The 67,182-nt window shown below is 33.2% G+C and overlaps 4 protein-coding genes and 2 long non-coding RNA genes across 6 annotated transcripts; all 6 read right to left on the minus strand.

Annotated features, from left to right (window-relative positions):
- Positions 1-212: 212 nt before the first annotated feature.
- LOC145334114 (uncharacterized) lies at positions 213-9,087 on the minus strand. Its single transcript, XR_013884713.1, has 3 exons — positions 9,017-9,087; positions 6,975-7,100; positions 213-346 (listed from the first exon to the last, which is right to left on the minus strand). It is a non-coding gene; the product is annotated as an uncharacterized LOC145334114 (long non-coding RNA).
- Positions 9,088-13,602: 4,515 nt separating this feature from the next.
- On the minus strand, positions 13,603-23,985 carry LOC145333307 (uncharacterized). Its single transcript, XM_080178432.1, has 11 exons — positions 23,895-23,985; positions 22,966-23,039; positions 22,499-22,546; positions 21,301-21,329; positions 20,645-20,726; positions 20,038-20,092; positions 19,052-19,167; positions 18,579-18,638; positions 15,559-15,614; positions 14,911-14,992; positions 13,603-13,738 (listed from the first exon to the last, which is right to left on the minus strand). Exons 1-11 carry the CDS (start codon positions 23,931-23,933, stop codon positions 13,603-13,605), a joined length of 777 nt encoding a protein of 258 aa, XP_080034558.1. The 5' UTR covers positions 23,934-23,985.
- A 194-nt stretch (positions 23,986-24,179) lies between these two features.
- On the minus strand, positions 24,180-25,743 carry LOC145333308 (uncharacterized). The gene is made up of 3 exons (XR_013884483.1): positions 25,692-25,743; positions 25,007-25,080; positions 24,180-24,274 (listed from the first exon to the last, which is right to left on the minus strand). It is a non-coding gene; the product is annotated as an uncharacterized LOC145333308 (long non-coding RNA).
- Positions 25,744-34,580: 8,837 nt separating this feature from the next.
- On the minus strand, positions 34,581-36,322 carry LOC145333309 (uncharacterized). The gene is made up of 3 exons (XM_080178433.1): positions 36,070-36,322; positions 35,300-35,851; positions 34,581-35,203 (listed from the first exon to the last, which is right to left on the minus strand). Exons 1-3 carry the CDS (start codon positions 36,239-36,241, stop codon positions 34,581-34,583), a joined length of 1,347 nt encoding a protein of 448 aa, XP_080034559.1. The 5' UTR covers positions 36,242-36,322.
- LOC145333310 (uncharacterized) lies at positions 36,267-38,401 on the minus strand. The gene is made up of 3 exons (XM_080178434.1): positions 36,682-38,401; positions 36,412-36,555; positions 36,267-36,298 (listed from the first exon to the last, which is right to left on the minus strand). Exons 1-3 carry the CDS (start codon positions 36,980-36,982, stop codon positions 36,267-36,269), a joined length of 477 nt encoding a protein of 158 aa, XP_080034560.1. The 5' UTR covers positions 36,983-38,401.
- A 24,913-nt stretch (positions 38,402-63,314) lies between these two features.
- Positions 63,315-65,215, minus strand: LOC145334293 (uncharacterized). The gene is made up of 2 exons (XM_080179686.1): positions 64,224-65,215; positions 63,315-63,547 (listed from the first exon to the last, which is right to left on the minus strand). The coding sequence occupies exons 1-2, from the start codon at positions 64,944-64,946 to the stop codon at positions 63,461-63,463; spliced, it is 810 nt and encodes a 269-aa protein (XP_080035812.1). The 5' UTR covers positions 64,947-65,215; the 3' UTR covers positions 63,315-63,460.
- Positions 65,216-67,182: the final 1,967 nt, after the last annotated feature.

Genomic DNA, 67,182 nt, shown 5'->3' on the forward strand with positions numbered 1-67,182 from the left:
GTAAAAATTAAAATTGCTCAGCCAAGAAAATCACGTTTTTCCCTAAATGTTTTAAACGGACAGACAATTTCGAATTATAGAGTAACTTGGCTACTGAAAACATGCAAATAATAGAGATAATTTAACTATGGTGTTTTGATTTTCCTAAGGCTTAACAAAGACAGACCAAAAGGGTTATAGAGTAAATTAGCTACAAAAAAAACTACCTAATTAAATAATTGATAATTACGAGGACCCAACTCTGTGAGGCAACTGGCGAAGGGTTATTATGCTTCCAAATGTAGGCACCACTTGAGGTCTCTAGTCAGTCAGTAAGGGGGTAATATACCAAAATCAGTTCATCTATCTGAAATAAGAAGATCTTTAATAACATTCAGGATTTAATTATTATAATGTTCCAATGCTGTAGGCCTGACAGTCAACGGACAGATTTACTTGAAGAGTAGCTATGCGCCCCATAATAATAATGTTCTTAACATATATTTGAAAGGTATATCAAAAATATACTCTGTTACTTGCAGAATCGAACTGCAGAGCTAAAAATACGAATTGGCCCCCAAATAACTTTCTTAGGAGATTTTAAAGTTTATCATTTTCTATAGATTGAGAAATTTTTTACAGATAATAAGTGTTTTTTATTTTGGGGTAAAATTCCTGCTTACTAAGCATTTTTCTTCATAATATTATTAAAACATACTAATAGTAAAAAAATAGCTCTTTTATTTTATTTATTATAATTTATTGAAAGTTAAATATGTAGAATATATGAATGAATTAACATACAAACTATGAAGATTCAGAAATAATCAAGAAAAAAACTTGGTATTATCCTCTTAGAAATTTTTTTTTCAATATTGAAAATTTGAGTACGCCCCCCCCCCCCCCCCCCCCGACAGTGAACTTTGAACTCTGGCCGGAGCGCTCGGCTCCCTAGCCTGCCTAGCCGCAGCGCTCGGCCCCCTTGCCTGCCTAGCCGCAGCGCTCGGCTCCCTAGCTTAAAACCTAACCTAACCTAAAATAGTTGTACGTCGGTAGTCAGGGGGGGAGGGGGCTGGGGGGGTACAAAATTGAAAAAGAGGATAACGCCAAAAACTTGAATTCTTTAGATTTCAAAAAGAGTGTTTCACAGAGTGACTTATTTCCAACATAATTAAATAATTTTTATTTGATTTAAATGTAAAGAATGAAAACTATACACATAAAAGGTACATACTTAGAAAAAAAAGTTTCAATAATCTTATATTATATCATTTACTAAGTATATTTGCGATAACTTTTATTTAATGAAATCTTCCAATTTTTAACATTTACAAAACGGCCTGCTTAATTCCATCAAGATTCATGACAGATCTATATAGGAAATAAACGTCTATATATGAGCTCGAGTCTTCCAATAGTAGAGTGTTTAATACTCATAGTGCTCCAATAATCCGTAATAAACTCTCATTGACCAGATCGATAAGACCCATTATTTTACTCTATGAAGAATAAATTCATTTATTTTATTTCATGTTGCAATTTGAATTATATTAAAGTATTAAATTTCTATTCATAAAATAGAAAATTTGAATTTATAAAATAGTAAATCAAAGAAAACTTACTTTTAGCATAATTTGATACTAGCAGCGCATCTGTAATATGTTCAGATATTAAACTAAAATTTAAGATTTAACTAGATTTTTTAACCCTTTCAGGACGATAATTAGAAATATAAAATATTAGGATCCCAGAATATTTTTTAAAAAGAGAGGCAAAATTATAAATATGGTTTTAAAAAAATGATGAAATAAAAAAAAGACTGAAAAAAAGAGAAGTGAGAGAGAGGGACATTTAATCTTTAAAAAATGATGAAAAAACAAAACTAAAGTTTTAGTAATCTTTATGTGTAGTATCATAATATTTAGAGAGAAACAAGGATGACAACATCCATAAGTAGCGAAGCACAAAAAATAAAATCATGGATGGTAATACCTACAAGTAGATTTAAAGTGTATTTATTAATTGATTTATTGGAGAAAAAAACATGAAACACTGCTTTATTTTATATAATGATGACGGTCAAAGTAAATTACATAAAAGATGCTCATAACAATAGGAAAAATTATTTTGATACTGATATCCCCAAAAAGTTTTAAAATTGGACCAAAAACACCAAACAAATGGGGAAATATGTAAAACATATAAAAATAGCAAAAACCTGCTAAAAGGCAGTCTGACCGTCATGCTTGTTTTCTTAAAACAACAGGAAATTTAATTTTTAAATCCTTGACTTAAAAAAATTTGGAAAATTGGACTATATATATCAAAGGTATAAAAAAATTTTAAAATAGCCAAAAACCTGCAAAAAAGAAGTCTAACTGTAATGGTTGTTTTCTTTAAACAATAAGAAATTTAATTTTGATATGTATAACTGAAAAAAATAAGGAAATCGCACCATAAACACCAGAGATATGGAGAAAACTGTAAAAAATACAAAAATAGCCTAAAACCTGCTAAAAGGCAGTCTGACCGTCATAGTTGTTTTCTTTAAAGGACAGGAAATTTAATTTTGATATCTATAACTAAAAATATTTTGGAAATCAGACCATAAACACCAAAGATATGGAGAAAAATGTGAAAAATACTAAAATAGCCTAAAACCTGCTTAAAGGCAGTCTGACCGCCATGCTTGTTTTCTTAAAACAACAGGAAATTTAATTTTTAAATCCTTGACTTAAAAAAATTTGGAAAATTGGACTATATATATCAAAGGTATAAAAAAATTTTAAAATAGCCAAAAACCTGCAAAAAAGAAGTCTGACTGTAATTGTTGTTTTCTTTAAACAATAAGAAATTTAATTTTGATATGTATAACTGAAAAAAATAAGGAAATCGCACCATAAACACCAGAGATATGGAGAAAACTGTAAAAAATACAAAAATAGCCTAAAACCTGCTAAAAAGCAGTCTGACCGTCATAGTTGTTTTCTTTAAACGACTGGAAATTCAATTTAGATATCTATAACTGAAAAAATTTTGAAAATCGCACCATAAACACTGAAGATATGGAGAAAAATGTGAAAAAACAAAAATAGCCTAAAACCTGCTAAAAAGCGGTCCTACCTCCATTAATGTTTTATAATTAATTGTGCTCCTTAATGATGGAAATGTTGTCAAAAAAATTCCGCATTCTATCTTTTATAGGAGCTGAGTAAATCCCATTTCCCTCATAGAGTTACGGACTAACTGACGGATGGGCGGACAAAGTGAATTATAGAGTAGCTTCGCTACTAAAAAGAGAGAAGGAGATAGAGAGAAAGAGAGAGATTAATATTCAGGGATAGGCCATTGGAAGAAAAAGGTTATATTCAGGGATAAGACAATGAAATAAAAAAGGTTAATATTCAGGGATAAGACAATATAATATAATTTTTTAGGTGGTGCCTGCACCATCCATTCACTAGTATTAGTATATGAGAGCCAAATACATGTTAATACAGAAAAATAACGCATCAAAGGAAAAGGCCTTAAATTATCCTAAACTGTCAAAAATACATTAACAATTGATATTTTGTTTTTAAAAGTTTCCTTTTTGTATAAATATAAAGAAAATTTTAATTTTTTCTTATCGTCTATGGTGAAGCCATGGCTGCCAACACAAAAATATTAAAACCGTATTTTAGTTCTCATTTCAACAATTTCTAGAGTTAAGATGAGTTTTATACCTTAAACTTTTTTTAAAACTTGATTGACAATCGAAAACCTTTAAATCAACACATTTATTAATGTCTAGGAGTACAGCTCTTTACCTGGAGGTCGATTGTGGAAAAACCCTTGCCTAATATCAAACTTTTTTTAATAGATGGAATAGTCTATACTTGAGTAAATTATGGTATCAATTCTAGATTGGCGACGTTATTCTAACTAGTTCTATAACTGATTAATATGTTTCTAAAAATCTAGCTTCCTTTCTTTGAACTTCTTTGTACTTGTTTTTCTTGTCAAAATGATATAATGATTTAACAAATAGCTGTTTAGGCCTTCCTAAACAAAGATCCAATGATTGTAATGAATATAAGCCTCATGATATGCTTCACAGCTCAATATGATTAATACAAATTATAGTAAATATTACAAATCTTAAACGGCAACCATGATTTTACATCAATTTCTTTTTAATCTTAAGGGCATCACTTTAATGGATGTTGTCATCCTTATTAAATACAATTTAACAATGTATTATTTTTTTAGTAGCAAAGCTACTCTATAATTCAAAATGTCCGTCCGTCTTTTAGAGACAAAAAGAGGGAAACATCATTTTCTCAGCTCCTATAAAAGATAGAAGGCTGAAACTTCTTGTAAACGTTCAATTAATATGGAGCATAATTAAGTATAAAACATCCATAGCTGTCGGACTGCTGTTAAGCCGCTTATATTTTTCACAACTAATTTTATCAATGTATTATTTCTTTTTAGTAGCAAAGCTGCTCTAAAATTCAAAATGTCCGTCTGTCAGTCCGTCTGTTTGAGACAAAACTGGGGGGGGGGTGGAAACGTGATTTCTCAGCTCCTGTAAAAGATAGAAGGCTGAAAATTCTTGTAGCTATTCACATAAATATGGAGCATAATTAAGTATAACACATCTGTAGCGGTCAGACTGCTTTTTTTTTCTTGTGATAACCATAATCAGCTCTATAACTCCCTTTGTCCGTTTGTCTAATTCACAATAGATTTTGTGCTTCGCTACTGTGATGTTGTGAACCTTGTATTTTTATTGAACAGTATAGTGTCAAAATTCAGTATTTATGAGTGGATTTGTAATTTAAAACATTTAAAATGACTCCTAGTCTTTATTAAACTTAAATAAGGGGGAGGGGGTTTGAACACTTTCACAGTAACAGTGCGCTCTGAGGCCCATATACAAGATAGAGCTCTGAATTATAATACTATGGGTCAGTCTAGAAATATTCTGCAAAACTTTAAATTTTGCGGTTTGGCGGCTGACCACTGGTGCAATTATTTAGCTAAACTTGTAAAATTGAACATGCAATCTTGTTTTTTGGGGTTTGTTTTGGTTAATTATGAGAAAATATATCAACAGTAACAAAAAACTGTTGAGCTGCCAACAGTTTTTCGTTACTGTTGATATATTTTCTCATAATTAACTAAAACATACCCTACGGTTTAAACAAAATTAATTTTAAAGTAGCTTCGCTACTGTAAAGTTGTTTTCATGCATAATGTATTTTTTTGTGTCCCATTTATGTAGGTTTAACAGGAAGGGATAGTTCATCTGCCAAGAGGTAATAAGGGAAGATTTAGCCAACCTTCCTGGATATCCTTTTTTATTTATATTACCTCATATATTTAAGACTATTTGTTAAAACATTTTATCATTTTGACAAAAAAAACAAGTACAAAGAAGTGCAAAGAAAGAAAGCTAGATTTTAGGAAACAGATTAATCAGTTATAGAACTAGTTAGAATAACGTTGCTAATCTAGAATTGATACCATATTTTACCCAAGTATAGACTATTCCATTTATGAAAAAAAATTTGATATTAGGCAAGGGTTTTTCCACAATCGACCTCCAGGTAAAAATTACTTGTGAAGAGCTGTACTCCTACATATTAATAAATGTGTTGATTTAAAGGTTTCCGATTGTCAAGCAAGTTTAAAGGAAGAGATTAAGGTATTAATCATGTTATAACTCTGAAAAGTGTGCGTTTTAGAACAAAACTAGTATCTTCTCTTCAATGTGTTAAAGTTGATGGCGTTGCTAAAGTCAAAATGAAAAAAAAATTATTTTGTATTTTTTAATGACTAAATAAATTTTTTTTGACATACTATCAATTATTTATGTATGTTTAACAATTTAGGATGGTTTTTAGGCATTAAAAAATATTTCGTGAGTTCTATAATATTCCAGTCATTTTTGTCTCATATGTGATAAAATAAATTTGTTGTATATAATACATTTATCTACATCCTACATATTTAAACCTTTACAGCCAAATTTTATGTGTTTTAAACGGGTATTAGATATTAAATTTGTTTATATTAATTCATTGATATATCGTAAAAATATAATTTTTAATGAGTTTTGATAGATGAAATCAAAAGAACTAATTTTACTCTATTCTAGAGAACAATATTTATGAAGCAAAATTCTCTAAAAGATGTGAATTTTACCCCAAAATAAAATAAATTTAATACCTGTAAAAACATTCTCAATCTATAGAAAAAATAAACTTTTAAATCCCCAAAGAGTGTTATTTTGGGGCCTATTCATATATAATCTCTGCAGTATGATTTCCAAAAATACATAAAGGGAAGCAATCATCCTATCTAACCCATCCTAATTCTGAAAATATTGAATGTTGTGATATTTTGTTTTTGTATAAATAAACTTGTTTATAGAACCTCTGTGTTATTGGAAATTGAAGTGAAGCTTCCCTATTGTTACAAGAGTGACATCCGCCAATCGTGTTCACCAAAATCTGCTCATCTAATCTAAAAAAAAGAGATCATTACTTTTTATGGATACTTTTTAGGACAATTTATCATACAAAAATCAACAATCTATCTTCAATAGCAAAAGAAAAAATTAGATCAAAAAACTACTTGTCCTTTCAGCACAAAATTCCTTAAAATTTCGAGAATTAGACAATGAACAAAGAAATGTGGAAATAAGAGAGAGAAAAAATAAATACAGTTTTAAAGCAATTTAAAATATATTTAATAATATAAAAATAAATATTTAATAAATAATATAATAAAAATGAATATTTAATTAAAAATATTTATTCTATATTCTATAATAGCAATTAATGGATGTTATTTACTTAAATATGCTACATAATGCTGGAAATGTTGTCAAAAAATCAGCTTTAATAATGGAGATAAAATCACATTTAACAACTTTGTGTCTAATGGAAGGACAGGCGGACGGAAGGATATTTGAAATTATATCGTAGCTTTGCAACCATAAATACCTTTGAGTAGAGATAAACTTTGTAAACAGTGAACCAGCTAGTGAAGCATAAATAGCAGCTCCACCTTAAGTCTCTGGGCTGTTATTTGGATAGTCATGCACCAAAACCCTCAAGAATTAAGTCTACCTAAAAATGAAAATCTGCAAAAAAAATGTCAAAGAAAATAATAGAAATATATCTGTATATTGAATCCTTAATAAAACAAGAATAGTTTTCATAAAAACTGATGCCTTTTTTAAATGAAAAAAAAAGATTGATGTCCTTTCATATAAAGATATACAGTAAGTTTTTTGAAAGCAATTTTATCCCACTTGTAGTTATCGGATTTAATGATTAATGGCTTTTTTCGTTTTTTAAGAAAGTCAAACTGTTTTTAATCTATTTTTAAAAGGTATATCTGATACCTGTCATATCATACTGCAAAGCTCAATATATAAATAGGACCCAAATAACTTATTTTTAAAAGTATTTTCAAAAAGTATGTATCATATATATATATGGTTTTCATTCTTTTCATTTTGATTAAATACAAATTATTTAACTACATTGGAAATAAGTCACCTTGTAAAAACACTCTCTCTGAAATTTAAAGAATTCGAGATTTCTTATTGGTTAATTCTGAATCAGACTAGTAATAGTTTGTATGTTAATTCATTGATTTATTGTAAAGAAATATTTTTAAAATGAATTCTGATAGATGAAATCAATAGAACTAAGTTAACTCTATACTAGAATACAATACTTATGAGGCAAAACAATCTAAAAGCTAAGAATTTAACCCCAAAATAAAAAAAAATCCCTTCTGTTCTGTGAAAACCTTTCTCAATCCACAGTAAAAAATAAACTTTAAAATCCCCCCAAAAAGTTACTTTGGGGCCTATTGGTATTTTTAGCTCTGCAGTATGATTCTACTAGTGTCATAGTATATTTTGATACACTTTTTAAAATAGGTTTAAAACAGTTAAATTGTATAGTTTTAAATCTTTTTATTTTAATTAACCCTTACAGATCGGGGGGGGGGGGGCTCCAAGAGCCCCCCCCCCCTTTAATTTTTCCATCTCATTTTTCGTAGGTAAGATGGAGAGCTGTGACTTCATGACTTTTTAAGTTTAGTAATTATACGTCGGCAAGAGTAGATTTTATTAGGATATGTGGTCTGTGTCGGTCGTGGTGTCCAGTTAAAGTCGGTTGGGTAGCACCAAAATTAGAAAAAGTTCTAAATAAATCTTAATTTCTAATTTTTTTAGATATCAATGACCTTCTAAGAAAGGTGGTGTTATGACAGTTTGACCGCTCCCTGACCGACTTTATGACCGATTTTTGTCCGGCTTTTACTACAGACATATATCATGAATATCGTGGCTTCTATTACAGCTAGAGACCTATAATTTTTTTTGGTAAATTCTTGAGCAACAATAAACAGATAAAAATATTACTTGGCGCCGCCAACCGCCGAAAATGGCGGTTTCCGTTATTTGCCGTTTTTCGGCGATTACCAGAAAAAGTAATTTTTTTGTTATGATAAAAAAAAGTTCGTCCTAAAATTTGGTCATCCTAGCTGCAATATTGGCCGCTCTACAGCTGTTTTAAAATTTAGCGGCTGGCCGCTAAAAAGCAGCTAAGGAGCGGTCTGACTGCTATGACTAGAAAAAGTAATTTTCTCTAAAAATACACATGAACCAACAGAAAAAAAATTTACGTCTTTATCTGTAACAGGAGCCGAGATAGAGGGGAAGCCCCCCCCCCCCCCCGATGTGATAAGGTGGGAATTGGGGCCCGATCTGTAAGGGTTAAAAAAGGATTATTTAATTATATTGGAAATAAGTCACTTTGTGAGAACACTCTTTTTTTAATTTAAAAAATTCAAGTTTTGTTATTGGTTAATTCTAAATCTTCATAGTTTGTATTTTTATTGTAAAGAACTAATTTTACTCTATTTTTAAAATAAACAAATTAAAGTAAAAATAACTTGCATTGTCCATTGTACGATCACTCTTTGTATACCTATGTAGTAATGCAACAAAAATAATTATGCAACTTACATAAGTGTGTAGGCAGGGCCTGGGCTAGACCATTGCTCCGACTTGGTTGGTTTGCAGCTAAACTAATACTGAGTCACAGATGACACTGAGTGAGTAGACTATACTAAATTACTACCTCCCCTCTCTCTTCACTGCACCAAATACTAACTTTACTACACTGCCCTCCTGCGTTTTTAAATATAAAGGTGCGTTTTAGAGGTTTTTTATAATATTACTTACTAACTAGCGGATACGCTAATGGACGGATGGGTAATCAGGGTTAATTTATCTTGTAATAGTTATAAATTACCTTCCATGGACCTATAAGAATCTTCACTTTTAAGGAGAACCATATTTGTCAAGCTGTTAGCGAGATCGTGTGCTACAAACACACAGAAAGATAGACATTTTTTTACTTTTATATATCGATTAACTTATATCGTTTAACTTAAGTAGAATAAAAGAGGTTACAAAAATGCTTTTAAAATTTTTAACAGAATGACCCTAGAACCCACGATCAACTTGTAGGTATTTCAACAGAAAACGCAATACCATATTATAAACTAGAACGTTGTGTGTGTCTGTGTTTCCAATAAGATGAACTACAACATTTCAACATTGCAATGTGGGGCAAATCAACAAAAAATATCAAACAATTACCAGGCCTATTTAAGGCTTCGGTAAAGCAAAACTTTTGGGGTTAAAGAACTCATTTATCTACTGTTTAGACACACGGAGAGGTTGTCAAGAAACTGAGCTTCTCTACAAATAACTATTTCTGTTAATTGAAGAAAAAGAAATTGTCGATAAATTAAATTTCAACTTTTTTTTAGAAAACACTGAAAAAATTTAACCTATTTATAACCTATTTTAATATTTTTAGCATTTAGAAATTGAGATAAGCCTCCCATGGGAGCACGGGGAGGGGGGGGGGGCTAGGCAAACAAAACAAGTAATGGCAATTATACTATGCCTGCAAAGAATAAAAATTAAGTTCCTGGCCCGCAAAACTATTTTTGCCACTCTGTGCAGTGAATAAAATTTATTTATACATAGCATTGTATAATAGACAGCTTTCCACGGATAGTAAAGCAAAAATTTAAAGATTAATTCCAGTTTTGTTGGCCTTGAGGGGCCGAACATTGTCTGCAATAAAATACCATGCATGATTTATTTCAGTATGGATTATAAATGGTTCTAATTCATCCGAAAATAACTTCAAAAAATCAATAGATATCTGTTTGTGTGTGATTTCAACATGAAATGCAATATATAATAATATCTATATATGTGGGCTGAATTCCAATGAAAACCGTAAAAAAAAATAGAAAAATGTTTGTCTGTCTGGGTGAAGCCTATGATCTTACTCTTATAATATGTATTCCCACCCAAGGACGTCCAAGATTTTTTTATTTGTGGGGAAGTAAATAAATCTCAAGATGGTTGGGGGTAAATGGTGCGCGAGGGAAATCCCCCTTCCACATAATCTTTTGAAGATTGTAATAACACCTCCCAAAAAATTTTTCTCCAGAATTAAAAATTTTTAGGAGTGGGGGGGGGATGTGGGAATTTGTTAAATCCCTAAACATTTCAGCTGTTTATCTTTTATAAGAGATGAAAAAATCACGTTTACCCCACTTTGTCTATAACAGACGAACGGACATTTCTAATTATAGAGTATCTTCGCTACTAATAAATAGTAGTATCTCAATTTCTTATACATGAAATCATATCACAATAATAAACTAAAAAATATCTCCCTAACTGATGGAACAATATGATTCGCCTTAAAAATGTAGCTTCTCATAAGTCCTGTTAAGGTTTATATCTAGTTTTGGAAGGTACCACCATCCTGAAATTTTCCCAAGAGAAACTTCCCTAGAAAAAAAAGATTTCAATATTTACTGAAATGTTTGATTGTGTTGTGTCATCTATTTTATGAAAGCTTTACAATGACGTCATGGATCCTGGGATAATTTTGGACTAATTTATTTTTAGTTTGAAGTCTTGGATTTATTTAGGTATTTTTTCTGCTTTCCCTACCCCTTTTGAATTAACAACTCCTATATGCTAGAGGCATGAAGTTACGAGATGCTAGCAAACTGTAAATTCAAAGTTTAACTTAATGGAAAGTGAGCGTAATATTTAATTTTTTTTTTTTGGGGGGGGGGTAGGGGCGGTAATTTTTTATTGGGGAGGGGGAGGGGAAGAAAAATAAAAATTCTTTCCAAAAAATTGAGTGTGCCGTGCCTATTTATAGACTAGCCCACAACTCATTACGTTGATCTGTTATGCTCTTTAGAACATTAAATTTCTGTAGGTGAAAGGTAGAAGGCTGATTTTACATGCGTAGCTTCTCTACAAGTATTCCTTCCCTCACTGACTGACTAACTTCTTCTAACATCAAAATTGTATACCGCTTTAAGAGTATATAATATGTAGCATATATGTATTAGATCTAGACAGTGGCGTGCGAACCGAAGGGGGCATTTAGGGCGATTGCCCCCTCCCCTATCGCCTAAAACATCTGTTGCCGTCGGACTGCTTTTAAGCAGCTTTATAGCCGCTTTTACTTTTTACAACATATGTATTTTTTACAAAAAATACACGGCTGAAACATCTTGTCAATATATCCCTATATTATGCACCATCATTAACCATTAGGTATAAAAAATCGATGGTAGTCTGGCTGCTTTTAAGCAACTTTCAACTTTCAATGAGAAAAAACTTATTTTTAAGTTTTTGCATATCCTTTATCTTTCTTTTCTTTGTTATGATACCAAATAATCTGCTCTACAACTCACTTTGTCTACTACATAATAGATTTTGTGCTTCGCTTCTTATGGATGTTGTCATCCTTGTATTATTATTCACATTGAATGATTCATCTTTTTACATTTACACTATTTGTTCTTTTTTATTAGTAGTGAAGCTACTCTATAATTTTTCCGTCTGTCTGTTAGAAACCGTTTACAAATGATCATTCAGTATATAATTTACTTGGTACGTGGGTAATGTTCTGACGGTCATTACACATATATTTGAAAAGGTTAATTTATTCGATTGCTATTCTAATAATTTAAGTATTAAAGGGAAATATCCATTTTCTAAAGCTTATATGAACCTGGGACGGCATAAGGCTATTCAATTTTAGATTAGGGTTTTAGGAATTTTCTGCCTACTCCTTCCTATATAATAAGAGATTAAATTTAATGATAAAAAAGTTTTTAAAAAGAAGGAAATAAGTTTATATATTACTTTAAACATTACTTAAAACCAGGAATAAATTATAACCAACAAACGAAATTGATCACCTACACCTTATAGACCAGTGTAAACAGTAAAGTAAAAGCATAGAGGAGGCACGAGTTATGTATGACTCTACTCACAGGATGGGGAACCTGTGCTAATAATTAATTGGGACTGTGAATATCAGCTAAAAGCGGCGGAAACACAGCCAAGTGGGTACAAAAGAACAGAAAGCAATTTGATAGCAGACGAAAAAGGTCCCTACCAATGGGGCCAGGAAGTTGTCTGGATCATACATCTATACTTATGCATTTATTGTCTAAACCAAACATTTTAGTGGTATTGCCGTATTGGTTTAATATTCAAAAATTCAAATTTACATCTTCATAGTTTTATGTATAACAGTTTTCTGTTATCTTTTGAGCGCTGCTCATGAACATAACTTTAATTTTAATTTTTGATAACTCTTAAAATAATCAAAAACAGTTTAACTTATCTTTATTTCAAATTTATTTGTTTGAAAGTCGTCGTGATTATTTCATTTGAATTTGAAAATTACAATAATAGGAAGATTGTTTTCTATGTATGGCTTCGAAACCGATTAATTTCCGCTGGTTTAGATCCGGTTCTCAGTCATAATGAAAAATCATGTATAGAATCGTATTACAGACAAATTTTTACGAATATATAATAAAAATGATAAACCTAATACCATTTTATGTTATCTTGGGTATTTGGCTCCTCAGTGCTAACAAGGCTGGTTTTAATCTTATAATTTTTCATTTTAATATCCGCGGAAAGCATTCTGTATAATATTTATATTTAGATGTTAAATCAAAGCTTCAGGGAAGACTTTTACAATGTCTGATGTCATCAAACCCAAGTAAATGTAGATTTCCGTCTGGAATTGAAAGATTTTTCTTGTAGAATATTGAATTTTTGGTAGCAATCTCATCTTTCTCCTAGGGCATCATAATATTCCTTTATTTAATTTGATGCAAACAGAGGGGACATTGGGTTTTGATTACACTAGTACCCAAAGTTTTATAACCGAGTTTTCTTATTGGATGGCCTGACCAATGATTTTCAAGATAAAATATCACTCTTGAGTCACTCTTGAGTTAAAGGGTGTTAAAAAAACAATTGCTTCACTTTTTTCAATATAAACCCTACAGTTTTGGTCAAAAACAAATTAATAATGACCTAATTCATTCTCAAGTAATGGCAATGAAAAAACAATTTTGAATTTTAAATCTACTCACCTCAATTCTCTTATAGGAGGATTGAGGTAAACAGTAAAGACAGACGGATAGACATCCTGTAACTTTTATATAAGGATGATAATTTTAAAGTATGGCTTAAAAAGGAATATAGATAGAATCCTGTTTAGGCGAAGATTGCTGACTGATCTGACCAGTACTAATACGAGGCTGGGATACAGTGGGCAGGGTTGGCTGGCTTACTCCTGCATCCATTACGGATATACTCCTAAATCTAGATATTAAAGTAAAACAATAGAGGAGGAAGGGGTTAAATAACTGTTTGTCCCTACCCCGTGGACCCTGTGCCAACTATTAATAGGGTCTTTGAATATTAGTCAATAGTTTGTGAATATTAACACAGCCAAGTCGCTGAGCAATTTGCTAGTAGAACTAAAAAAATCCCCAACATTTAATCCAGGTAGTTGTCTTGGTTATACATACATCTACACTAAGAGATATAAGTTTTCCGGAATTGTAATGTAGGGAGTAGATTTGAAATCTGCATCAAATTTTAAGGATTTTTTATAAAATTCGTTTTTTGTATAATTTTTTATCTAAAAGCGGAAATACAAATTAAGTTAATTAATTTTGGCATCTGTGATTGGTGGATTTAAAAAATCTGCGCTCTGATTGGATGTCGTACATCATTCAACCAATTAGAGCGCAGGTAGTTTAAAATCCACCTATCCTATTGGTCAAAATTAATTAACTTAAAATGTATTTTCGCTTTTAGATAAAGAATTTTACAAAAAACGAATTTTATAAAAAATCCTTAAAATTTGATGCAGATTTCAAATCTACTCCCTACATTAAAATTCCGGAAAACTTATATCTCTTAATCTACACCTAATAAGGAAGAATCTAAGAATTAAACAGCCTTTGTTATAAATTAACAATAACTACAATAATTGGTATATTACAGGGATCGGAAGCCTCACGTAAGCCGCGCATAAGCCTCAGTTTTAAACCTGCTTGTGAGCAGAAAAAAAAAATTTAAGAAAGAAGGATTGTCTACTAAAGAGCCGTTTTATACATCCAGCTGAATTTTATAGTGATAAAATCACGATTTCACTGAGGCTTACACGCGGCTTACGTGAGGCTTCCGATCCCTGGTATATTATATAATATCAATAGATAGTCCAAGAAAATATAAAATGCTTTTTTTTTGCTAAGAACCAACAATCATGATTATGTCCATAGGTGTAGCGAAATTCAAGACAAACTAAGATCACTAATACTTGAATTCATTCATAGTGCTCAATAAGGACATACTTATATATCAAAATTTAATTATAGAGAAGCTATGGCGATTCTAACATGCCTAACCTAACGTGTAGAGCTATCCGTAAAGGACGTACAGACCTTACCTAAGTGTAGAAAAGCTTCGCTTTTAAATAGAGATACCTCAAGGCAGGTGGGTAGGGATGCGTAGCATTTATATTCATTTTCCTCACTCTACTAACTATTCTCTTATTATGCATTCTCTCTAGAAAAAAGCATAAATGTAGTGTATTATATACAGTTAAAAGTTAACTCACAAACAAAATAATAATTTTTCTGAACATAAAAAAAAGAGGTGGAAACTAATATTATGATTAATGTCTATTGGCCTTTGGGGCCAGCAAAAGAGGATTTGTCGAACAATATTTTTTCCTCCTATAGAAATTAACAATGTTTATTATACCATACAATAAATATATGTCATATCATAAGCAGAACATAATCGGTGCAAAAATAATATTAGTTAAACATAAGTACTTTTAAATTGTTCTTTTCTGCTTTTTTGCACTCGTTATATCAGTTAGCAAGAGCTTTAACAACAAATGGACGTACTGACAAAACAATATTATTCTATGAATATGCTATTGACTAGGTGCTGCGCCCCTTGAAGCCTCTAGAGGTACCTTCCCTTTTTAAATCTTCAATAACCTTTAGGAAGCTTTTCTGTAAAGGAGAACCATGTCGGCTCAGCGGTTACCAAGATCTTATGCTTCACACACACAGACAAACATCCCTTTACTTTTATGTAAGAGAATAAGGCTGCTATATTACCAAGTTGTAAGGATCTAACTGTGTCTTCGTCTGACTGGATCACCACAGAGGACGACCTTTAAAACAATCATTTCAAATTAAAAGGAAATTTGTAAAATAGAAGATAGTTACTTCTCTATAGTGTTATCTTTATTGATGTACTAGAGTTGGCTCGATGTAACTATCTCGCTATTGGCTAGTTACCTATTATGATCTTATAGAACAATTTTGTTGTCACCCTATAAATAGAAAATATAGAAATAAAATTTTAAGATAAGATAATTTTCTTGGAAAATACTTGCCCAAATTGGTTTTACATTTCTTAGAATCTGAATAATGTATTGACATGATTTAATAACCAATTTAAAATTTAATTTACTAACCTTTATAAACTGAAATTTTAATTCATACACTTTATTTCACTCTCTCTTTAGATTTAAAAAAAAGACAACATCAAATATGTTTTTAAAAACATGAGGGCAAGGGGAAATATTTTATTTCAATCTTGTATACTTTGGCATTTAAACTGAGACTGTAAAACATATATATATGTCTTATGATTATATGGCTCTTTTGTTCAATCTTATATACTTTGACATTTAAAATAAGACTGTTGAACAAATACATATTTCTCATAATGAAATAGCTCTTTTGGTTAAGGCGTCAGGTTTCAGATGTCTAGGATGGTGGTTCAAGACCCACCATTCAAACAAGATTATTTTCAATCTTATATACATTGGCATTTAAAAGAAGACTGTAAAACAAATATATATGTTTCATGCTGAAATAGCTCTTTTGGTTAAGACATCAGATTTCAGATGTCAAGGAGGGTGGTTCGAGACCCACGGCTGAAACAATATTTTTTTCAAGGTTATATACTTTGGCATTTAAATCGAGACTATAAAACATATATTTATGTCATATACTTTGACATTTAAAATAATACTGTTGAAAACAATTTCTCATGATGAAATAGCTCTTTTGCTTAAGGCGTCAGATTTCAGATGTCAAGGAGGGTGGTTCAAGACACACCACTGAAACAATATATTTTCAATTTATATACTTTGGCATTTAAAATAAGACTGTTGAACACTCACACATGTCTCATGCTAATTTAGGTCTTTTGGTTAAGACAACAGGTTTCAGATGTCAAGGATGGTGGTTCAAGACACACCACTGAAACAAAATAATTTTCAATGTTATATACTTTGGCATTTAAAATAAGACTGTTGAACATCTGCATATGTCTCATGCTAAATTAGCTCTTTTGGTTAAGGCAACAGGTTTCAGATGTCAAGGATGGTGGTTCAAGACACACCACTGAATAGATATAATTTTCAATATTATATACTTTGGCATTTAAAAGAAGACTGTTGAACACTCATATATGTCTCATGCTAAATTAGCTCTTTTGGTTAAGACAACAGGTTTCAGATGTCAAGGATGGTGGTTCAAGACACACCACTGCAACAATATTATTTTCAATTTATATACTTTGGCATTTAAAATAAGACTGTTGAACACTCATATATGTCTCATGCTAAATTAGCTCTTTTGGTTAAGACAACAGGTTTCAGATGTCAAGGATGGTGGTTCAAGACACACCACTGCAACAATATAATATTATTTACTTTGGCATTTAAAATAACACAGTTGAACAAAAACATACGTTGAAAACATATATATTTCTCATGATGAAATAGCTCTTTTGCTTAAGGCATTTCAGATGTCAAGGAGGGTGGTTCAAGACACACCACTGAAACAATATATTTTCAATTTATATACTTTAGCATTTAAAATAAGACTGTTGAACACTTTCATATGTCTCATGCTAAATTAGCACTTTTGGTTAAGGCAACAGGTTTCAGATGTCAAGGATGGTGGTTCAAGACACACCACTGAATTAATATAATTTTCAATATTATATACTTTGGCATTTAAAATAAGACTGTTGAACACTCACATATGTCTCATGCTAATTTAGCTCTTTTGGTTAAGACAACAGGTTTCAGATGTCAAGGATGGTGGTTCAAGACACACCACTGAAAAAATATTTTTTTCAATCTTATATATTTTGGCATTTAAAATAAGACTGTTGAACATTCACATATGTCTCATGCTAAATTAGCTCTTTTGGTTAAGGCAACAGGTTTCAGATGTCAAGGATGGTGGTTCAAGACACACCACTGAAAAAATATTTGTTTCAATCTTATATATTTTGGCATTTACAGTAAGACTAAAACAATAAATCTACAAAACATGCAAACCCCTGTAGTTGTTTTACCACTGATATTTGGTTTAATGGATGCGAGATCGAGTCTCACCAAAAACAAATTAAAAAAATATTTTAATATTTTAAGTGACTTTATAATGTATAATGTAAATGATTAAAAATATTTTAAAATTTTGTATTACTTATTATCTCAGACATTGAAAATTAAATTTGGTGTTTGGGTAGTTTTGAACTGAAACCCCTCTGAATGGAACTTCATCTCTACCCCTGAGCTATGGTGACAGACATGGAAGAATGTGAAATTTTTAAGTATACTATAAGAAATAAGTTTTTGTATACATTGTCTATTTTCACAACTGATAATTGGTCTCCAATATAGCTTATTTATAGAATGTTGGTTTCCTTATCTGTATGTCGCGGGTTTGAGGCTCTCCGAGAGGGGCAGGGATTTTGTTGTTGTTAAAAATTGGGAGTTTCTGTGTAGTAAAAGTTGTTGCAAATATAGGTATTAAATAAACATGTGTTTCTTGAAAAATGAGTATCTACTCATTTTGTCCGTCCATACACTATACAATGTGGTACTTGTTTGTATTTTCTCGGCTATTATTAAAGATAGTTGTCTGTTTTCTTACAAAGATTTCTGTGCCCAATATTCTTTTTGCCCTTTAGTCTGATCGTCTATTGTTGTTTTTTGGTCTATTGGCTTTGCATAAAGACAAGAAAAACCCCGTCAAATAAGACGTATGAAAAACAAATTCTAAATAGTTATAGAATGGCTGCTCTACAAGAAATAAAATTTTAAAATCACCTTGTTTTTAGTTTTTGAATTGTTGGGCCTGGATATAAACTTTTTACACTTTTACTTGAACTAAACAAATATTATTTTTATTGTTATTTTTTTCATAAATAAGATCACGAAACCTTTCATTTTTTCTTATTAGTTTTCTTATACAGAAATCCAATAATAAAAAGTATTATTTATGCCTGTTTAATAAGATCTCGCTAGCCACTAAATTAATTGTTCAGTGTTTAGGGGGGGGGGGGGGGTGATACCCAAGTGTAGGGAGGTGTAGAGGAACGGACTCTAAAGGATGTGTAATGTGTATCTATCACAATTAATTTTTCCAGGGGTGGGGGTGATACAAAGACTGCACACCTCTGTTTAACATTAAGTACTAGGATAGCTTTATGCTATTTTTCTGCCCTTCCTACGTATACAAAGACTATTAGATGCTAAGGGCACAGCCGATAGCGTTTGTGAAAGAAATAACAATTACTTACCCTTCGTTTGGAAGGACAATATCCAATGAAACCTGTTTGATAACAGATAATTTCTTAATTGGAAATCTTTTCTTCCCTATTCCTTTGGTTTCGTCTTTTTCTTGTATAATAACAGGCTGAAATATTTTAAAGCAAGGATGACAACATTCATAAAAGACACAGATCAGCAAAAAATATTAATAAACAATGATTGTAAACACTACGCCCCTTGAGGCATGTATGGTAAATTGATAGAGGAGGGGGGGAGGGGGCGTGTGAAAAAATGACAATAAAAAAATTGAGGTGAGGTTCATTTTTTCAGTTGCAAATATTCTCGGAAGGGAGGGGGTACCCTCTCCCAAAATAGTTATAAACTTTCCCTTGACATATAAGAAGCTTTACTTTAAAGAAAACCATATCGGTCCAGTGGTTGTGAAATCTTAAGCAACAAATAGACAGGCAGACATCCTGTTACATTTAAATAAGAATAAATTTAGAAGTGAGACTGAACTAAAAATCAATAAAAATTTTTGAAATTATGAAATTACTTAGATTTTGATAATACAGTTAATACGCTCATAAACATGGGGGCTTCCGGCATTGTTACATTAATCTTTTTGCTGTATTTTTTTTTATATAAATAGGATGATTTTAACATATCTATGTACGTTTGTTATCAAAGTTATCAGAAATGATACACCAATATGTAGATCACCTATGCTTTTCATGAAATTGATTTTGATAACAATATTAACAACTGTTTTTCTTGGGTCAGACTGATTGCAATAAGAAAATTGATCTTTATCTCAATAAGGTTTTTGTTTTGTTTGTCCGTTAAGATCTTATTAACAACTGCACCAATTGAGTTCTCCATTTCAAGAAAGTTTACATAGATCCCGGGATGGTTGTAGGTTATTCTTTTGAGCCAACAAATGAGATGTAATAATACAGTAAAATATTCACTCCCTTCTGGGTTGGTGAATAAGTAATTCTACCATTTGTCTCACCTGACTACACGAAGGAGGAGGTGATGTGCGTGCTGGAACAGCTAGTACAAAATTCCTGTCAAAATTTATCTTCAGAATTAAGGCTTTTACGTCCTATCGTTGTAAGAATGAGCTAGATCCAATAAAGAGTCCTTGCTTGTTTGTATATTAGAGTTAAATAACTATATGTCTCCTTCCCAAGGATCCTGTGCCGACTTTCAATTGGGTCTTTTGAATTCAACGAATAGCGTCGGGAATATAAACACAGCCAAGTCGCTACAAAAGAGCAGAAAGCAATTTGCTAGCAGACGAAAAAATCCTTTACAGGGGGATCCATGTAGTTGTCTGGTTATACATCTGTTATACAGCAATATATATACCCCCCCTTACTTAAACGATAGGATTTATGATAATTATAATGACAGACGCATAAAAATAATTTCGCTATAATATAATTATGTCAATTATATGTCAGCCATGATCTCCTTTTATCAAAGCTTTATTGTCGACGTATTTAAAAAAAAAACATTTCGATAATATGTCAGCCACGACCATTTTTTACAAAAGCTAAATTAATTATAGAGCAGCTTGCTTATATAAATTTGACAGGGATGTTTATATTCCTTGCATTGTAGCTACTCCATGTACAGGTGCAATAATACTCTCCACGTCCATTTCAGGTATCGGAGTTATGGCTCGTGAGGTTTCTTCTAAAATTGAAAAAATATTTGTTTATCAGAGCAGAATTATCTTGTCAAATACCACATACGGACGCGGCTGCTGCCCATGACACTCTAACGTCAGGTAAAACAACAAAGGGTAACTAAAAGGTCCAATTTCTCTGTCCAAACACCCAGGTAATTAGGTTAAGTAACAACAACATCTATTAATGCACGACCTTTGTCTGAAAGTGAGCTTGCTAATAAATTGCGGCTGTTCTTAGCCAAGGTATTTCCCCTACTATAACTATTAATGTCGCTCATCAACAGCATTAGGACATTTTTAACGTTTCTAGTTGTGACGGCGGACTTTAGTCGATATTCAAATCCATTAAGCCACAGTAGCGGGTTATCCAGCAGTTACTAAAAAAGTTCAAGTTTAAAAAAATAATTATTTTCAAATTTGTCCTTTTTGGAAATGATTTTTCATAAAATAGTATAGTTGAAATTCTTTTTATTTCTGCTCTAGTTACGAAAATTATTGTTATTTGCCATTATGAATTTGAAAAATTCTTTAATTCTCCTTGGGGCCGACAAACTAAATAAATATACATAAAAAGCTAACCTGCAGTATTAACCAAAGATAAAATTGCTCTAAAACAAGAAATATTGATAAAATTACATTGACTATTAATTGTTATCCTTATACTAAAGTAACAGGATGTTTGTCTGATTGTCTGTGTGTCTGTACCGAAGGGCCTCGCTAACCGCTGAACCGATCGGGTTCTCCTTAACAGGGTAGCTTCTCATAGGTCCCGGGAAGGTTTATAACTATTTTGGTGGAGGGTACCACCACCCTACCAAAAGGAATCACAATAAAATCGAAAAAAAAATTAAATATTTCCGCCGCATAGTGTCGCTAGCGTAGTCGCGCTGCGTAGAGACATCAATTTAACAGCTGATAACATAGACAAATTATTTCTCAAATTAGATATTTAAAATAAAAAACAAACATTTAAATGCCACTCGAGGCCTCTAGGGGCGTAGCCGCTAGTTTTAATATAACATATTGGTTTAGTTATAATCAAGTGCGGCCGTTGATGGTTTAGCCTATAGCTGTGCCAAAAAGCTTACAGAAAAGATATTTTTAACTATAAGATACTTACTTATTTACATTAAAAGCCAAAACAGGTTTGAAATGATATAAATATATATTGATTTAGAGTGACTTAAAAATATGTATGTAGATAATCACGAAACCTTAATTTGATTAATCTTGTAGCATAAACGCCATACTAACGGAACAAGTAAATTTCATACAAGAGGCTTATTGTTACAGGGAAGCTTTATTAAAAATTTCAGCTCTATATCTTGAATAGCATCTGAGAAATTCCCGTTTCGCCAATTATGTTTCTTACACTTAGACAGGTAAAGGGACAAAGTGACTAAAAAATCAGCCATGTGACCTCATAAAAATGAGCTAGATGAGAGGAGAAGTTGGAAAGAAAACCCCTAAAAAAACGATGGATAATCCCTCATTTATATGACGTCACATGGCTGATTTTTGAGTCACTTTGTCCCTCTGCATCAGGAAAGACGAACGGACAGATACTTTAAAATATGAAATAGCGTAGCTTTGCTATTAATAATGTCGAAATATTCTTGCTGTGCTGTATATTTGACTGAAAAGTTAAATTGCACTTCTTGTCTAGGGGAGTGTAGAAGAGAGATTTTAGGGACTTCCCTCCCTTAATTTTGCCAAGGGGGGGGAGGGCGGGGGGGGGGGGGTAGAAACACCCTTCCTACTGCACGCCTCTACTTACTTATGAGCTTCTTTATCTTGTATAATTCCTTTCTTTCTTGTTCTTCCTCTAAAAATAATAACTTTCTTTGTATAATTAATTAATAGTTCATTATCAGCAATAGGGTATAGCCAACAAACAAAATTAATTGAAAATGATATTTTGATGGCATATAAACTGTCGTCTTTATTACGATATATTGCACCAAAAAATCACGAAACCTTTTTGAATATTTATCGAATTAATTTCGTTGTTGGTTTCAGCTGGTTCAGTATACTGATTCAGTTGAATAAACATAATCTCTTATTATTTGGCCTAAAAACTTTTTAATTTGCAAAAGGGGTAATTTTGTTTTTCGTGATTGTTAGTTAACATTGAATGAAACAAGTATGGGTAATGTATTTGCCTCTTAAATAGACTAGACAATGCTTATGACATCCACACAAAAGTTGTGTAATTAAATGTATTAATTATGAGTAAAGCTTTACCTGCCTCTAATAGAAACTCTGTTTGAAATCCAATGAACGACAAAGTCCCAACCTTTAGGTGTTGTCACTGTTGCCTAATACATAGAAGCTTAGATTCTAGCGGTTGCGATCCTAGTATCTAGGGGCTCTGCATTCAAAGGAGTAGCTTATATAGCTTTAAATTTCCAAGAATCAAATGTGAAAACTGATTAGCCTATAACCATCCCGGGACATATGTGCAGCTTACCTAAGATAGAGAACCCAATTAGTTGAGAATTGATTGAAATCTTAAGCTTCAGACAAATTACTTACTACTTTAAATAATAGGATTACCTTATAAACGTTTTAGGTATACCCTAAAATTTTGATCTTATTCTTAAATATCGTAGGCATGTATGAGGTATAACCAACAAGCGAAATAAATATAAAAAAATATATGGGGGGCAAATGGAGAGGTCGTCAATTTTACGATGTGTTGCCCCCCAACGAAAGCTGAAAAACACGTATTGGTTTCGTGATTTTTCCGAATTAATTTCATTGTTGGTTTAAGCTGTATCGTAGATCTATAATGGTAAATAATTTAGTAAACTTAACCTTAAAAATCCTCTTTCATTAATTGACATTTCCTGAAGAGCCATTCGGTAAAGTGGTTAGAGAGATATTAAGCTTCATACAGACCGACAAACATCGTGTCTGTATGTACTTGTAGCATAATTCACTTGGAATAAAAATAAACTTGTACTAAGCTTGAATCTTAAGGGATAAGACAATGAACGAAATTTTGATGTACACACCCTGTGAGGATAAGCAGAGTTTCCCCTTCTAGATAAAGATTATCATTTGAAATATAATTTAAACCAACCAATCAAAACAATTTTAAAAGCACCAAAACATTTTATAAACAAACCTTTTTATAATTTACAGTCCAATGTCCCTGTCTCCCTGTTTACCTGGTCAAAGTTAAGAGTATATGCCCAGACCATCCACATCCTGTAGATACTGTACAACCATAGCAGACAAAATCCAATACTAACCCCTACTGTTCCTAAATAAAGTCAAGAGTATAGCCTCAAACCATCCACATCCTGTAGATACTGTACAACCATAGCAGACAAAATCCAATACTAACCCCTGCTGTTCCTAAATAAAGTCAAGAGTATAGCCACAAACCATCCACATCCTGTAGATACTGTACAACCATAGCAGACAAAATCCAATACTAACCCCTACTGTTCCTAAATAAAGTCAAGAGTATAGCCACAAACCATCCACATCCTGTAGATACTGTACAACCATAGCAGACAAAATCCAATACTAACCCCTACTGTTCCTAAATAAAGTCAAGAGTATAGCCACAAACCATCCACATCCTGTATATACTGTACAACCATAGCAGACAAAATCCAATACTAACACCCACTGTTCCTGTATTTATATATTTTGGATTTTTTTGTATTAGATTATATCTGTCTTTCCGGGGCTTTTTAAAAACAAAGCTTTTCTACAATTACGGGCTTTTGTCAGTCCATTCGTCCTTAAAGGCAAGCTCTTCTAGTCAATTTAGACATGTTAGAATTGTCCTTTCAATTTTAAACCTTACATGATGATTCCTATAACAATTTAGATACGATTTGGGAAGCATAGCAACTCTATTATCGTTATTAGAAAGTCCGTACTCCATTTAAAACATGCTGATACAAATTTCTGTATGTTATAATTATCCTATTCATCAGATTTTTGGAATACTGATTCCTAATAGCACAAGGTAAAATGTTATAAGCGAAGCATCTCTGTAATCAAGTTTTAAAAATGTAAGCATGCCCTTAAGTTTTGCAACAAGTTTACTTATAATTTTGTTTAAACTTATGTATAATATTTTGCTTATTCAGTTCTGATACTCTACAAGTGTTAATGTTCGTTTGTCCTACTATTTCAGAGCTTTGCTTTTATGGCTGTTGTCATCCTTGTTTTGATGTGATTTTAGGGTGTAAGTGGTTTAAGACACTTGTATCGAAGCTTCTTTACAACTCATGTCTGCCCGTCGTTCTAAATATAATTATACCTGATTCAGTGATAGTTTCTGGATTACTAGGTTCATCATAATACAGCCACTGCTTTGTATGATGGTCCCAATACCTTAAATACATTTTATAGGCAGTTGTCCGGGGATACAAAAATAAACAAGGCTGATCATGACCAATTGTAGTAACGCTGTTTAAATAAAAAAAATATACAAAGGGTAAGGATATAATTGTCCAAATATTAGATAATACATACATGTATATAATGTATATTTATGTATAAAAATATATATACAAGCTATTGAGATAATGGTACAAGGCTTTGCAAAAAAAAGGAAAACTTAATTCATCAACCATAGAATGCTCATCATATCCCGTTTAACACAGATTCTCAGCATTTTGCCCCATCAAACTTTAAAACCCGTTATTTTACACCCTAAATTAAAAAAGTGAATTAGAATAACCTCCTCAATCCTTTGAGAAATCCTTTAATTCACCCCCCTCAAAATAAAAAGCTTGGACGTCAATTATTCTCAGAACAAATGTTTACATGTTGAAGGGTTAATACTAATAATCGGACAACCACAAGCATTACTAACAGACAAACAGAGGAATTTCTGATATTAATATCAATAAGAAAATTGATACATTTCGGAATAATCAAGCCAAGTTTGAAATCAATAGGACCGAGCATTAATATAGAAAAGCTTCGTTTTTTAAACCTACCTTAGGTGGGGTACTTCATTTGTAAAGTTACAATTCATTTTGAACAGCCTAAAAATCTATCAATTTACATTGAGAATGATAGTAGCAAATCAAAGCTATTTATTACCTTATTGGTCCGTTTGTCAGTAATTTTATACTTTCAATCTACAATTTATATTATTAAGGTCGGTCCGTCCGTAACGGTTAGCTATTTTCGTTAATTCAGGCATGTTGGAATTGTCCTATCAATTTCAAACTTTGCATGATGATTCCTATATAAGTTAGGTAAATTTTAGAAAGCGTAGTAACTAGGGTTGGGCCGGATACTTTTTTGGCCGGATACCGGATACCGGATATCCGGCTGATTTCAAACGCAAATATCCGGTTATCCGGCTAAATTACCGGATATCCGGCCGGGTAACCGGCCAAATTATCACATTCTAAAGTAGCAAAAAAAAATTTCTGGATCATGTTACTTGTCGATGCAGCGCTTATCACATGTTACTTGTAGATGCAGCAAACTCATACATGTTACTTGTAGATGCAGCAATATCCCCGCTCCATTAGAGTTGCTAATATAATTATAAATAGAAACAATTAAGATTAATTCGTTAGCTAAACATTTATTAGTAATGGTTTAGAATATATGCAAAAATATTATTAAATAATTATACATGATATTGAATAGCAATCTGGTTGCACAAATTGTAAAATACATTATCATTATAGCGATCCCTCCACATGTTAATTATAATTATAAATAGAAACAATTAAGATTAATTCGTTAGCTAAACATTTATTAGTAATGGTTTAGAATATATGCAAAAATATTATTAAATAATTACACATGATATTGAATAGCAATCTGGTTGCACAAATTGTAAAATACATTATCATTATAGCGATCCCTCCACATGTATTCATCCAAATAACTTTGTAAGAAGGTTCAGGATGAAGGATGAAGGAAGTTGTTTGGGGTTTTGAAGTTCTTTAGAAATGACTAAAAAGCTTATTTTCAATGAAAAATATAACTAACATTGTCTGCCTATCACCTTTTTTAATCTCCCTTTAACATGTTACTTGTAAGTGCAGCAAAGTTAAACATGTTACTTGTAAGTGCAGCGCTGCATCGACAAGTAACATGATCCAAATTTCTTCTTCAGAAATCTTATATAAATTTACATAAAGTTAAACTTAAAATTTTAAAAAGCAGAGATTTTTGGAGTAAAGTATTAAAAATTATAGAGCCGGATATCCGGCCGGATAGTTTCAATATCCGGTATCCGGCCGGATATTGAAAATGGCCGGATATCCGGCCACACCGGATATCCGGCCCAACCCTAGTAGTAACTCTATAATCGTTACCAGAAAGTCCGTACGTCCTTTTATAACATGCTGCTATTTTACTTTTATGACAAAAATTTTTCATGTGATATAATTTTCGTATTGATATATTTTTTGAATACTGATTCCAAGGACAACATAGTACAATGTTATAAGCAAAGCTTCTCTATAATCAAGTCAATGTTTAAAATTTTGTTCAATATTTATATTCTGCCTGCTTATTCAGTTCTGACACTCTACATGAGTCAATGGTCGTTTGTCCTAACATTTTAAAGATTCACTTTTAGTGATATTTTCATCCTTTTTTACTTCACATTGACTAAATATGCCCAATGATTTCTAATTGTTATTTTATCCTAAATGTTGTAGGCTTGTTTTTGCTGCTGTTGCTTTAACAAAATAAAACATAAATATTTTTCTCGTATTCATTCGAATCCGGTGGACAGGAACCGGTTCTCATCCATACGAAAAAACTATGTCTAGCATCGTATTATATCCAGCTTTCTACGAATATAGAAATGTACAATCATAAGATTAAAACTAGTTTTTTTAGCCCCGAGGAAAGCCGTTTATAATACGATACGAGAAATAACTATTCAAAATTTTAATTTTGATATTGCTACTTTCTGTAACGTTTTACTATAATAACACATGTAGCATGTATTACAAAAATGTCTTTACTAAGATATTTTTCTTTGAATTGTTTGTCCTAACTTTTTCAATATTTATTTATCTAGGATTTTTAGAAGTCATAAAAAGTCACAGGATGTCTTTAACGAAGGATCTCGCTGAATGCTAAACTAATATGGTTCTCCATTACAGAGAAGTTTATTATAGGTCCTGAAAAGGACATCCACTCTAAAAAATATTTTACTTTTCCTCGCTACTTATTGATGTTATCAAAAATACAAACGCAGAATTAAATAAAAATCCTGGAATACGCAGAGCAAAAATTCTCAATGAAAGAAATTGCTTATTTTTGTTAAATGAGGACATCTGAAGGGTGTTCAATGTCTTCCGCTAAAAGAATGTCTGTTGATTTATTTTTTTTTGTTTTAACTTTTTATTAGTTCTTCATCAGATTAGGTCACTAAAATCTACAACTTTATTTATTGTCGGATTTATAGTTTTGCATAAGATTTTTTTTTAAATGTAAGAATATTTTATACAACGTTATTTATTGACATTAAATTCAAAAAAAATCTTTTATCTATCTAATCAATTTTATTACATTAAACATTACATTACCTAGTACAGGGGCGTCCAATCTTTTTCATTTTGGAGGGGATAAAATTTTGAAAATAAAAATTTTGGGGGAAGGTAATCTTTATTTCATAGAGGCATTTTTTAATTGGGGGGGGGGGTAAAAATTGAAAATCCAAAAAAATTTTTTTACCTCCCCCCCCCCTTGGACGTCTTTGACCTAGTACCTAGTATTTTACCTACGATGTACTAACCCTGCAGGTATACCATATACCCAACATAACCTAAATTAATCTAGCCTATGGTAACAATTACCCCCCTCCCCTTTATTTTGAATTTGATTTAAAATGTTTATTAGGCGGGGTTTTATGATTGATATAGTTCTTGTAGAGAAATTGTCGAATCGTCCTTTTTTCAACATTTTGCAGGCATGACATTTTCGCGGAATTGATAGTACACCCTTGTGAAGGTATCCATTCAACATGTAATGTAAATTTTCTTTGGAGGGACTTTTTGATAATATCTTAAACAAGTTTTCAAAAAACCCTTGGGCATTTGTGCTTTCCCTCTAAGTTCTTGAAAAGCAAAAAAGCCCCCTATCCTTATATTTTAAAATTGAAAATAAGAAAGGACATTTTTGTTTTGTTTTGTCCTTTCAGAACGCTATGTGGGAATGCGATTATCTCGGCTGCTATTTTAGATATATGGCTGAAATTTTAGGTTAAGATTCCCAATTTTAATGAGCATTAAGTGTATAATTTACTTTCTTCGTCAGTCTGTTAGACATGCATAACAAGACGTTAAAGTTATCATTCTGTTATTTTTCAGAAAGGTTTCGTGATTTCTATAAATTATTGCATATTTATAAAATGAAACTCTTTTCTATAATTCATTTAGTCTGTTTGTCCTTCCATAAATTTTGTGCTTCTGTAAAAATGGATGTTATCATCCTTGTATCAATCATATAAACAAAAAGTTGAGTCAGTAATATACACTTTTTTCTTAGTTTTTTACGTCATCATTTTTGAGTCAGAATAAGAAAAACATAAAAAGAAGGACCTTTTTTAATTAAGAAACAAGGATTGCAACGTCCATAAAACTCGACAAATAAGACAGTCTACATACAAAAATTATCTGATTATTAACTTGTATAAATTTATTATTAAAGCTTTCTTTTTTTAAGAATGGTTTAACAACCGAAAACTTCCTAAATATATAAAACTTCGTTTCTACATTACAACGTATTTTAAAACTCTTCGTCAGTTGGATTTTTATAAAACATAGGCACATAATTATCTCTATTAGATAAATAAGTAATCAAGTCTTTTCCCCCGTCCTTAGTTCCCCCCCCCCCCTCCAACCCCGGCCTTTTTTCTTTTATATCTCCCTTTCTAATGATTTTAGAGGCGAAGCTTTCTCCAACTAAGGTTGGTCCGTCAAATCGTCCCGATAACGAAAATTAAACATTTCAGACATTTTCAGTAACTTTAGACATTTTGTCAATAAATTTTATGTTATATTGTTGTCCAGTTGTCGAACTATTGATTCCTAGAATGATGAAGCACCATGTAGGCATTAGACAATGGACGAAGTAACCCTATAATATAGTATTGTACGTCGTTTTGTAGTCATTCTGTTTGTCCGTTTAAATTCTTGAGCCTACGCTTTTATGTATGTTGCCATCCTTGTATTAATGCATCATATTAGTTTGAAGTGATAGAAAAACATTAAATTCTCTAACATACTTAACTCACCCTCAACCCTCTCTAGAATGTTCAGTTCACCCCCTACAATGGATGTTGAATACACGTGGATATTAGGACAAGGGAATAATTGTCTTAAATAAGTTTGCTGACATGGAACTCATTTATAGTTCAGTTGGTTCATTCGGTAGGCGGGAATGGGATGGAGTAACGGGGGCAATAGTTTTTTTAGCCCGCTATGCAAATTAACAAAAAAATCTGTTTTAAGAGATCCATGTGATAATATATCCATTTTCTTTCCTTTCACATCACAACCTTGCTCTAGGAAAGTATTAAGAAATCCTTGATTTTTTTTGCAAATTAAAGTTTTTGACACCAAAGGAAAAATAATTTTAGTGTAACCAATAATATCAGATCTTTATTTTTTTTAATTAGTAATATTTTTATGTGATTTTTTCACTATGGAGGAAGGTAACCATGGACTGTTAAATATGCTTCTCCCCATAGTTTATATAAATTCGTTCTTTTATTCGTTGGATTATTTTTTTTTAGTTTATTATGAATTCTTGATTAAGCTGACAGTTTTAAACTGTTCCACCAATAATTTCAATCTAGTTTAGTATTTGAGGGGTATATAAATTAAGGTTGGGCCGGATACATTTTTGGCCGGATACCGGATATCTGGCTGATTTCTAATGCCGGATATCCAGTTCCGGCCGTATATCTGGCCAACGTTCGATATCCGGCAAATTACCGGATATCCGGCCGGATAACCGGGTATCCGGCGTCAAAAATCAGCCGGATATCATGTAACCGGATAGTTTTAAAATCCGGTATCAGGCCGGATATTGAAAAAGACCGGATATCCGGCCCAACCCTAATATAAATGTATCGTCCATTGTCATATCCCTTAAGCACATAAATAGTATATCACTACTAACTATTCTCCTTAATGTTTATCCCTATCTTTTGACCATTACCCCTTTTTTTTAGTTTCCTCTGCTCATTAACTAGCCGCTAAAGGTCACTATTTAGCAGCTACATCCGTTTCAAAATTGTCCAAAATGTTTATTAAACAAGGGTAACCACATCCATAAAATCGAAGCTCTGAAACGTAGGACAAACTAACATTAACTCTAGTAGAATGTTAGAACTAAATTTAACCAAAAAGAGTTAAAAATTAACATGTTTGAATTAGCGTACGGACATTCTAGTAACGATTATAGAGTTGTTGTGCTTTTAAATCGGACCTAATTACTAAAGGAATTAACATGCCTAAATTAACGATAAGAGCTATCTGTAACAGACGAACTGACCCTGATTGTAGAAAAGCTTTCTTTAAAAAAAAAGAAAATTCAGTACCTTGTATAATTTGAAAGAAAACAAGAACATATTTTGACAAAGTGGGGTTTCTTAAGATTAATATACTGTATTATAGCTAGATAGTTGCCAAGCCCCCAAATAATCAATACCCTCCTCTTTTACTTTATAATTGGGAACTTCCCATATACCTCCCCCCTTCCATTTTATAATCTACTTTGGGGTGCGAAGCTACATTTGTAATGGAGAACCATATCTTTTTAGCGGTTAGAGATATCCTTCGGTACACATGGACATATAGACATCCTGTTACTTTATATTAGGTTAATACATTTTCAAATACTGTAACAAAGTATATATGGGTATTTTGTTAGGGTCCTATTCATTTAGAGAATAATATACTGAGAAGAGAAAAATATTTTTGTATATTGAAAGGACACTACAAATCTTAGTTTTGTATCTATCCTATTATATAAAGCTTTTTTTTGTCTGTAGTGAAGGATTTCGTTAACCACTAAGTCCATAGAGTCCTACTTTACAATAAAATTTCTTATAGGTCCCGGGAAGGTTTTGGGCGTTTTTTCTTCCCGTCCATTTCCCTAAGAATATAGAGCCCTTAGAAGCTAGGGGCGCAACCGCCAGTTCTCTATAAGTTTCCCCTGTCTGTCAGTTAGGTATGGTATGTGGTAGGGTGTGTACATTGGGGTTTATTCAACCCCCCCCCCCCTTTAAAATTAAGGAAGGCCTGTCTTCCACATTGTTCACATCCCCCTGGCTAATCGCTGTGCACACCACTGATTCAAAACAAATATGTCATTTATGAACATTTTTATAAAATACCATGCATCGACAATAATCATCGAATTTTTATTTCGACAAAACTTCGTTATTTCTCTATTGATATTTCTCTTAAATATTAAGAAACAATCTAAAAGCCCGGAGTGTCCGTTAACCCTAGAATTTGGGGGCTGGTTTGAAAGGCATGTTTGGGAGTACAAGGTATTTATGGCAATGATGTGTCTACTAGATATTTAAAATATTAAGTATTCTAAACCCTAAACGTATCGTATTTCGAGAAAATTTGGAAGGGAATTTAGAGATATGAAAATATTGAAATTGGGGAATATTAATTTACGTGTGCAAGAATTCTATTTCAAAAATAGGATATTTATTCCCCTCTCCGTTCGTTCAAAAATACCTCCCTATTTCTATTTTTCTAAATATTCAAATTTCTTAATATTTATTTACGAAGTACTTCGTAAATAAATAGAAGATTTTGAAAAATAATAAATTTTTACGTTTTATATTTCTATTTCGAAATAAATCACGCAATCTTAAATTAAGTATGTTCGTTAAACAATTCCGAAATAAAATTTACTAGATATATTAGACTTTTAGGTTCTTTCTATGAAATTAATGTGATGACATAATTTCCTTACTCCAAAAAGTCTACCTGTTAAGAATACGACATTTTAGACGTCTTACTTTTTTCATTGCTTTTTTTACAGGGTAAAATAAAAATTCTTCCTAATATTAAAAAAGTATAATTTTGCATTACGTAAAAAAAGTATATAACGATAATGAAATATATTAAAGTTAACTTATAATAGTTTGTAATTGTATTTGTAACAATATATTTATAGATTCCCTGTTATTTGATATCATCCGTTTCCGGTGTATGCTGTTCAATTTATATCAGGGATAAATATATACACAAAAATTCCTCCAACAAATTTTTATTATTTACCGTGGTCAAAACATATTAAAAAATCTTATTTTAAAAAATGTAAATATAACGAAATAAATTATATTGAAGTTTCTAATTACCCATGTACATTTCTACCTCGTGTCTCCATGAGGTGCACACACACATAGTTCTTCAGTCCTTATTTGAATTTCAGAGTGTATTGACACGTCATACTACGCGTTAGTTAGATACAAAGAAAAGTGAAAAATAATAAAAAATTTAATATACAATGTGAAAACTTCAAATGGAATTATATTAATACAATAAAATAAAGTGATAAATATTATTTGCAATTGAAAATATAGTTATAAAAAAAAGAAGAAAGAAACAAAGTCAAGTGTCAACACAAGATCTAATTCTGTACTGTCGTCCGAAAAGGATTATTGTAGTCTATTGTTTTGCGTGAATGTCATAAGAGTACATGCACGTCAAAATAATAGGCTATGTTTTCTATTTCGGAAGGCGGTACACATAATCATTTAGTAGAGTATATTAAGGTAAGGATTTTGTAATAATTTGTAAATATAAAGTGAAAAGTCTGTTCGTTATAACTTAATTATTCTTATTTTGCCTTTTGGTAATTTCAATTTTAAACGCACAGATTTTATACTGTGAATAATTCGGCAAGCTCCATACTTTGTTTTTAATTATGTTTTTTTTTTATTTTTTTATATCGTTCCAAAATTACAAAGTATCGGGTGTGTTTTATCGATAAGTCTTAGTCTTACCTAAAAATATTGAATCCCTGTGTTCGAAAAGAATTTCCGTGCATTTTTTTACGTCGTTCAGAACGGCTCGGCTCCACATTAGTTAAAAGTGAGTTTTTACAGTAATAATATGATTTAACGGTCTATTTCCTTAAATTAAACTTAAAAACCATATGTTACCAAATATACACACATCCGCAGCCGTATTTCTAGATTCGGCTCCGCGTTTTTTTGCGTTGAAACTCGTTTTTAAATGTACGCTCATATTAAACCTGATTATCAAGCTGTTTTTAAACAAATTTACTTACAATTTTGCTTTGACTCTTATATATTCGCATTCTGATAATTCAGTTCTGACATTAATGTCCGTATTTTTTTTACATTTTAACAACAAATTTTTATGTGACCTAATTATCCGATTGGTCTGATTTTTGGTTTACTGATGTTTGAATGTACAATAATATAAGCGAAGCGGCAAGTACGCATTTTTATTTTTTTCCATCACCCTTTAATTGAAATTCAAATTTATTTTTGGATATTTAGTATTTACTTTCATTTGATGTCCAACTTATTTACTCTAGAACCTCGAGCAAGAGACCATCCACGCATAAAGACACAAGACAAGTATGATTTGAGTAATGTTTTTGGCTTCGCTACTTATTGATTATTCATCCTTGTTAAATTAAATAACAATACTGCAAAAAAATAAATATATCAATAAACAGTTTTTTGGGTTTTATTACAACATTTATTTTATAATGGTAATGATACAGATATTTAAAAAACACAAAATTATTTCATTAAATTATTTGTTTTACTTTTACTTCTACTTTATTTCTTTCCAACATAATTAATATGATAAACATATTTACAAAAATTATTTCATTCACTTTTCCAGTTCCTTGGTTGCTGTCTTCTTGGTAACTTTTACCTGTCTATCCCAAAATGCTTGGGACTTCTTGGGGACTAGCTTGTTCATCTTCAAGAACATGATGGCGTGGATGGTGTCTTTCTCTAGGTTATAGCGCCTCGATGAGTAAACTAATTTGAGGTGTGAGAAAATTCTCTCACACCTCGCATTAGAAACAGGTAAGTTGTTGAAGTTGGTCATCAAACTGACAAGTCCAGGTGGATAACATATCTGCTCTGCAACATGTTCATACCTGGCAGTAAGCATCCTGTGGCTTGCGGTCATTGCTCCTTGTTTGTACAGTTTCTGGCGTTCTTCAACATCGAAATTCTTGGACTTAGATTTTTTGACTTTCGCAATTTCCTCCTTTATCTTAGCGACTTCACGTTGGTAACCGTATGTCAAGGCATGCAACTTGGATTCTTCTATATTATTCCAATCCTTCAGCCCAGCTTTCAGGTGTTTCTTCATGACGTCCAGGGGATCCTTCTGTTTGTCACATTGTTCTTTCTTTTTCTTCTTGGCTGCTGCTTGAGCCTGAATTTGTTTGAACTCTTGTTGTTTGTTCCAAAACATCTTTTGGATGGGTGTCATCATGCCTGTAATACATAAATATAATTAATAAAAATGATAATTGAATTATTTAACTAATGTTATTATTATTATCTATTTTAATTAATATTGTATATCTTTACCTGTGGGAGGTGCAGTTGCTGGAGAATCGTACTCGTCAGCTTCGGAATCCTCATTGTCGGCATCCGCATTAGCACTACGCAGGTCGGCCTCTTCATCTGCCTTTTCTTCAGGACTTAGGTTGGCTCTCAGTGAGATTCGGTGTAGCCGTTCACCCAACAACCTACAATTTTTGGGTGCTTGTTGTAAGATTGTTTTTGCTTCATCCTGTGTCACCGTAAAGCTTTGTGTGCCACTCGCAATCATTTCCAAATGACTGCGTGACAGGGGGTGTAGGTAGAGACAGACTTGCCAGCCTGCATTATTACGGACAATCTTGTTAACTCTTTGGTGAAGGAACTTGAATACACGTCTAGCGAATAAGTTGCCAGGCATACTTGTCCGTAGGGTAAAGAACACCGTATCCAGCATGGTGAACATCTGGACGATTGTGGCCTCATGGGCTTGGGCGGGAATTGTCAGCATGGTATCCACACACTCCAACACTTGCAGGACTTCTCTGAGGGCAAGAACCTGGTCAGGTGTTGGCCACAGATTGTCAAACTTCTTGTTGACTAAAATAAAAATTAAAAATTAATTCTATTGATATATACAGTTCTAATTTTTAATTAAGGGAACGAGAGAAGAAATAATTTATTTAGTTTAAATTTTAATAAACTTCTATTTGTTACCTTTCTCTTTTGTTTAATTAAGGGACAGAGAGAAATTTAAGTTGGTAATTTTGTTAGTTTTAAATTGTTGTTTAAATTATAATTAACTTTTTTGGGTTTACCTTTCTGATCCTGCACGGATTTTTTCACCTTCTGAAGTAGTTGTTTGTTGTCAAACAACTCTAAGAACCGCTTTATCATGTTCATTCTGGAGCTCCATCTCGTCTCCACGTATCTGGTAAGCATACGTTGTCCACTCTCTACCAAAATGCGACGCAGCTTCTTGTTATTCATAATTTTACTGACCAGCTTTGCCAGGTTAATTATGGTTCTGTTGTACCTCTTCCCTTTCTAAAAAATATAATATTTGTTAATTTTCACGTTTTTGTATAATTTATTATTTAACTTTTTAAGTTACTGTATAAGTTATTTAGTTGGTTCTATTAATCATTTACTTAATTTACTTACAACTTTGGCAGCCTGCTTCAACGCCAACTCCACTTGGTGGTTGAGGCAAACGCCTCCCACTATTAGTCCACATTTTTGCTCATCACATATCATTGTTTTCTGGATGTTCTCTTCCATTAGTTTCCCGAAATTTGTGATTGCTGAAAAGAAATAATTTAATAAATTAATATAATTTAGTTAAATGCATTTCGTGAAACTACCCCTGTAAATCATTAAATGTAATTCATTGAATTTTTTGGGAATGAATTTAATTTAACTTTACTTACCCTCTCTTTGTTGTGGATCTTTGATGGCGATGGACCTGTAGAAAATCGCACTTGATATGCCGCCATCGCCTTGTCTTGTTCCTGCCAGGGTTTCTTCACCTCCATCCTGACCCTCACCTTCGGCTTCTACAACACCATCCTCAACCTCATCTAAATCTTCTGCTTGTGCAACTCCTTTGTCAACCTCTTCTATAACCATATCCAACGGGATTTCATCTTCACTATCAGCCTCAGGTGTGTCTTCCTTATCACTATCATCATCATCATCACTGACTTCCTCATCTTCATCCTCATGGTTCATGTAACTTGTATACTCTGTGGGGGTTTTCCCGTGCTCTTCATTGAGTATCTTGACGGACTAAAGAATGAAAAATAAATTAATGATTTACTTTCTAATGGTATTGTTTTAGAATATTAATTCTCGTATTCATTCAAATATTCATCTAAAAAAACTGGTTTTATCTTACAATTGTACATTTTACATCCGCGGAAAGCCATTTAAAATACGATGCGAGAAAAAACTATTAAATAGTTATGATTTTATAATTATAATTTATAATTTTTCATTACCTTTACACAGTTGGCAGCCGAGTCGGATGTGGAGCTGAGAAGTTGATAATGCTCAAGCCCAAACCTTTTCAACAGTTGTTCGAAATATTCGTAGATGCTGCGGCCGGAAGCATCGGGTTTAGGCATCTAAACATAAGTAATTAATCAAATTATCATTTAGGTATTTGTGGTCATTCTAAATTTCTAAGAATTAATTTTAAACTTATACCTGTTCACAGGCGAGCAACAATTCTTTGGGACCTTCTGCATCGGTATAGTTTGCAGTTACTGAAAAATTAGTAATTCTTTTATATTATTCATAATAGTTTACTTTACTTTATTTAATTCAGGTTATGTAGCTGCTGCAGTTGTAATTGCATTAATAAATAATAATAGTTTATTTATTTTATTTAGGTTACCTGCAATGAAGTCGGTGTGGTGAACATTGCCGAAGTCGAAGGAAAGGTGCAAACCTGCGGAAACAAAGATAATATTGATTATAATTATTTGTTATTTAAAATAATTAAATATTAACATTTTTTCCGCAGGTGTGCACCTTTCCTTCGATTTCGGCAATGTACACACCCGCGGAAGTAAAGATAATTTAAATTAAGTATTTGTTATTTCTTTCAGATTTTGAAATTATTTAGTAATGTTTTAGTTTATAAATTATAATACTTAATAGTTAATAGTTATTAATACCTTTATTTTCTAAAATCTTCTTGAAGGATTCCATGTAATACTTGTGCTGCCCCTGCAGCCAGTTATGAAGCTGTTTGCTGGTGGGTGCATCCTGCTTGTTGCCTTTCTCAAGTAAACCGACCTGCTTGGCGATGAGATGGTCAAAGGCATTGCCATCCTTATCCTTAAAGCGAATTTTTTAAAGTTAGTATGTTTTTCAACCTATTTTTAAAAAATACACTATTCTAACTGACATGAAGATATATTTCGATTTTAGCAATCATTTTCAATTCATTTTGTTTAAAAAAATATAGGTATGAGACATTAGATAACAGCAAATATGATCAAAAATATTAAACATACATTTACCTTAAAGCGAAGGAAACTTTCATTATTAACCAGTTTTCCTGTTATGTGGCGCAGCGCTTCTAGGGCAGTGGTGTATATTTTGACTTCATGGATAACTTCAGCATCTGCCTGGGCCTGTTGAAACTTCCTCTGAAAGCTGGCCAGGTTCACTCCCTTCCTATACTCTTGGTAAACATCTCTGTGGTCATTGATCCAGTGATGGCGAAACCTCCTAAACAGGTAAGCAATTAATATTATTTTTTTTAGCAAAGCTACTCTATAATTCACCTTGTCCGTCAGTATATATTTTTAATCAATGTTTATGAATACTTAATACCAGTGTTCTGGAGCCGGAGCCGGGAGCCGGGAGCAGCAACATTTTTGGTGGAGCCGGAGCCGGATCCGGAGCCGTATTTTTTGTTAAAAACGGCTCCGGCTCCGGACTAGGTAAAAATGATTTTTTAAAGTAATATTATAATTTGGCAACGGTCTATTTCCATATAATAAACTGAAAAACTATTGTTACTTAACAAATAGACACACATCCTTCTACTTTTATATAGCTTTAATCAAATAAAAGCAAAATATTTTATATTATTTATCTTATTTTATCAAATTCAATAATGAAAAAAATTGATATATTAATTTTAAGGTAGGAGCCGGAGCCGGAGCTGGAGCCGGAGCCGGGAGCCGTATTTCCAAATACGGCTCCCCGGAGCCGGAGCCGCATCAAAATTATACGGCTCCGGCACGTTGCGTTAATACATCATGTTATTTTATGTCAACTTAATATTATTACCTAAGAAGGTTAGTTTCTTGCAGTATAAATTTCTCTCTTGCTTTTGGATCTGTGGGGCATTCTTTCACGTGGTATGTGTCATCCCAGGTATTGAAGTGACAGTATTTGCACCCCCGCCCCCACGGGGTCTTATGCTTACCCTTTCCAGGGTAGTTGGGGATCATGTAAGCATGATCTTCAAGCACTTTAACCAAGTAGACATAAACCTGAAGTAATTTTAATTTTATTAAACATTTTATTTAATAATCTCACACCTGTAACTCTTTTTTTAGTTGTGTTCCTTTGTTGACTTTTAGTTTTGGTTTCAAAAAGTGTCACTTTTGCCCCCCCCCCCCCCCTCTACATTTTATTATTATTTTTAGTATTTATGTTTGTACCTTATCACCATTACTATATGTTATCCTCTTCCCATCAAGGCGGTCATAGAGCGAGTGTGTGTCACCTTGTACTGTATCCACGCAGTCTAGGTAATCAATAGAACAGTTAATTTAATATATAGGTAAAGTAAAACAAACTAGTATTCTAGAAATTTATGTATTTACGGTTGAGATTGTATGGTTATTAATTATAAATATAATATAATGTATTTTATTTAAGTACAGACAAATAGACATCCTGTCAATTAAATTTTTAATGTTACTACCTATGTTATTGATATTAATTATACTAATTTAAGCTTACCTTTGATGAACATATGTTCCGAACTGTCACTGTTCATCTTGGGTTTATTCTTGGATCCTGCTTTACGGCCACCTCTCCCTTTTGGCTTTTCTCCAGCTGGGGATGACTGTGCTGAAGAAGGTGTGTCTCCAGCTGGTGTTGTAGGTGTGGCTGCGGCTTTAGGTGTGGCTGTTGTACTTGTAGGTGATGGAGACGGCGGCGGCGTTACGTTGAGTGGGCGCATTGGTGATGTATCTGGTGTTGTTTGTGAAGCTGGTTCTGGGCTTGCTGGTTTTGACCTTAAAATAATTAATTAATTAATTAATATTATTTTTCCCTTGCCCTCTGGACAAAATATAAAAATTATTTGGCTACTTGTTTTTTTTACCTCGATTGGGGAGAAGGTTTGGGGGGTGAAGTTGGTTTTTCAGGTTCTGGGCTTGCAGGTTTTGACCTTAAAAAAATAGCCTATTATTTTAATTATTAATTAATATTATTTTTCCCTTGCCCTCTGGACAAAATATAAAAATTATTTGGCTACTTGTTTTTTTTACCTCGATTGGGGAGAAGGTTTGGGGGGTGAAGTTGTTTTTTCAGGTTCTGGGCTTGCAGGTTTTGACCTTAAAAAAATAGCCTATTATTTTAATTATTAATTAATATTATTTTTCCCTTGCCCTCTGGACAAAATAAAAAAAAAAATTATTTGGCTACTTGTTTTTTTTACCTCGATTGGGGAGAAGACTCTTTTCTTCTTTTCTTCACCCTTGGAGGTGAACACAACTTTGTTATTATGCGCTTCCGTTGTGGATCAGCTATTTTTGACGCCACTGGAGTGCAACTGAAATTAAATAAATAAATAAATAAAGCATTTCAATTTTCTCTGGTTCTTTTTAGAACCCACCAAATTTACCAAATTTGGGATTATATTCTAAAAAAAAATGGCCTCTCTTGGTGTGTAGAGCACCGAGAGTTGCTGAACATGGAAGGAATTCGCCCCGGAGGATGGATTACTCAATGCGACCCAACCTAACCTGACCAAAAGTAAGTAAGGATATTTTTTTAACATTTACCTACCCTAAGATAAAAAGTTACTGTAAAAATACAAAGGAACCCACTACTTTTCATAATCCCCTTTATTATAATTTTATAAGGGGTATAAATATAAAATGAAAATATTATTATTACCTAATGGTATTAGGGTATAAATATAAAATGAAAATATTATTATTACCTAATGCTATCAATGGGGGTTATTTTTTTTGTGGGGGTCCCCAACCCCTCCTTTTCCTCCAACATTTCCGACCCTGGAGTGCAACTGAAAATTAAATAAATAAATAACATTTACCTACCCTAAGATAAAAAGTTACTGTAAAAATACAAAGGAACCCACTACTTTTCATAATCCCATTTATTATAATTTTATTAGGGGTATGCATTTGAGCTTAATAGTAAATAAAAAGTAAAAATACGACGAAACCCACTAATTTTATAAGGGGTAGTTTCACGAAATGCATTTGAGCTTAATAAATAAAAAGTTACTGTAAAAATCCCATTTCTATAATTTTTTTAGCATGGGTAGATGCACTTCGTGAAACTACCCCTTTTAGTTTTTTTATAACATTATTAAATATAAAATGAAAATATTATTATTACCTAATGTTATCAATGGGGGTTATTTTTTTTTGGGGGGACCCCAAACCCTCCTTTTCCTCCAACATATCAAGTTCAACCTCATCCAAAAAATCGGATATGCTTGCATCGTCGATCTTACGTTCACGCAAACTACGCGTAACTGAAGAGTCAGGCATAGCTTGGACAACCTCACTGTCAATATTAATAACATCCGAAACATCGGACATGTTGTCATCATCGTCACCTATAACTTTATTAGAGTCAGGCTCAGCCATTCTCTAACGATGTTGTAACTGAACTAAAACTAAAATAAAAAGATTAATATTAATTATGACTTTATGACTTTAAGCCTAAGGTGGTGAAAATGGCCAGGTTACCGCTTACATTGGATGATTGGGGGAAGAAAAGGGTTAACAACTTAACAGTAACTCCACCCATAATTTTATTTTTTGGAATAGTAAGGGATAAAATAAACACACATAAAAGAAAGTGTGGGGGGGGGGGGTATAATCCGTATCCAATTACTACGAGGGAAATCATGAGATGTGTTGGAAAATATTTATATGACATGTAAGACTAAGAATTCTCCTAATTTCCCCTTGAGGAGGGGGGAGGATTTGATGCTTAATCTGCAGAAGGGGTAATTTAACACTTAATTTACCCTCCGTAAAAGATTAAAGATTAAAAGATTAAAGATTATTTGAAACCTGCCCCACCCCCCTTTTTCAACACTTCTTATTTGAATATAATTATATGTAATCTTTTTTTCTCCACCCATCATAACGTAATGTTTAGGAGGAGGGGGGGGGGGGGGGGGAACCAACAAGATTTAATTTGGATTTAATACGATGAAATTTTAGTAAATAAATTAGCCGTTAGAGGCTGAATATTTCAAATTGTTTTTCAATTTATACTTAAGTTTCATCATTCATTGGTAAGAAAAGTTAAAAATTATATTTCAAGTTTTAGAAACCTATTTTTAAGAAAAGTTACATTTGAGATGAATAGAATTAAAAAAGTATTCGGTAATGTAGACAAACAAAATTGCTTCATAGTTACATATTGGAAGTTACATAACATTCAAGGATTTTCAGCATTATTGTCAGCTTGCTGTCACTTTATGAAGGCTTTTTGGCCAATTATAGAATAGATTGATGATAATGATATGATGAATATCTGTATCATTTCATATCTTTTAAAAACAAAGTTTTATACCAACGTTTTCTTTTTGGTTTGCTCAACAATTTTGGGGACTTGGGGAATTTTGGGACTTGGTTGCTTCATTAAGTTGAGTGTAAAAACGTTTCAACTATTAATTGTTATTTACAAAAGGGGTAATTTTGTGCATCATCATTGGGAGTGTACATCAATTTATCGGCCATTATAATATAAGGTTATAATTTATAAAGGTGTCATATATATAAACCTTTCTTAAAAGTTAAAAAAACTCTCTCCCGTCACCCAGCATTAGTGGAAAATTTTTATAAAGGAAAATTTAAATAAATAAAGGGATTATTCTTTGTATTTTTTTTTTGGGGGGGGGGTTATAATAAAGGTGTCATATATATATTATGGAAAATTTTTATAAAGGAAAATTTAAATAAATAAAGGGATTATTCTTTGTATTTTTTTTTGGGGGGGGGGGGTTATATTCAAAATCTTCAACCCTTTCTTTTCATATAGCAACCCTTCTTAAATAGGGGAGGGGGGGGAGACTAGTGTAAAATAAACAGCCCATTGCCCTTCCCTTTTTTTTTGGGGGGGGGGGACTATAAAGGTGTTACTTACATGTAAAACCCTTCCCCCACCCATATATGTTTGATGATATTGACCTCTAGGCTCTAAATGCGGATGCCACTTATTTTAAAGGGTATGTAAAGATAAAATTTTTTCATGCTATTAGACTATTAGTATTAACAAATTAAAAATCTTTTTCTAAATAATAAATATCGAAGATTGATTTTACGGCATTAGGTTGGTTTATAAAGATAATTTACATTTTACATTTTACAAATTTGTAATTTAAAGTTAAATTGTAGGTTGGCGACGAACGAGAGATGGGCCAGCCAACTTCAAGTTACTTGGATACTAAGGGGAGAAGAAACGGCGGCGCAACCGCCGAAAACTGCCGAGAAAAGGCAAAATAAATTTCAGCGGCTTATCTGAAGGTAATGATGAAATTACATTTTTGCATACAACCCCTTTATTTTAATGGCTTTCTCTACCTTTTGAACGCCTTTCTCTTTCTTTTAAATGCGTAATTATTTTTTATATACGCATAAAATAAACTTATAAAGTTAATTATTTTTTAATATTTGATTTTGCAGTGTTTTTATACTTATATTGTGAACGTTTTGAAATTGAATTATATCTGCATTTGCATTATGAAAAATACTAATTATTATTATTTATTACCTTAATAATTTATTTCAGTATAAATATCCGATTCCGAATATGAAATCTAGACCCAGCACGAAACGAAGGAGCCTGCGAATACTTGAACGACGTCAACGACTTGACCCAGGTATAATATATATTGAATTGAATTCTATTTATTTTTAGTTATTCCAAGTGTAATATAATGAATAAATAATCCTTATACTAAAGGATCTCGCTAACCGATGAACCGATCGGGTTCTCCTTTTTACCTTTTAATTTACCTTTTTAAAAGTGAAGCTTTTCTATAATTATGGTCGGTCCGTCCGATTTAGAAAGCGTAGCAACTCTATAATCATTACCAGAATGTCCGTACGTCCATTTTAAACATGTTGATTTTTCGTCCCAGATAGTTAGCTTTTATTCGTTAATTTAGGCATGTTAGAATTGTCCTATCGATTTCAAACAAAGTGTTAATGTCCGTTTGTCCTACCGTTTCAGTGCTTTGCTTTTATGGATGTTGTCATCGTTGTTTTAAGTATAGCTACTCTTTAGTTTAATTATATTACTGTAAAGTTTAAACTTTTTTAAAGTTAAACTGTCCGTTTGTATAAACTATAGGACTAAGTTAATAAATTTATTTAGTGTATAAGATTTAATTCATTAAGGTGTGGCTGTTGTAATACTTTAACACTCCTGCGTTTGTCCACTCCGACGTTTGGGACTCCTGCGTTTGTCCACTCCGACGTTTGGGACTCCTGCGTTTGTCCACTCCGACGTTTGGGACTTTGAAATAATAAATAAGATTTAATTTATTAAGGTGTGGCTGTTCCTCCTGTTGCTGTTGATGATGGCCATGGACGAGATGATCGGGTTGTTCAACCAAGAGGACAAGGTATTATATATAATCATATTTTTATTATTACCTATTCCAAGTCTTATATATCTTGTACATATTAACCTAACCTAACCTGTACAGAAATACTTAAAATTAATATTTTAATTTAACACTCCTGCGTTTGTCCACTCCGACGTTTGGGACTCCTGCGTTTGTCCAGTCCCCTTACTTTGAAATAATAAATAAGATTTAATTCATTAAGGTGTGGCTGCCGCTGTTCCTGTTGAACCCCAGCCTGATGGGCATCGTCGAGGCCATGGACGCCGTAATGTTCCAAGAGGACAAGGTATTATATATAATTGGGACTCCTGCGTTTGTCCAGTAACCTTACTTTGAAATAATAAATTCACCTTTTGGAATGAATTTAATCTGATTGCGTTGAGATATTTTATGATTTTGAAAAATTAACCATTTAAATTAATAGTAAATATCATACAGAATTGCTTACATGATTATTATAAAACAAGGATGAAAACATGCATAAAAGAGAAGCTCCAAAAAAATGCGTCAAAAAATCTAAGCTGGATCTTTAATTAAAATGTATTTTTTTTGGCTCTTTAATTAAAATGTATTTTTTTTGGCTTTTATGGAACTAATTGTAATCTACAGAAGGGAAAATCACTGGGGATGTACATCGATCTATCGACCACCCTCCTGAGAGATTTTAATTTTAATTTTGATTTAATTTATTAAGGTCATGCTCAACAGGTTGTCCAGCAGATGGGGAACAACAACAATGTTGGTGTTGCTCCGGCTCCCCATCAAGCACCACAGCCCCCGCCCCCCCCTCAACAACAGCCGGACCCCCCTCAACAGCCCCCCCCCCAACAACCAGACCCCATTCCAAACCCCCCCCAACGGCCCCCCCCACAGCAAGAACCTCGTCGTGACCGTGTCGTACCGGCTATTTTCAATTTGACAATAGGTGCGCACGCCACAGTCAATATTAACAATAATCAATTTGAATTCTATTTAAATTAATATTTATAATTTTGTAATATTATTTCATAATAGAATTCAAATTGATTATTGTTAATTTTGTAATATATATTATTATTGATTTTATTGTTAATTAATTTTTGTAAATTTGCAGATTTTTTAAAGGGGTAGTTTCACGAAATGCATTTAAACTTAATTTAGTGAACCGCATATTTTATCCTGGTTAAATGGTTAAACTACATTTATATGGCATATATTTGAAAAAATTTCAATTTTCTACCACATAGTTTTTAAAATGTCAAGACTTGAAAATCGTCTTTTTAAATTGCATATATCACAAAAAAGACAATTTTCAGGTCTTGATATTTTAAAAACTACGTGGTAGAAAATTGAATTCATTTCAAATATATGCCATATAAATGTAGTTTACCCATTTAACCAGGATAAAATATGCGGTTCACTAAATTAAGTTCAAATGCATTTCGTGAAACTACCCCTTTTCTTTAGTTTTAATTTTTTCATTTTCATTTAATTTTTTTTTCAATTTCATTGTTTCATTTTCATTTTTTAGTAGCAAATCTACTTTATATTTCTAAATGTAAATATGTCTGTCTGTTATTCAGAAATTAAATCAGTGAAGAATTTCTATACCATTGAGCGTCAAGTCTATTATTTACTTATATATCCCCTCCTAAATCGTTGTAAATAAGTAAATGTATCATTTTTCATGTTGTGTTTTACCATAGGTTAGGTTATATTGGGTATAGAATAGACCCCCATTACCAGGGCACCACAGGTTTACAGTCAATTTAATCTGTAGTGCTCCTTCTTGGTCCCTTCTGAGAATTTTTCATCTGTAAATATTTTTATTTCTACTTGTTTAGAACAAAATCGACGACTACTTTTTTGTTTCTTAAAATTATATTCCCAACAACTTTGATTGTATACATTAATACCATACAATTGCAGATGATTTGATATTAACTTTTATTAAAAGAATAATGCCGTTGAAATTTTCAAATCTAATTTTTTTTTCGTTTTTCAATTTCATTGTTTCATTTTCATTTTGTATTTCATTCATTTCATATTCATATTCGTGATATTGTAAAAATAAATGTGATAAGAAACTCGAAATAATACACTTTTTTATTCATTCTTATGGTCGGTCCGTCCGATTTAGAAAGCGTAGCAACTCTATAATCATTACCAGAATGTCCGTACGTCCATTTTAAACATGTTGATTTTTCGTCCGAGATAGTTAGCTTTTATTCGTTAACGATGCAAGAAATAGCTATTGATAATTTTAAATACGTGGAACGCTTACCCAACCTACCTAAGTATATCAAATAACTATATCAAACGTCTCTCTTCCTTGGATACAAACGGCTGCGCCCCTAGCATTTAGAGGCTCTATATTCGAAGGGATATGAAAGGGCAGAAAAATAGCCTAAAACCATCTAAGGACCTATACGAAGCTGTACTGTAAAGGAGAACCATATAGGTTCAGTGGTTAGCGAGATCCTCAGCTACAGACAAACAGAGCTTACTTCTTTATAAGTTTATATTATAGGATAGATTCATACAATTATTAACCAAGTCTTTAATTTAATTTCATAAGATTAAAACCAGTTTTTTTAGCCCTGACGTGCCGTTTAACGATGCAAGAAATACTATAGCTATTGATAATTTTAAATTTATGTCTTCAAAGTTAAAATAAGTACACAAATAATCACGGCAGAAACATAAGTATTTCGTAAACATATATTAATTAACGACCTAACTAAACTTTAACTATATCAAATAACTATATCAAACGTCTCTCTAGCCTAAAACCATCTAAGGACCTATACGAAGCTGTACTGTAAAGGAGAACCATATAGGTTCAGTGGTTAGCGAGATCCTTAGCTACAGACAAACAGAGCTTACTTCTTTATATTATAGGATAGATTCATACAATTATTAACCAAGTCTCATCGCATTCGCAAGTCTTAGTAACAGACATTAAGAAATTCAAATTATAGAGCAGCATCGCAATTACAAATTAAATTAAATAAAAATAAGAAAATTATTTTTCATAGTTTTATTATTATAGCATATATATGTCAAGTTATTTATGTGGAATCTAACTAAATATTCACAGGAATACGATCTCAACTCAACGCAACATCAATCGATAATGATCACAGACTCATCAGAGTCATCACGGGTAGAGTTCGCGCTCGCGCCACCTTCGTGTTCCAGAACTTCCAGGATGGCGTCAATATCGTCATCATCGGAAGATGGATTTACATCGCCGGAGATATCGGGATATTCGTCTTCATCTGATGATAGATCTACTGTGCCATCTAAATTAATCGCACGGTCATAGACATCTAACGACTGGATAACGTCGTCACGGTAACCGTTGCATTTGGCTTCAAGTTGCTGCAGAACAAGTTCATTTTCTTCGCGTGTACGCTGAGAAGATGGAAGGGCTTGGTGAAGGAATTGGTATATACCAATTCCTTCACTAAATAGTCTGAGCGCCTCCATATTACGAACACTCTGAAACCCCGACCTGAAAAGCAGGTTACATATATCTTTAAAATATCTGTGTAGGACCTGATAATGGGCGAACCATCCAGGCATCAGGTCGGGGTATAAAGCCGGTTCTGGATCTGTGCAGGTAAGAGTACGGGGGAAGTAAGGAACCAAGTCATCCATCATCACGTTGCGCCTGCGGTCAACTCTGACTCTCTGTCCTTGTTCCGCCATAACGATAGCAAAAGTAAAACAAATGTTCAAATGTTGTCACTTCAAAGGTCCGTAAGCAAATGAAATTTCAAGGAATCATTACCCCCTACAAATTTTTCTTTGTTGTTGGTTTCCAAGAAATTATTAAGATTTATAATATTCTAGATATCTTCAAATATGAAGTGTTGGGAATGGGATGTGTGAAATATTTTTAACAAGGATGACAATATCCATTAAAGCAAAACATTAACATAAATGCATAAGTATAATCAAAATTATAAGTAAGTATTCTGTCTATAAATTATATAAATACTAACATACTGACGTCTATAACCAACACAAATTATAGAAAAGCTTCGCTAATTCCTAGTATTTTGAATTTTCCATATGTTTTGTTTTGTTATTTCTTGGGGGGGGGGGGGAACATTAACATAAATGCATAAGTATAATTATAAGTAAGTATTCTGTCTATAAATTATATAAAATAGTAATACTAACTGACGTCTATAACCAACACAAATTATAGAAAAGCTTCGCTAATTCCTATTTTCCATATGTTTTGAATTGTTAACTTATTTCTTGGGGGGGGGGGGGGGGAGGGGTCAATATTTGTATCGTAACGGTCAACCTTCAAATAGGGGAGGGGTGAGACTACACTAGTATAATAAATTATAATCTTACCCACTCCCCAAATTAAAAATTAATCGTGACCCCCCCCCCCCCCTCATATATATAAACATAGTGAAAATGAAATTATAAGAATCCTTGTTACTCTATAATTAAGGTATGTCCATACGTCCCTCCGTCCGAGTCTTTTTACGGAAATACACTATATTGTTATATATAGAAAAAGATTGTTATAAATGTTTTATCACGTATTTTACAATTTTTTTGTCCATTTTCACCGCTCATTATGAATATGGGCGGAGTGGTAATGCGCGCTCCCCCCCCCCCAAAAAAAAGGGGGAAAAACATAAATATTAGGAGGGGATAGGACAGTGGACAATAATAATAATCTATATTCTATCTTTATATATTTAGAGGTGTAATTTGTAAAAATCTCAAAATTTTTAACATTTTCTCCATGTAACCCCCTAAAATTGGGGTTGGTGTTGTATGTAATAAATATTAGGAGGTAATAGGATATCTGTTTAGCTCCCCCCCCCCCAAAAAAAAAAGGGGGAAAAACATAAATATTAGGAGGGGATAGGACAGTTGACAATAATAATAATCAAAATGCTGAACTGATAAGAAATAAACAATTTTAAGTTTAGGCAAATTTAGGATTATGTAATTGTAAATTCAATTGTTTAAGTTTTAACGTTTTTCTATTAGCTTAATGCTTCAAAAGACAACCATACATTGTTCCAAATGGTCTATTTATTATTCATAATTTTAGAGCTTCGCTACTTATGTATGTTTTATTAGGTAGACATGTAAGAATTCTCCTAATTTCCCCTTTGAGGAGGGGGGGAGGATTTGATGCTTAATCTTTCATGTCCCACGGTCCACGGATAAAAAACAAATATATAATATCGTAACCAACCTGGTAATGGTATGGTAATAATTGGGATGGGGGGGGGGGGAGAAACAAGATTAAATTTGGATTTAATACGATGAAATTATAGTAAATAAATTAGCCGTTAGAGGGTAAATATTTCAAATTGTTCTTAAATTTATACTTTCATCATTCATTGGTAAGAAAAGTTAAAAATTATATTTCAAGTTTTAGAAACCTATTTTTAAGAAAAGTTACATTTGAGACGAATTGATTTCACAAAGTATTCGGTAATGTAGAAAACAAACAAAATTGCTTCAAAGTTACATATTGAAAGTTGGAATATAGGAATCTTCAGTGATACTATATTCTCTTTATAACACTTTATGAAGGCTTTTTGGCCAATTATATTATAGATTGATGATAATATCTGATAATATCATTTCATATGTTTTAAGTTTTAAAAACATTCTTTCGCAAGGAAGGGAAATTGAAATTTTTTTAAAAAGGGTCAACTAAATAACATGACACGGATATGAAGCAAAATTGTAAGTGAATTAGTTGGAAGACTCTAATTGCAATAAAACCTACTCTTTTTGAATAAAACAAATATACAAAGTTTTTACTTTTTAATTCATCCGTTCTTTAAGACAGATAGCTATTTCTTTCATAGTTAAACGGCTCCTCGGGGCTAAAAAAACTGGTTTTAATAATCAAACGATTGTACATTTCTGTTCTGTCTATATATCATAGTTATCATTGAAAACCAAAGAATAAAATAATAGGATGTCTGTTAATCTCCACGGATAAAAAACAAATGAAAAAAATTATATTTGATTTGCAATAAAAACTACTCTTTTTCTGTTCTGTCTACTCTATATATGTCATAGTTATCATTGAAAACCAAAAAATAAAATAATAGGATGTCTGTTAATATCTCTCTACCAAGGATCTCAAATTGAAATCTGAATCTATTTATATTCATTTCTTTTTTTCATGGCTTGGGGGAGGGGGGAGGCGAGGGGTTATTAATTTATTTAAGAGAAACAACGAAATTTCATGTCCCACGGTCCACGGATAAAAAAATATATTTGATTTGCAATAAAAACTACTCTTTCTATGTAAAACAATTACAAATATACAAAGTTTTTACTTTTTAATTCGTTCGTTCTTTAAGACAGATAGCTATTTCTTTCATAGTTAAACGGCTCCTCGGGGCTAAAAAATCTGGTTTTAATAATTAAGTTAAAATTAAAACTATAGGAACTATTTTTTGAAGCGAAGCTATTTCTGATTTATTTACATAAAAACTGATTTATTTAAATAAAGCGGAAAGCTGTCTATAATGACGTATAGTAATAGCAAGAACAAACAGCTAAATATTCTTATAAAGTGTATTAATTCAATACAAGGTTAACATACAATAATAACATTAATATTAAGACAACTGTTCACTTTTATGTTCGTATCCTGTTGCAGAGCAATGTCTTGCTCCGAAACCGTGGATACCAGAACTAAAAACTAAACTATAAAATACATGCATTGCTCTTAAATCAGGAAGAAAGGGACTATACATCACATTTCTCCCTGGCTTAAACATGAACCTCGATTTCAAACTGTAATATTTCAGATTAAATATAACAATAGGTTTTTACATGTTAATTATCATAGATATTATAAGTAGCGTTGAACGCTTATTAAATAGATAATAGTGGATCTGGTATGACACCTGCCATATTTTTTTATTTTTTTTTTTTATATATTTTTATTCCAGATCTTTAAACACTTCGTATACATTTTTTTATTTATTTTGGTTCCTTAGAACTCTTTTGTGTTTTTTTTATATTTTCCTTTTTTCTTTATGTGTTTTTTTTTCTTTTTAATATTTTTTTTAAGAAAAAAACATTGATTAACATATAATCATTGAAGAATGCATTGATTAACACCTAATGCATTAATTACATAGTTATCATAAATACATGATATAAAAATAACATTGGTTAACATATAACCATCAGATTTAAGCATGGTATTATAGAGCATTAATATGAAACATGAATTTTAAACTTTTTTTTTTGAGACTACTACTGCCTCAACAAATATTAAATACATAAAATAAAATAAAATATGAATTAATACACATAACTATAATTATTACTTTCTTTTTCCAGATGTTCTGCTCTTCTTGCCAGATTCTTCAATATCCATGGGCATAATAGCTTCCTCATCATTCACTCCAAGTTTTGCGGTCTCATCACACAAGCTGTCTTGAGACATCCTTGCCTCAGTATCACCAAGCATATGAAGACATCTTTCAAATCCGTTAGTAACCGCAACCGAAATCGAGGTTGCAACGTTATCAACCTCCTCCTGATTATCCAAAATCTTTTGATGCTTACGACTAACCTCTTCTCCAAATTTATCAAGCATCATCAATATTCCAGGCGTGTGTTCCAACCTCATTTCCTCCCTCACTTGTTCATCAACACGCCATTGCTGATTTGACAATTCAAGGTCCAGACAAACAGGAATGTTCGGATTTAAGGGCTGATCCATCTGAACACAAACAGGATCCCCAAACCGAGTAACCAATTTGAAATCACCCTCGAACCACTCATTTACTTTGTGTTCAGGATTAAACTTCCACTCAATATTGGTTGTCAACAAACTTGTATAAACGTTTCCATCCAACTCCAATTTGATTTCCTTCACTACATTCTCTAAAGTGGTATTTGGATCACATAACAATATCTGCTTGGCTAGAGTTGGACGAAGACGCTTGCAGCGCATCTGCATTTGCCAGGTCAAAACTCCTGCGTCTACTTTATCATTCATCAGACTACCTGCATATGTGGCACTCACCAGGTTATCAATTATGTCTCTTTGACCATCCAATCTAACATAACGTATCTCAGCAGGCATCTCTCCACTGGTGATTAGACTCACCGAATTCACGTTTACAATACGTGGAATGTAGACTGATAAGTTCATGTATTCATTCACCTGAATGGAGTCAATAAACACTTTAGCACTCAAATCCTGTTCAGACTTTCCATCAAGCCAATCTTTCTGTAACTCTAACAAAGTTGTGGATGGCATTTGCTTCAGAATAAAGCTTACTTTATTCACGACATCTTTCCAATGTGCCAGGAGCCGGACAGCTGACACAACCTGCGTCTTCAACCTCGGATCAACGCTATTACCCACCGTTCTCAACACCGTCTGAAGGCTCATTTTACCATCTGCAGGTATGACGTCAATTTTTGAAAGTTGAAGCCAATCCTCAAGTTCCCCCATATGTTTGATTATGGGTAACAATTCGCCCAATGTTTGACAGCTTTTTCTCTCATCTCCATCCAGGTATTCAATCTTAGCAAGCAATACCAAACTTGGTAAATTTTCGCAAACAAGCTTAGAGAGAAATATGGTCGCACTCAACTTATTCAAACTAGTTGTCTCGTTCCATGACAACTTTTTATTTATAGCTTTAGAATGCTCACCAGCCGCCATCAGGTTGAGGTATCTTGAATTCTGGCTGGTAAAGATAGGGATCCTGTCCACAGGCCAGTCTATGGAGTGGATGCATCTCCCCATCTCCAACTGCACTGATAACATGTTTATCAAATTCAACTTAAACCTTGGTTCATTATCAATAAGACGAGCTAAATCTGCCAGTGGCATGTCCTCACTGCTCAAAAATATGTTCCTTGTCGCCCTGCCCACACTCAACGTGGGCAGCTCAACGCGCGACATTACCAACACCAGCCGGGATGCAGAGTTGCTGACCAATGCAGATACTGGTAGACCAGGTTTGACTTGATTTCCTTCATTGGCAGATTGTTTGTGGCGACCATCCTCTTCATTGCTCAATAACTTTTGATTCATTGTTGCCGCCGTAACCAAACTGCAAAAATACAATATAATTAAATTTCAGCATAAGAAATTTAAGATCTAGCATTAAATTCTTCCTCAGTAAATCTTTTTTTATGACACCATGAACAACAACAATACAACAATGCCAACATAGGAATTATACCTAACAACAACATTAACACAATCAAAACAAACTTGGCAAACAATGGTAATATATCTTTGAACAAATGTTCTAGACCAAACCAAGGACCTGTAACCTGTTCGAAAAATGACAACTTATGATCAACAAAATCCAATTTAGAAGCTTGTCCATTAAAATCCTCAAAATCCTCTAATCCCTGATATTTAATAGTCTTATTAAAATCAGCAATAAACACCTTTTCATCGTTCAGAAAAATCTTTTGTCCCACGTGTTCTGATTTTTCATTGGCAATATGCAGAAGTTCGAGTCCCTGCCCCTGATTCCCAAGGAACAAATTAGCTGTCAACTTCAAAAATACCGGACTTTGCGAACAATTTAACAATTTTATATCCTCTACTGCTACAATCATTCTACTATATTCTTGTATTCCAACTGTTTCACCTTTATAATCCACCATTAAGTGTCCTACTGCACATCCATAATCCACACCTAACTTTACTGGAATTTCAACCGCTGTACACTTTTCATACTTAGCAATTTCTCCCAGGTATATAATTCTGAACCCATGATGCATCTGTACATTTGACCTAACTTCTGTTTGAGCACATCTAGAAATACTAAAAAGTTCCATCATCCTCTCGTTTCTTTCTCTACTAGCCAAAAACATAGCATTCAAATCAAATCTAGCTTCCTGTTTTAACAAATCCCCAAAATAACTTCTAACAGCCGCCTTCGGTTCCTCTAAAAACTTGATACCCTCTAATTCTGTTACAAAAATGTTGAAATCCAGATGCTGCAAAGTAAGTTTCTCTGTTCCCATAATTTTAACTAAAATATTCCTTTCCAAGTTAGAAACAAAAAGTTGTTCATTCCAAGTAGTTAAATTGAATGTATCTTGAAAAACTACCTTAAAATTACTGGCCGGTTTTCGTACTACATACGGAAAATATGAAGAAGTTGATGTTGCCCACAAATGATTATCTTCAAAATTCGCCACAATCGTCTTTTTATCATAATCCATAACAACATTTCCCTTGATCAAAACGGGTGTATTTTTTACTAAAATATGCAAAGTCCCAACAGCAAAACCTAAATTGAACCACATATTGTGCGCGTATATTCCCAGTGTCTTGCATTGAATATTTTCACCACCAACATCCCAGAAAGGTGACAATGTTCCATTAACTGTGAAACTGTGAACAGTTGGCAAATCTATATTTACTTTAAAGCTAATTCCATCATGCTGATACTTGCCAGAATGAAAAACCCTTCTACATTCGTCCATACTCAACTCTACCTGTTTTTCATGTGGCACGTCTAGTACGTGCACATGACTCGCGGTACCGCAAAACCAGCGCTCCAATTTTAGTCTAACCTCACAACTAATGGCTTCTGACAATATAAAATCGGTTTCTGCTAACCCCAACAATTCCACAGATCTGACCGGTTCCATCCTATCATGCAAACAGGCAGCTGATCTAAGTTCAACATTACTTATTTGAGAACAATCATAAGCTGCTAACCGTGGATCCTGTGACGTATACATACCACCAACAACAATCAAACAATAAACCTGCATCACAACAACAAATAACAAAATATCCAAGTACCTGACTCCTCTTTCATCCTTGGATTTCTTCACAGGTACTGGTCCAGCACGTCCACTCTTTGAACTACAAGCGTCCGGTGACCTCTTGCGCATACCACGATCTCCACGATCTCCACGATCTCCACGATCTCCACGATGTCTATCACCACCGCCGCTTCCTCTCTTGTCATCACGCTCTCTACGGTTCTTGTGGTAATCTCTTCTCCTGCAAATATTATACAAATTATTACAAATATTATTTTTTAATCAATTTTGCGAGGTTCCTAGTTACTACATCGGCTACTGAATAACGTTCTAATCTGTCTTTTTCTCTGTTTTGTCTATCCTCTTCTAATTTTTGTAATTGCACTTCATTTGTAGAACCTTTAGGACGACCCTTAACAGGAATAGTCTCAGACATTTTTTGCGATTTTGCATTATCTAACGATCTATCTAATTCATCCTCCTCAACATCTCTACCTCGTTTAACACTTCCCCTTCGTTGTTCCAAGTTTACAATTTTACTTTGCAATTTTGGAAAAGTGTCCTCTAAAATACTCATCCGAGACTCTAACTCTCTAGCAGATTCCATGTTAACATCCTCTACACCCAAACTGTTGTCTACTAAGCTATTATCAGAGGCATAATCCCCATGAAAAACACTATCCTTACTAATAGTAGAATATGTAGAGTCTAACTTAGTTTTGTCAGTCATATCATTTGAATCTACACTATCAGAAATATGAGTACTTTCCAAAGTATCACTAAGATCCTCAACTAAATCATCTAAATTTTCATTATTCTGAGATACATTTGACCTTTGCTGTGACAACCCAACACCCAAAAAAGATTTCTCCAAAAAATCTGGTGTTACCTGTCCATCCTTCCGCCTTCCAACCACCTCTGGACTAGCGCCACAACTACTATTCTCCTCTTCAGAAACGCCTGAACAAGTTAAATTTCTCAAAGTATTGGGAAAGTCATAGTTTACTTTCAAGGTATTATCCACAGAGAAACATTCATCTGTAATCACTAAGTCAATCTTTTCATCTAGAGTCAAGTCTAAAGTACTCTCAATAACATATATTTTATCTCTTGGTACAATTCTCACCCCTTTATCTTTCAATCTACACTTTTCTAGGGGTTGAACCTCGAATAAACTATCAGAAATTGCTTTTGTCACTAAACACGGACCCACCCATAACGAGCAGAGTTTACGAGCTACACCAATCGTTGTGACGTCATAAAAAATATAACAATAGGAATTTATAGCTACCGGCCGACCTATCCTTTCTGTATTTTCTACCTGCAAATACTTCTCAGTTCTTTCTTGTCCAGTCCTCCAATTCTTGTCAAGGCACTCCAATAACTCTGAAAAATTCATATGTTTAATTCTCGAGCGTGTTAACGGGTCAAATGAGTCAAGTGGAAGCTTAGGGTTTCTTAGGAACATCTTAAAATATGGGGAACATCCTAACCTCCGATTGAAAGAAGTGTTCATACAAAATTGTGTAGCTTTAAGTTTATAAGCCCAATCTCCATCTTGAAAACGTAAATCAGTCTTAAGAAACGAATACACCGATTGGTTGTATCTTTCACTGTAATTCGAATTTGCTGATCTTGGAGGGATAAAAATTTGTTCAATTCCCAACCTTAAACAAACTTCCCTAAAAACTTTTGATTTGAAGCTTTGTGCATTGTCAGTCCTAATTCGCTCGCATAGTCCCCAAACAGAAAATAAATTAAATTTCAGACATTCAATAATTGTTTCAGCTTTAACATCCTCAATAGCAAACAACCACACATATCTAGTACAACTGTCAACTACTATTAAAATGTGCTTACAAATGACTCCATTATATTCACACTCATTCAAAGGACCTAAAGCATCTATGGCCAACTCTGCCATAGCTTCCCCAGCCAAAGGAGAAAATTCTATATTATGATTATGTTTAGGTTTTTTACGTCTATTCAAACAAATGACACAATTTGCAACTGCCGCCGCTACATATTTAGATACATAGGGAAAAATGAAGTGACGATTAATCCTGCTCAAAGTTTCCAAATAACCCCTATGCCCCGCTGTAACATCTGCATGAGCTAACAAGAAAACTTTATTGTACATTCCAATAGGTACCACTACCCGTTCAATAAATTGAAATTCTTTCTGAAGCCGCATAGGTGAAGTCAGGATAATTAAACCATCCTTATAACTTAGATGTTCAAAAAATCTTAATATTTGTTTACCACGATAAGGCATTTGAGACAATTCTCTGGACGTAGGTTTGACATTATTTACAATAAATTTCCTCACCTCAACTAAAACAGGATCCTTCTCCAGGCTACGACTAAATTCTCTCGCCTTCAATCTGGATGATATTTGACTGGCCGTCTCTGCTCCAATTCCTGCAATAAGACATAATTTAGGATCTTCCAATTGATATACAGTATCCAATATTAACTCTCCTTGTTCGTCTGTCGATAATTTAGATATCCTATCTTTACTATCCTTTAATGCAGTACGTGACAATATATCAACATTAGTATGCATCTTGCCCTGCCTATGTACAACCTCATAACTGAAGGTGGATAAAAAATTTATCCACCTTATGGTGAGACCAACAAAATATCCGTTCTGCCTCCAAGTAGATAGATGTTTCAGTGCAGCTGAATCAGTTCTCACGATAAACTTCTTGTGTCTCAAATAACATTCAAATCTTTCAACAGCATTTACTAATGCACATAATTCTCCTTTATGTGCTGCATAATTGGCTTCATGAGTTGAACAAACACGTGACCAACACGATATCATCTTCTCTTGTCCATTTTGTTTTTGACTTAACACCGCAGACATAGCTGTAGATGACCAATCTGTATCCAACACAAATGGTTCAGCCTCCATTCTCCAATCCGGAAACGATTTACTTATTTCTTCACAGAACAATTCTCTAGTCTTTGTAAAAGCTTCCATACTTTTTTCATCCCATTCTATTTTACTACTGTTTCTAAATTTGTTCAATGGTGCTGTAATATCAGAAAAATTCTTGAAATATGAACCATAATAATTTATGAAACCAGTAAATCTTTGAATATCTTTACCTGTTTCAGGTACTGGCCAATTCTTAATCTTTTCAATATATGCTTGGTCCATAAATATGCCTTCTTCATTTATAATATGGCCCAGAAATTTCACTTCCTCTGCAAACAATGTACATTTTCCAAGATTAATCTTGAGGCCTGCTTCACAGAATGTTCGTAGTAGAATATTCAAATGTTCCAGATGTTCCTCCACATTCATACTATATACAAGAACATCGTCCAGGTAAACTAGGCAAAATGCCCTTAATTCAGGACTCAAATCCATTACTCTATCCATCAACTTTACAAATGCACTTGGAGCATTGGTCAATCCAAACGGAAGCCTCTTGAAGCAATATTGCCGTCCATTAGAACAAAATGCTGTATATTTCCTGACAGATTCCTTCAAATGCATTGAATTATATGCTGAAGTTAGGTCAATAGACGTAAAAATCTTCTTTCCTCCAAGTTTGTCAAACAGCTCACCAATGTTAGGCAAAGGGTAACAGATCTTCTCAGTTATCTCATTTAATGAGCGGTAGTCCAGGACAAAACGGACTTTCACCTCGTTAGTATTTCCAACTTTCTTCTTAACAGCAAAAATTCCAGAATTAAACGGTGAATTACATTCTTCTATCACATCTGTTTCCAACCATAAATCAATCTGTTCTTTTAGTTTCTCTGCATGATGAGGATTGAGTCTAATCATCCTATTCTTGAAAGGTTGAGCTCCAGGAACCAACTGAATATCATACTCCTCCAAAGTACAAGATCCAATATCCGTAGGATCAATCGATAATGCCTTGAAATTCTTTAAAAACAACCCAACTATCCTTCCTTTCAAAGAAACATTATCCTTTAAAAACGGAACTTTATCCAACTTCAATTTATCTTTAATAAAACGAATCTTCTTTAATGTTGTTGACACATCTTCTTTAACCCTGTTCTCTTGCAGCATTGCTATCTTCTCCGCCACAAACAAATTTCCAACCAAAGTACCAGCAGGAACAGATTTCTTAACAGTTTCAAAATTCGTGATTTTAGTCATAATTTTACCGTTCTTTCCCACCTCAGTAATTCCTTCGTTTATCAACAAGTTGTTTCGGCTACAGTAACCTTGTCTAGGAGCTATATAACACAACTGTCCTTCAGGCATATTTCCTTTAGTTGAAACTTCTACCACCACTGTACTCAATGCAGGAATTTCTATTCGATTTTTCAATGAACAAATCCATTTTTGGTCTTGTAACTCAGCTACATTAACCCATTAGTGCCGAACCGGGTTTTAAAACCCGGTGCCAGAAAATGGAAAAAAAACCGGTTTCCGGCTTCATAATTGCATCATTCTCAGTATGAATCCCCCCTCTACTACCCTGGCTTTCATTTCCCCCTGGAGCAGGCAGTTTAGCTTACTTCCGTTTGCTGGTATAGATCAACAAAGGTTGAAAATCATGACAATTCAAAATACCCCATCTAACTTTTTTGTTTTTATAGTAAAGTCGCTGATTTTTTTCGTGAAATCTAATGTTTATTGACAAGTACATCTATATGTGAATTCGTTTTATTCAAATTATTATTTTTTATATGATTTTTTTATCGTTTTTTTACGCCCTATTATGACCCGGTTCGGCTTGGCCATACATACCCGAAAATTTTAAAACCCGGCTCGGTTTCGGTTTTTATTACCCGGTTTTAACTTTTCAACCAATAAAAATAACAATTAACGTCATTAGTAAGGGTTTGAGCCACCATAATAACCCTAGTAATCTCTATAGGTGTCACCCAATAGTTTTATGATCGTTTTCTGATATGTAACACCCAAATTTTATATGTTCTTTTTTTGTAGTGTGTGTCTTTTAAAACTTCGAGCAACGGGTTTTTTTACCCGAAAACGGCGGCACCTATTGCCGAAACACTAAATTTGAAATAAATCGCTTCGTATTATACTTGTAGCTCTTTAGATTACATGAGGTTGTGTAGTTTTCAGTTACGGATCGTATCAAAGTTCTAAAAAGTGTTCATCTCACTTTTGGCGTTCAAAAATTACATTTTTCGATTTTTGGTCAAAATAACCGGGTTTATACAGGTCAACCGGGTTTTAAAACTGGGGGAAAGCACCAAAAACGGGTGTTAATGCCTGGTTGGTATTTATGGCCAAGCCGAACCGGGTTTTTTTGCAACTTTCCTGTGCACGCCACTAGAGCAAAACAAAAAAATACGAATTCCGTTTTGACCATTATAAAGCTTCCCTGAAACTTACAGCTCGATCGGCCCATAAAAGTGGCGCTCGGCACTAATGGGTTAATCTCAGGTTTCTTAGTTCTTGCCTTCTCCATTTTCTCCAAAACTGTATGAACCAAATTCTTCACTACAATTTTCCGTTTAGCTACTAAATTCACACTGATTCCATGCATCTCAATCCTGTTGCCGTCTTTGGCAAATATCGTCTTCACGTTATTTTTGTTCAACCAATAACTGCCTAGGTTCATAGGTACAGTCATGCCGGAAATAACAAAACAATCTTCTTGAAAACTGTGACCTCCAATCTGAAATTCAACATTCCGAACAACACCATCAATCTTGATGCTGGAACCCTGCACGCCTGTTGCTTTCGAATCCGTTTCTTCAATCACACAATCAAGCTTTCTAGCCAACACTTGAGATATCAGGCAGCCTCTTGCATTGCCGCTATCAATTAAAGTCAGGATTTCCATGCCACCAATCTTTGTTGGAACATAGACTTCAGCCGCTCCAGCCGCCATCTCAGAATCTTCATGAAACTTATAAAACAGCTATCTAACTCACACCGACAGTTATGAGGTTGTAACTATCCAATTGTCTATCAAATAACTATCTATCTGTCTACAACAAAAAAAAAAAAAAAACTGAATAAAACAATTCACTCACCGACAATATTTCATCCACCAACAGAAACGTCCAAAAATATCTCTTAATCCACAATCAACAACAGAAATTTTCCGGCCAACAGAAACTCCCCAAACTGTTAATCCACAATCAGTAAACTTCTCTCCGACCAATCTAAAATATTACAAAATTTTAGATGCCAATTGATGGAAAATCACTGTACATAAGAATTAATATTGATATTAATATATATATAACAAATTTACAAGACTATTTTTCGAACAGCAATATATATAATGGTAATCAAATGGTAACAACATGAAATCATAACAACTCACCATCAAATAAATAATGATGACAGTATCTCCCAATCACCAAAAAAACACTCTTCTCAGCCAATCTAAAATAAATACAATGATTTTAGATGCCATAAATAAATGTTTCACTGAACCAATAACTTGTAACACAATAAAAGAAGTTGTATTAAGAAATATGACATGATCAAACATTATCAATCACCAAGCAGATTAATCTTTCCAAATACCATAAGTTCAATTCTTTGAAATTCAATAAAATATTACCTAACAAAACTATTATTGTCAGATTAAACTGAGATGTATAAAAGGTTTAAAAGTCGAAATTCAACTAACTATATATCTCAATACCTGAGAGCACTTTCTTGCGCAGCTTTGCTTCTCTGCGCAGCCCAACTTTCTGCGCATGGCGCGCTCCACGCCCGATAATCATTTCAGCTACCTCTATACACCGCCCCATATTGCGCATACCAGCTCTGAGAGACAGTGCAAATTTCTTTGCAAATATGGTCACTCCCCCTTTCTCTCAAACAAAAGAGACAGCTCCCCCATATCTGCGCATACCAACTCTGAGAGGTAGTGCAATATTCGTTGCAAATATGTTCACTCCCCCTTTCTCTTCCAACAAAAGAGACAGCTCCACCATATTTGTGCATACCAGCTCCGAGAGACAGCCCCTCCCTTCCTTCATAGAAAGAGACTTCTCCACGATTATATCTAATGCATTATAACAATTTTGCTTCATGAAATTCTAAACTTCATTAAAAATTTTGCTGAATCAACATCACTAAATCGCAATATAATTGTTTTAAAATCGAATACTTTAAATCACAATAACTGACTCATCTTTAAAAACAATTTTCCACATTTCATCAAAATTTAATACTTTTCAAATATCTAATTTCATATTTTTATCAAATTTAATTCAATTTAAAATTCAATTCAATATTTTTCAATAGCAATTTTACAAAATTGTATTCCTAATTCATTTTTCATTTTCACTTTTTATTATTCTTATCCCTGTTAGACTCCACAACAGTCTGAAACAAAAATGAATTTTCATAATTTCAACAAAACATAATCAAAAACTAAATTAATTATTTTGATTTCCATTATAACATAATCTCGTAATTTCATATAGGCTTATAAACAATATGTTATCTTTTCATAATTCAAAATAAACCATCAAAATAAATTATCACAACATTAGAGTCGCTTCGTTCACTCTTTATCATTAATTTTGTTTTGTTGTTGTTTATTTACAATGCGCATAAATCAAAACAATGCCGCGTAACAAGTAAAAAATGGAATAAGGTTTTATGATTATAATACATTCAAAACATTAAAACCATAAAATGTCATCTATAATAGCATTATTCCATGCCTCGACTTCCGCTACAAGGTCTTCTTCATAATCGCTTGCCCCTAAACCATCGACATGCGCCACTTCCTTCGTATCCTCCCCTTCTTTCACCTCTCCTTCAATTTCACCAACCAATTTCTTTTTATCCAAACTATTTTCATTCTTTTTAAAACTCTTTTGCCCCGTCTTATAAGGAACAAAAGGCTTGTTTCCCCACCGCAAAAAGTATTTTCCTTTAGGATTAGGCAACTTTTTATCTCTAATATCAAAACAATCCCTCATCATGTGACCCTTTCTGTTGCAATAATAACAAATAAATCCACCTTGAATTGCGCCAATTAAAGGAATAAGTTCAGCTGGTCCACCAAATTCATCAGCTAAATCAATTTCACATTGATTTATTTCAAATGACAAATTATCTTCATCACTAACCTGATCAATAGTTACAGGATTTGACTTGGAACCAACGCCACCAACCATCGTCTTAGCCAAAGCCATCTGGTTTGTTGTACATCCTCTAGCCATTGACCCTGAAATTTGATTAAATTGTAGCCCTTTAACAATCAATTGTGCTTTAACTATTAACTCTGTCCGAAACTTCGTTATCATTCGCACTTGTCCGTCACGTTCCAAATCCAATGCAAATTGACGCATCTGATTAGCCAAAAGTGGAGATAAAACCACATTACACACTTGAGAATAGAAATCCATAAACATATCATCAGTTGGTTTCGGATACGCACGTTTCCAGAAAGATAGTATCTTATCAAAAAATGCATCAATCTTATCATTCTCATGTTGCTTAACACTCAAATACGCATCTTTACACACATTTTTCATGTCGGGTGGTAAAAATGTCTCCCGCATCTTACACAAGTACCCCTTTAATGTTAATTGTCTATTCTCCATATCAGCAGGTTTTAGTGTATAACCACAAGCGGTTCTTACACCCACACATTTATCAAACAAAATTTCCTTACACACTTGATGATTAGTCATATGATAACGTCTAGTAGTCATCCAAAATCTCTCCAAATAATCATCAAAGAAAATCACATCATCGTCAACTGCAAATTCAGGCGCATTTTTTCTGAACTGATCATCAAGTTTAGCACACGTTTCATTGTACCTATGCACATTCTCCTCCCCCTGCGAAACATACAGAGATCTATCTGGTACATAAACAAGAGATTTACACCAACTAACCTGCGAATCACTCAGTCCAGCTTCAAAAAAATTGAGCGTATTAAAATCCTCCGCATCAACCTCAGAAAGGGCTGGCCACCACATGAGAACTCCATTATAGATATTATCCACAGCATCAACTCTAGACAATTCCCAAAGTTTTATGATCTTATCCTCATGTCCCTGCATACCACCAAAAATAGGCCGAGAACCACCAGCAAACAACTTAGGCTTCTCTTCTGATCCTCCAAATCCTCCAGATCCACCAGCCGTCCTCTGCCACGGCATAGAGTTATTTAAACCATTCTGCTGGTTATTCGACCCATTCTGCTGGGTATTCTGCTGATTATTCGACCCATTCTGCTGGGTATTCGAACCATTCTGCTGGTCATTCAAACTATTCTGCTGGGCAATCTTTTCAAGAATTCGCTGCTGACCAGTCATAAACTCATTCACAACGGTCACATTCTCAGTCTTGATATCATTATCAACACTAGGCTCCACCACCTTATTAAGACGATCTTCCAAATCGTCCATCCGAGTAGCCAGTCCAGTAACCGCAGCAACATTAGTATCAACATTATCCGTCAACTCTTGAATTTTCGTCTCCAGTGGCGCTATACGCCCACCCAGCTCCGCCGCCACATTATCAATTCTAGTCCCAAGAGCATGGATCTCATTAACCAAATGCAAATCCTTCTCATCCTGAGACAACTTCCTCCACTCTTCAATGGTCAATCCCATCGCTCCAACACAAAAAATACCTGAACAAACTAAAAAGAAAAGAAATAATACAATTAAAAGAAAATCTGAGCTATAGATTCGTACTACACTACTGCGCCAAAATGACGTATAGTAATAGCAAGAACAAACAGCTAAATATTCTTATAAAGTGTATTAATTCAATACAAGGTTAACATACAATAATAACATTAATATTAAGACAACTGTTCACTTTTATGTTCGTATCCTGTTGCAGAGCAATGTCTTGCTCCGAAACCGTGGATACCAGAACTAAAAACTAAACTATAAAATACATGCATTGCTCTTAAATCAGGAAGAAAGGGACTATACATGCGATAAATCTCTATCTTTTCTCTTTTTTACCAGAATCATTTTTAAACTTTTAAATTAAATCTAAAAGCTATCCACCAATATAAAAAGTGTATATAATAAGCAGCCGGTTAGTTTAGGCCGTAAATCCAATAATGCGATATAATTATCCGAAGTTCCTAATCCAAACACAAGTATTAACTGATTTTTTTTTGACATGCAACTCTATAATTAAATTAATCGTTACCAGAATCGTTTTGAAAGTGTTAGTGTCTAATAAAATTAAATCTAAAGACTATCCACCAAAAATGAATATAAAAAGTGTATTATTTTGAGTTTCTATCACATTTATTTTTTACAATATCACGCAAAAGTTATTTTTATAATATTTACAATTCAATTTCAATATAGTTATTTAAGTTTCTATTTACAATACATACAAAACAAATAGTTAAATAATTAGTTAATATTAGATGAATATATGATGGCGATGGTGAACAGGTAATAATAGATGGCGATGGATTATTAATATATATACAGGTAACAGATGGCGATGGTGAACAGGTAACTGATTATGGTATATACAATGATGATGACAAGTTGATTGATGATGGTTAATTATGATAGTGCTGGTGAATGTGAATATTTATCTGGTTCTGTTGGCCAGGATGCTCAGGAACAGGAATAGGGACTCTTACACCATTAATAATATAATTATAATAATTATTATTATTAATGGTGAAACTATTGTTGACCCTATTCCCCACTCCAGGGGGGCCATCGGCGCCCCTAGGGCCCCTGGGACCTTGAGGACCTTGAGGTCCTTGAGGACCTTGAGGACCTTGAGGACCAGGAGCAGGACCAGGAGCAGGACCAGGAGCAGGAGCACCAGGAGCAGGAGCACCAGGGGCAGGCTGGTCAACTGGCGGCGGTGGTACTACACCAGCAGGTCCAACTCCAGGAGCATTAAAAACCTGATCACCAATGATGATCAGGTTTTGCCCTATATTTCCCGCCTGCCGTGGTGCACCAAGTACATGGGCGCGCTGGACAGGGGCACGCTGGGGCTGGACAGGGGCACGCTGGACACGGGCACGCTGGACACGGGCAGGCTGGACAGCCGGTTCAAGGGCCGCAACCCCCGCACGTACCATACTCCTGGTTACTGAAGGCATTATTAACAGCAGAATCAGAATCAGATAATAATAATTGATGATAAATATGATGGCGATGGTGAACAGGACGATGGCGATGGTGAACAGGACGATGGCAATGGAATATGATGATAAGAATAAGATGATACTGATAGGGATGACTGTGGAAAACTGTATAAGATGACTGGTGTTGTTGACTTGTTGACCTTGGTCTTGAATGGTTCGTATATTTTATTAAACTAAGTTGTATTTGAACGGAACTCAGATATTTATACTAAATCTCCGCCCCCTTTGGCCTTTTCTTCCGGTCATCATACGACGTATTTGCGATGGTTTTAACGTGGTTTTAAGATTTTAAGTACTTTCCGGTCATACACTTAAAGCTTAAATAAGTCTTTACTATATTTTTGATAACTCTTACTCTTAGTAGAAATTATAATTGTACATACATCCTATATCCGTAAAATTGTGTTTAATACTATTTTAATATAATCTTGAAAAAATAATATTTGATTGAAATAGAAATCATTTAAATTTACTATATTTGATAACTCTTACTCTTAGTAGAAATTATAATTGTACATACATCCTATATCCGTAAAATTGTGTTTAATACTATTTTAATATAATCTTGAAAAAATAATATTTGAAATAGAAATCATTTAAATTTATGAGAAAGAAAAATCTGTAAGAAATCGTTTTTACTTTCCGGTCATACACTGGGATTAATAAGTCTTGTCTTTACTATATTTGATAACTCTTACTCTTAGTAG

The sequence above is a fragment of the Acartia tonsa genome, chromosome 12, assembly GCF_053477335.1.
Source record: "Acartia tonsa isolate MP-2025a chromosome 12, ASM5347733v1, whole genome shotgun sequence".
In the NCBI taxonomy this organism is placed as follows: Eukaryota; Metazoa; Arthropoda; class Copepoda; order Calanoida; family Acartiidae; genus Acartia; species Acartia tonsa.

Excerpts from the sequence above, each read along its gene's own strand:
- LOC145334293 (XM_080179686.1), bottom strand. The coding sequence starts at position 64,946 with ATGGGATTGACCATTGAAGAGTGGAGGAAGTTGTCTCAGGATGAGAAG. Across the intron at positions 63,548-64,223 it reads CTGGACTGAGTGATTCGCAG|GGTCAATGGCTAGAGGATGT; the intron begins GTTAGTTGGTGT and ends ATCAAATTTCAG.
- LOC145333310 (XM_080178434.1), bottom strand. The coding sequence starts at position 36,982 with ATGAACCATGAGGATGAAGATGAGGAAGTCAGTGATGATGATGATGAT. Across the intron at positions 36,556-36,681 it reads AGATCCACAACAAAGAGAGG|CAATCACAAATTTCGGGAAA; the intron begins GTAAGTAAAGTT and ends ATTTCTTTTCAG. Across the intron at positions 36,299-36,411 it reads GCAGGCTGCCAAAGTTGTAA|AAAGGGAAGAGGTACAACAG; the intron begins GTAAATTAAGTA and ends TATATTTTTTAG.
- LOC145333309 (XM_080178433.1), bottom strand. The coding sequence starts at position 36,241 with ATGAATAACAAGAAGCTGCGTCGCATTTTGGTAGAGAGTGGACAACGT. Across the intron at positions 35,852-36,069 it reads ATCCGTGCAGGATCAGAAAG|TCAACAAGAAGTTTGACAAT; the intron begins GTAAACCCAAAA and ends TTTTTATTTTAG. Across the intron at positions 35,204-35,299 it reads AGCAACTGCACCTCCCACAG|GCATGATGACACCCATCCAA; the intron begins GTAAAGATATAC and ends TATGTATTACAG.
- LOC145333307 (XM_080178432.1), bottom strand. The coding sequence starts at position 23,933 with ATGTGGATGGTCTGGGCATATACTCTTAACTTTGACCAG. Across the intron at positions 19,168-20,037 it reads CTCCTCCTTCGTGTAGTCAG|CCTGTTATTATACAAGAAAA; the intron begins GTGAGACAAATG and ends AAAATATTTCAG. Across the intron at positions 18,639-19,051 it reads ATTGTCCTTCCAAACGAAGG|TTCAAGTAAAAGTGTAAAAA; the intron begins GTAAGTAATTGT and ends ATATTTGTTTAG.